This window comes from Saimiri boliviensis, chromosome 14 (genome assembly GCF_048565385.1).
Source record: "Saimiri boliviensis isolate mSaiBol1 chromosome 14, mSaiBol1.pri, whole genome shotgun sequence".
Classification (NCBI taxonomy): domain Eukaryota; kingdom Metazoa; phylum Chordata; class Mammalia; order Primates; family Cebidae; genus Saimiri; species Saimiri boliviensis.
Genome location: NC_133462.1, coordinates 58,651,409 through 58,723,497, shown reverse-complemented (window position 1 = coordinate 58,723,497; position 72,089 = coordinate 58,651,409). Strand labels below are relative to the sequence as shown.

General features: G+C 39.3%; 1 protein-coding gene and 1 long non-coding RNA gene across 2 annotated transcripts; one reads left to right on the top strand and one right to left on the bottom strand.

The window, feature by feature from the left end:
* Nucleotides 1–9,115: 9,115 nt before the first annotated feature.
* AVPR1B (arginine vasopressin receptor 1B) lies at nucleotides 9,116–17,454 on the top strand. Its single transcript, XM_003930448.3, has 2 exons — nucleotides 9,116–10,575; nucleotides 16,741–17,454. Exons 1-2 carry the CDS (start codon nucleotides 9,648–9,650, stop codon nucleotides 17,073–17,075), a joined length of 1,263 nt encoding a protein of 420 aa, XP_003930497.1. The 5' UTR covers nucleotides 9,116–9,647; the 3' UTR covers nucleotides 17,076–17,454.
* A 2,542-nt stretch (nucleotides 17,455–19,996) lies between these two features.
* Nucleotides 19,997–54,118, bottom strand: LOC141581194 (uncharacterized). The gene is made up of 3 exons (XR_012513723.1): nucleotides 53,631–54,118; nucleotides 37,233–37,378; nucleotides 19,997–20,136 (listed from the first exon to the last, which is right to left on the bottom strand). It is a non-coding gene; the product is annotated as an uncharacterized LOC141581194 (long non-coding RNA).
* Between the last annotated feature and the right edge of the window lie 17,971 nt (nucleotides 54,119–72,089).

Here is a 72,089-nt window from a genome sequence, read left to right as displayed (position 1 = left end):
TTTCAACCCAGAATTTCACATCCAGCCAAACTAAGCTTCATTAGTGAAGGAAAAATAAAGTTTTTTGTGAACAAGCAAGCACTCAGAGATTTCATCACCACCAGGCCTGCTTTACAACAGCTTCTGAAAGAACCACTACACATAGAAAGGAACAAACAGTATCAGCTTTTCTAAAAAATACCAAAAAGAGCATCAATATAATGAAGAATTTACATCAACTAATGGGCAAAATAGCCAGCTAATATTAAATGGCAGTATTAAACTCACATATATCATTATTAATTCTAAATTTAAATTGACTAAATCCCCCAATCCAAAGACAGACAGGCAATTTGAGTAAAAAACTAAAACCCGTCAGTATGCTGCATCCAGACCCATCTCATATTCAAGGATACACAAAGACTCAAAACAAGGGATGGAAAAAGATTTACCAACCAAACAGAGAGCTAAAATATATAAATAAAAAGCAGAAGTTACAATTTTTGCCTCTGATAAAATAGTCGTTAAAGCAACAAAGATCAAAAGAAGCAAAGAAGGACATTATATAATGATAAAAGGATCAATGCAACAACAAGAGCTAAAGATCCTAAATATATACGCACCCAATACAGGAATACCCAGACATACAAGACTAATAAAGAGACTTAGACTCCCACACAATAATAGTGGGAGAATTCAACATTAATATTAGACAGATCAATGAGACAGAAAATTAATGATATCCAGGACTTGAACTCAGATCTGGAACAAGTAAACGTAATTAACATTTATAGAACTCTCCACTTTAAATACACAAAATATACACTCTTATCAGTACCACATCATATCAACTTAGAAGTTTAAACGAAATGTTGGTTGGCTCCTTGTTTGTTATTCTCTTCCCTCATTTTCTTTTATGTCTCCATTATTAAGGACAATTATAGGCATACCCATATTTAGACTGCATTCTAGCCTGGGCAATAAAGCAATACCCCCATCCTCTCTCCCTCTTCCTCTTTCTCTTTCTTCCCCTTCTTTATTCTTTTTCTTATTATAAAAAAAATCAAGGTTAATAGCAAATAAGTCTATTAATTGAATTTAAAATGGTGACCTATGTCAAGAAATACCATAAGTCAAGTAAAAAGATCAGTGATGAAATGGGAAAAGATATTTGCAACTTAAATGTCAGACAAAGGTTAATTTCCATGGCATATAAAGTTTCTCAAAAAGGATAATGAAAAAGGTCAATAGTCACAGAAAAATCAGCTAGAGATATCAATAATTATTAGAAAAAGAAATGCAAACGTCCCTTAACATTATGAAAAGATGTTCAGCCTCACTTAAAAGGCATTCAAATCGAGACTAAATTGAGATGTTATTTCTAACTTACCAGATTGGCAAAAATCCAAAATTTAAGAATACACTGTTGGCAAGACTGGGAAAACAGACACTCTCATTCATTCCTAGTCAGAATGCAAATTGGTTCAATCCCTACAGAGGATAATTTGGCAATATATAAGAAAATTGTTTATGCAAATACCCTTAACCCAGTAATCTCACTTCTAGGAGCCTATCACAGAGAATATGCTAGAGAAATAGGAAAAGATACACCCATACATATGTACGCATGTATCCTTATATAGAGATCTAGATCTATTTATCTACTTATCTATCTATAGAAAGAGGCAATTTCTTAGAGCACTTTTTCTAACAGCAAGACTGGACACAATCAGAAAGCCTATCAGAGGTGACCGGTTGAATAAAGTTTGGTGCTTCCATACACTGGAGTATCAAAAAACTGCAATAAGGAAAGAGGAACATCTCTGAATTTTTCCATGAAACGATCTACAGGATACATTCAATGAAAAAAAGAATTTAAAAAATGTATAGTATGCCACTTACGCCAAAAATGCCTTGCCATGGCAGAAGGCAATAGCACTATCAAATAATACTAAGACTTTATTTAAAAAAAAAAAAAAAGGACTCAGGATAAAATGGTACAGCCAATTTTGAAAAAGTTTGGCAGTTCCTCAAAAACGTGAACAGAGTTACCACATAACCCAGCAATTCCATTCCTAGATATATACACCCCAAATTAATAATGTATGCCCACACTAAAACTTGTACATGAATGTTCATTTGCTGCATTATTTGTAATCTGCCCAAAGTGGAAACAACCCAAATGTCCATTGACTGATAGAAAATAAACAAGATGTGGTATATCCATACAAGGGAATATTATTTATCTATAGAAAGGAAGTACTGCTACTTGTTAAAATATGGATGAACCTTGAAAACATTGTGCTAAGTGAAAGAAGCAAGTCACAAAAGACCACATATTGTATGATGCCATTTGCATGAAATGCCCGCAACAGAAAAACCTGTAGAGACAGGAAGTAGAATGGTGGTTGTCAGGAAATGGGAGTGGGAAGAGGAATGGGTAGTGACTGCTAATGGGTATCTGGGTGTTTTTTTTGGGGTAAGGCAATTATTCTGCAATTAGATGGTGGTAATAGTTGCACAAGTTTTTGAATATACTAAAAACCACTGAACTGTACATTTTAAAAGGGTGAGTTTTATGGTGCATTGAATTGTTCCTCAATTAAAAAGATGTATACATTAGGGCTGGGTGGGGTGGCTCCTGCCTGTAATCCCAGCACTTTTTGGGGGCTGAGATGGGCAGATAACTTGAGATCAGGAGTTTGAGACCAGTCTGGCCAACATGGTGAAACTCTGTCCCTACTAAATATACAAAAATTAGCTGGGCATGGTGGTGGGCGCCTGTAATTCGAGCTACTTGGGAGGCTGAGGCAGGAGAATCACTTGAACCCAGGAGGTGGAGGTTGCAGTGAGCCAAGATCATGCCAGTGCACTCCAGCCTGGGCAACAGAGCATGACTGTCTCAAAAAAAAAAAAAAAAAAAAAGAAAAAAGAAAAAAAATATATCTACATTAAAATGTTAAAATATTCATTGATAAACAACAACACAAAAAGACTAAGGTACCAACATAAATCATCTCCATTTGCTAAAGATGGGACAATTGGAGCATCAAAGTAATAACTATAAGTGACTCAAACATGTAAAATATGTTTAAATCCATGATTTGAAGAATTCCAAAAAAAAATTATCTTGAAAGCTATTAATAATGGAAAAATAAGCATTTATTCGGTCTTTTCTGCACAAACTATGCCTAAGGATAACCAAATAGTTGATGAGAGAAGATTCTCTTTACAGAATTTTTTAAACTAATAGACAAGGAAGGAATAATAGAATATGATCATTTTGCAATGCTGATGAATTATTGGATCTGTGCAATAATTAACAATGGCTGATAACTTCACAAAAAGAGAGACAATCACACATTACATATCACTGATGGTTGCACCCACTAATACCTATGAAGTACTCTTGCATACAAAAAAAAAAAAAAATCTAGCCAGAACGTGAGAAGTAGAAAAATTCCTTTTTAAAGTTTCTTTTCTTGTTAACGAATAAATCATAAGTGTGCTAATAACTCTTTGTTAAGCCCTAGCTTGTGTAGCTGTTAGACGTGCCATGCTTACAGGCATGTAATACATTCTATGTTCTTGTACTTTAACCAAAATATCTGTGCTGAATGTGCTCACAGGCATGTCCCAGCTCTCCACTGCTTTTACCTGTTTAAAAAAGTTTTCAATTATTAGCCAATAGGGTTTTAGTTTAAATTGTGAGGTCCGGCTCCAGCCAATGGAGATCAGACACAGCAGTGAGGACAACCCCAAATGCATAAGGGATAAATTTGTCTGTTTTCCTTTGTTCTCTCGTGGCACAATGGCTAGTGAGGGTACCCTTCCTGCAGTCTGGGAAGGAAAACCTGCATTGCTGAAAGATCCTTTGTCTCAGTGCTAATTTTTAAATTTTTCTTTGCCTCGTTGAGCATCTATTTCCATCGGCAAACAGGCATCAGCAAACAAAGAAACTTGTTAAACAACTTCACAGGGATGCAATTTTGAAAACATACATTGTGGGAAATTCTACACAACAATCTGGTTTCTTTAACAACAACACTGCAAGGAACAAAGCATACAAAGGGAACGAAGTGTAATCTACAAATCATAAACCTAGGAGACACATTAAACCATGCCAATGCATGAACCTTATTTGAATCTGAATTCAAACAAACCACTAAAAATTTAAAGACAATAAAACATTGTTTTTAGACAATTAAGAAATAATGAACACTGACAAAATATGTGATAATGTTAAAGAATTATTAATAGTTTTAGAGATTGTGATGGTTAATTTTATGTATCAACTTGACTGAGCCATGGGGGGCCCAGATATTTGGTCAAACATTATTCTGGGTATGTTTGTTAAACATTATTCTGCGTGTGCTTTTGGATGAGGTTAACAGTTAAATCAATAAACTGAATAAGGCAGATTGCTCTTCTTGATGTGGGTGGGCCTCATTCCATCAGTAAATGCCTGAACAGAACAAACAGGCAGATCCTCCCTCAAATAAAAGGGAACTCTTTGTGCCTTATTGCTTACACCGGGAGGTTGTTGTTTTCCTGCCTTGAAACCCCAGTTGGAAAATCTGCTCTTCTTGGATCTCAAGCCTGCTGGCTTTCATACGGGAACTGACACCCTCAGCTCTCCTGGTTCTCAGGCTTTCAGACTCAGACTGGAACTATACTTTGTCTGTCCTTGGTCTCCAGCTTGTCAACTGTAGATTTTGGGATGTCTCAGCTTCTATAAATCATGTAGCTAATTTCTTATAATAAGTCTTCTCTCTCTCTCCCTCTCTCCTTTTCTCTCTCTCTCTCTCTCTCTCTCTCTCTCTCTCTCGATACACATACACACACACACACACACACACACACACACACACACACACACACACACATCCACACATCTCCTGTTGGTTGTTTCTCTGGAGAACACTGACTAATACAAGGATGGTAAGTTGTTGTAGTTATACTTAAGAGTCCTTATCCTTTGGAAATACATATATGAAATACAGATAAAATGATATGATGTCTGACATTTGCTTCAAAATAATCTTAGGATGGAAGGAAATGGATAAAGATTTAGATGAAACAGATTGGCTATCTGTTGGTAATTGTTAAAGCTGGATGATGGAAGCATGGGGTTTCCTCATGCTATTCTCTCTGCTTTTATGTACGGTTACAGTTTTTTTAAAGTAAAAAAATTAAAAGGGAAGAAAATGAAAAATAGGAAATTGAAAAATATTAGTAGTATGGGGGAATTACTTTTTCTTATGACAACTACTGTAGAATCATTTGAATCTATGTGTGTGTAAAAATAAGTAATTTTTAAAACTAAAAAGTGAAGAGGACCTAGCATCAATATAATAAATAATGGTGAAACTTTAGATGCATTCTCATTAAAGGTAGGAACAGCAATGATGCATGCTCTTTGACATTGTACTGGAGTCTTAGCTCTCACAATAAGGCGAGAAAAAGAAGAGCTAAATAGATTTGGAGAAAAAATATTGTTATTTGCAGATAATATTGTATGTATAGATAATCCAAAATTACTTACAAACTGCAGAAAACTGCTGGATATAAAAGCAAGGCACAAAAATCAACATTGTTCCTATAATACTGGCAATAACTGATAGTAACTAGACAATGTGATAGTACAAAATTATATATATAATGGCAACAGAAACTGTAAGGTACATAGAAGTAAATCTCTCAAAAGATGAGAAAACGTTTATAAAGAAAATTATAAAACATTACTGAAGGATGTAAGAATAGACTTGAATGAAATAATAAATATATCAATTATCTCCCAGATTAATCTCTAAAGTTCAATGCCTTGAACCAAGAGGTCAACAACAGAACTTTTTGGGAACTTGATAAACTGATACCAAATTTCAACTTTTCAAAATTGTGAGAAACATTTTAAAAATAAGAACAAAGGAGGTGTGTTTTTACCAAGTATTAAGGCTCATTAGAAAGCTATCGTACCTAAAATAGTGAAATACTGGGACAGGGATAGAAAAATAAATTAATAGAATAGACTAGAGATTCCAGAAATAGCCTCATATAAAATTTGAAATAATATATTATACAGATGATAGTTGAGAAATGATGAAAAAATCAATAAACGGAGTAATTGGTTTGCCATGTGGGGGGACAAAATGAAGTTACATTCTTACTCCACACATAACACAAAAATAGTTTCCAGATGGGTTAAAGCTCTAAATATGAAAAATAAAAATTAAATTTTTTAGAAGAAAATACAAAGGGAAATATTTCTATTCTCAAGGTACAGAACACAAGACACAAAAAGCTAAAATAATAAAAGGAAGTATTGATTGCATTATAATTTAAATTTTCTATGTAACAAATGACCCCATCCAAAGTAAAAAGATGGTGACAGATTAGAGAAGATATTTTCAACATATATTACATAAAATATAGAAAATTCATATCAGAATATATAGGGATCCTACAATTTGATAAGAAAAACAACCTAATAAAAAGCCGAGCAGAAGATATAAATAATTGACAGAAGAGAAAATCCAAACAATGAATAAATACAGGGAGAGATACTCAAAATACTTAGTAATCAGAGAAATAAAACAAAACAAGATGCTATTTTACACCTATCAGACTGATAGAAATTAAAAAGTCTGAATGTGAAGATGTTGGGAAACTAAAATGCAGCTGGTTGGACAACTAATTTAGTACAAGTAATTTGAGATAAAATTCAGGATATGGTTCTAATTAGTTGAAAACTCATACATTATATAACACAACAGTGCTTGTACTCAGCATATACTTCTAAATATACACCTGGGAGAAATTCTGACACATGAACACAAAGAGGCATTTGAGAACATTCACTGTAGCATTTTAAAATAAAAATAAACAGGAGGAAAACCTGGAAATAAAGTATTAAAGTTGGATAAATTTCTGGTGAACAAAACGTGCTGTATCCACATGCTTAAATACTATGCAGTAGTTAAAAATAAATGAACTAGAACTAGCCTATGCATCAGCATAGACAGATCTCAAAAATAATGTAGAATTTATTTGTTTATTTGTTTATGGAGACGAAATTTCATTCTTATTGCCCAGGCTGGAGTGTAATGGCTCGATCTCAGCTCACTGCAACCTCTGCCTCCTGGGTTCAAGAGAATCTTCTGCCTCAGCCTCCCGAGCAGCTATTTCTGTATTTTTAGTAGAGACGGGTTTTCACCATGTTGGCCAGGCTGGTCTTGAACTCCTGACCTCAGGTGATCCACCCACCTTGGCCTCCTAAAGTGTTGGGCTTATAGGCATGACCAACCACACCTGACCATAATGTAGAATTTAAAAAGCAATTTCCAGAATAGTACAATGTATTATTTATTGGGAGTAAGAGAATGGGGACAAGCATAGACAGCACTTTTGAGAAGTTCCACTGTGAAATGGAAGAGATTGTAATAGCTGGAAGTGGGAGTATAGTGGCTGATGAGAGTTATAATTTTCTTTTTAAATGAACATTACTAGAGCTTGTTGCAAATGGGTGGGAAAGATCTGGTAGAGAGACTGAAAATCACTCATAAAGAGCAAAATCCTTGGGAAGGTGGAAGCTTCAGCTCCAAAGCACAAAAGGAACACGCCACCTTATTTTAGGCAGCTAAATGGTAAGGGGCCATGGGATGGAATGACGGAGCTGAATTTGTAGGCTGTTGAGGAGAAGGAACCTTCAAGAAGTAATGCTAATTGGATGTCTGCTAATATTATAAAGGGGAGTCTGGTTAAAAGGCAGCACAAAAGGACCTCCCTCCTGTCACACCCTGCCCTTTCTGAGAGTCTGGGACCATGCTATTGTCACGCCTAACATCGTCTTTTTTTCTTCTTCTTCTTAGACGGAGTTTCACTCTTGTCTCCCCGGCTGGAGGGCAATGGCATGATCTCGGCTCACTGGGACCTCCACCTCCTGGGTCCAAGTGATTCTCCTGCCTCAGCCTCCCCAATAGCTAGGGTTATAGGCACGTGTCACCATGCCCGGCTGATGTTTGTATTTTTAGTAAAGATGGGGTTTCACCATGTTGGCCAGGCTGGTCTCCAACTCCTGACCTCAGATGATCCACCCACTTTGGCCTCCCAAAGTGCTGGGATTACAGGCGTCAGCAATGCGGCCGGCCATGTCACTCCTAATTTCTAATCTGCTCTAGGGAGAGTCCCAATAGTCCATCTGCGTACTGAAGATAAAGTGAATTTCACAGCCAATACCACACAATAGCTTCTCTACTGAGCTATAAGCTGCTTCTGGACTGGACGGTGTTTTGTTTTTATTTTAATCCTCAGCACCAGTGCCTCTCACACAGAATTTAGCTGAGCGGGTTAGGTCTAAGTGCTGCTGCTGTGCTATCAGAATGGCACCTGGGGCTGGTTCTATACCGACCTCTGCTGCTTACTCGTTCAGTAATCTAAAGCAAGTTCTTGAACTTCTCTGGGCCTGTTTTCTACCTGGCAGAGTGGTTAACTGCGTTTAGGATATTGGAAGCACCTAAGGCAGGAAAAGCACATAGACCAGCAGTTAAGACGTCCCTTGAGGATACAAATACCGGGAATTTCTCCCGCTGTCCCCACCCGTCAAGCGCACCAGGGCTCCCAGGTCTAGCTTCGTCCGCCCCCTACCTCCACAAATCTCACTTTCTCTTCCTCTCCCTATGCCTAGCAGTGCCTCAACGAGGTCTGCGGTCAGACGTCACTCCCAGGTGACTGTCCATCAGGGATGCCGCCTCGCCCACCTAGCCACCCCTGAAGCTTGTGGAGCCTGCATCGGCTGGCCGGCTGGCAGGGGGCGCGCCAACAGAGCTGCCAGCCTGAGTGTCTCCCCCGTGGGTGGGAGGAGTGACCGCCACTCACCACCTCCCCGGGGTGCACCTGTCGAGAGACGGCCCGAGAGTTCCAGGGTGAGTGCGCAGAGGAGCTTATCTGCCTGCTTGCGGGTCGGTCGGTCCTGCCGGCTGCTGGGCGCTAGCCTGCGTCACCTGCTTCTCTCGCTCCCTGTCCCTCGTCCGCCGCCCCCTCGGGCCCCCTCCCTTCAGCAGCCGGCCTCTGGGTCCTCCCACCGGGCCTTCGGGCTCGGCCTGGGAGCGCATAAAACGCGCCCGGGCCGCGCCGCTGCGCTCCCGCCGCTACTCACCCGGCAGAGCGCAAGGGTTTGGCTGGGGCTTCCAGCCCTGAGCGCGACACCGACGGCCCCGGACCGCGCCCGCCTCCAAGCAGGCTGAGGGCTTCCGCTCTCGGCTTCCAGAAAAGTTTGGAGAAAGTGAATGTGAGGTGGATTTGAGATTGGTAGCAGCTCCCCAGCCTTCTTTCCCCAGAAGCCTCACTCTGCACAGCCTCCCTGATTGTTCCGGTCTTCATTCTGCATCTCCTTGACCCCCTCCTCTCTCTCCTGGGTCCCCTCTCCGCACTGGGATTGGCGATCCCAGCCACATTTTTTCCTTCTCTATCTCATCCTCCCTCCTCCTCTCTATCCCTGTCCTCTGAACGATTTCCACCTGTGTGCAAGCCTTCTCCCTGTCGTTCTCACATTTCTCTTTCTCTCCACCTTCAACCTTTTCCTTGCCACTCCATTTTATCCACCAAACCTCTCCACTTGCATCCACACCCTCCCTCCATCCTTCCCCCCTCACCCCCAGCAGACCTTGCCCATGGATTCTGGGCCTCTGCTTAATGCCAACCCCACCCCTGGGGGCACCCTTTCTGTCACCAATGCCACAACACCCTGGCTGGGCCGGGATGAGGAGGTGGCCAAGGTGGAAATCGGAGTCCTGGCCACTGTCCTGGTGCTGGCCACCGGGGGCAACCTGGCTGTGCTGCTAACCCTGGGCCAGCTGGGCCGCAAGCGCTCCCGCATGCACCTGTTCGTGCTGCACCTAGCCCTGACAGACCTGGCGGTGGCGCTCTTCCAGGTCCTGCCCCAGCTGCTGTGGGACATCACCTTCCGCTTCCAGGGCCCTGACCTCCTGTGCCGGGCTGTCAAGTACCTGCAGGTGCTCAGCATGTTCGCCTCCACCTACATGCTGCTGGCCATGACGCTGGACCGCTACCTGGCTGTCTGTCACCCCCTGCGCAGCCTCCAGCAGCCCAGCCAGTCCACCTATCCGCTCATCGCTGCTCCCTGGCTGCTGGCCGCCATCCTCAGCCTCCCTCAGGTCTTCATTTTTTCCCTGAAGGAGGTGACCCAGGGCTCGGGGGTGCTGGACTGCTGGGCAGACTTCCGCTTCCCTTGGGGGCCACGGGTCTACCTCACCTGGACCACTCTGGCTATCTTCGTCCTGCCAGTGGCCATACTCACGGCCTGCTACAGCCTCATTTGCCACGAGATCTGTAAAAACCTCAAAGTCAAGACACAGGCCCGGCGGGTAGGAGGAGGGAGCTGGAGACGCTCACCTTCAGCCCCAGTTGCTGCCACTCGGGGGCTGCCATCCCGGGTCAGCAGCATCAGCACCATCTCACGGGCCAAGATCCGAACAGTGAAGATGACCTTTGTCATCGTGCTGGCCTACATCGCTTGCTGGGCTCCCTTCTTCAGTGTCCAGATGTGGTCCGTGTGGGACGAGAATGCCTTTCATGAAGGCAAGTATGGGGTCTGTGTGGGGGCAGTGAGGTGGGAGAAAGCAGAAAGAGACGGTGGGGGATTAGGGCAAGGTTACAACGCCTCCCAGGGCCAGGCAGGTGACAAACTAGTGGGGCAATTAAGAAAGATGGTGCCTGCTCCACAGGAAAAGAGGCAGTTATGACTTCCATTCAGCCTACCGATGCCATGTCAGTATCTTTTATGTGAAATTTCCAGCTTTAAAAATTTTGGTAACTAAAGGCTGGGCGCGGTGGCTCAAGCCTGTAATCCCAGCACTTTGGGAGGCCTAGGCGGGTGGATCACGAGGTCAAGAGATCGAGACCATCCTGGTCAACATGGTGAAACCCTGTCTCTGCCAAAAATACAAAACATTAGCTGGGCATGGTGGCACGTGCCTGTAATCCCAGCTACTCAGGAGGCTGAGGCAGGAGAATTGCCTGAACCCAGGAGGTGGAGGTTGCGGTGAGCCGCGATCGCGCCATTGCACTCCAGCCTGGTAAAGAGAGCGAAACTTTGTCTCAAAAAAAAAAAAAAAAAAAAAAAAAAAAAAAAAAAAAAAAAAAAAAAAAAAAAAAAAATTGGTAACTAACAATTTAAAAATGCTCTGTGGTACCAGTGAAATATGACCATTAGCACACATTTGGCCACCAACTACCAGTTAGCTAGATGGGATTTAAAATAATAGAATGATAGCAATTTGTGGCCCATGAACTTGCTCTCTCAGCCTCTTCCCCCGCCCCCGTACCTGGACGTGACTTTGAGCTCCTTCTCAACAGACACTTCCAGTTAATTAGGGTTGGCACATGAAAACCCTGAAATTTCCAGCTCATCCTCTTCATGTTACTCATGAGGAAATGGAGGCTCAGAGAGTAACTGTTACTAGCTAATGTGGTGAAGTCCCACGTTCTTAGTGCCACAGACAAAGAACTGGTTGTGACAAACACAAATAACAAAGTAGCAAAAGTTTATTAAGCTCAGTAACACTCTCAGAGAGGGGAGAGTGAGCTGACCTCTGTGAAATGAGATCAGCGTCAGTTTGGTGTGCTTTGGATCTTTTTATATGTTCCTTTTCTCTTCACCCAGCTGCCTAATCTTTTAGCCAGTGTCTGCTTTTTGTTGGATAGGTGGGTTGCTTAGTTACGTTGGCCCTTGTGCACCCGCACGTGGCCTGCATCTCATAGTTTTAAGTACATGCATGCTATGAGTACCTATGCATGAGCTTTAATGAGCTGATTCTCATAAGGGGTCATTTTAGAGATACTTTTTCTCTAGTACACATGCCTGTCTCTGAGGAGCTGCCCCTTACTGGTTTGGTCTGGATCCAGCCAACCATGGGGCTCTTGACTCACTTCATATAACTTTTGTTTTGGCTCAACTTCTGCACCCTCCTCTTTATCCTGCCTCTGCTTCTACTCATTCTGCCTTTTATCCAGCCTCCGATTCCCTCTACTGTTCTCCTGCCTCCGAACCATGACTTGCCCCAGGCCTCACAGATAGGGAGTGACAAAGTGAAGAATAAAGCCCAGGTCTTCCGTCTCCTTGTCTTTTTCCTCAACCCCATTAATAACCCTGATCCCAAAAGTGGTTCTAAAAGGAGGGAGACTTTTCTTCTGCGTGAAAAACAAAATGGGCACCTCTAAGAGGATTGTGCTCTGGTTAGCACACGGGAGGCCTGGTGCTCATCATTTTTCTGGGGTGTGGTAGACAGCAGCCTCCTGAGCTTTAGACAGTGGCTGATGGTCTGGGTGTCTAGAGATGAACTTGTTCTCAGGAAGGCTGGGGCGGTGTCTGGGCAGCTTAAATGTGAGACAGCAGCATTCAGAACAGCTGCTGCCGCTCCCCTAAGCAGGAGTGAGGCACAAGGACAACTGCATGCTGACTTGTCTGGTTGGCTCTGAAGAGGGGCGATTGTGCCCTACAGTGCATCTTACAGTGTGCATAGCTCAGGACGTATAGTGGGTACAGCCTGCAAGTGTCCTAGGCAGGACCGGTGCACAGGTTCTTCTGGAAGCTTCCTGAGAGTTCACTAACCAGCAGTCTCAGGCTACCAGTTCCCACCTGCCCCAAGGAAGTTATCCCCTTTCTTTGCCGTGTTGTTTCTAATCTCAGTTTGCTCATCCCAGGACATGCTCAAGCCAAACGCTTTGCTTTTGGGGAGAGATGAAATAGGGAGAGCCATTCATGAATTGAACACAACCATGCAAGAGAAGTGCAAAAGTAATACCAAACTTCCAGTGTATCCCTTCCTCATTGCCCTTCTGACATCAGTCTGGGCAGGAGACGATTTGCAGATTATCCTTTAAGCAATGGGCATATTAATTCTAACCAACTGTAGAGACCTCCCTGCTCTCACCAAGCACAGAATAGAAGGAAGGAGGGTTTCCTAGGGACAGGCGCATTCAGCCCTCCTGCTATCAAGGAGTGGCATTCTTCTGTATTTTACATTTGAGTCACTTGAGACTCAGAGAGGTAAGATAACTGGTCCAAAATGCCACTGCTAGTAAGAGATAGAGCTCAAGCTTGAATTGAGGTCTTTATGGGCCAAGCTTTATCCAGGTCGTGGCTTTACTCCCAACACTGTGGCTTAGCCAGTGGCACCAGGGGTGAGCTGGTCATCTGCTCCTTTATTGAGAAGATGGTGCTCCTGTCACTCAGCCAGTGCAGACTTTTCCGCTTGCCTGTGGTATCCACCATTGCCATCAACCTGTTCCCCTACACCTCAGCCCTTGCTTGCGTAGAGTGATTTGCCCCTCACCAAGGGCATCTCTGGGCAAGGAATGCATGGGACAGTGGGTTGTCCCAAAGGGTTATCTAACAGACAGTGAGCTCCCAGATAAATGAAAGTCCTTGGGGCAGAAATTCATTACTCTAAACTTGCTTTCCAGTACACCCAGTTCCCTTCCACCGCATGCCGGCCTCCTGGCCCCTGGTCCCAAGGCTTTGGTGGGAGCCTCCCTGTTTCCTCGTCCCCACCCACCCCTGTCCCTGACCATCAGCTGAGTTTCTGGCAGGAGTCATTGGAGGCCTGGACTGGGTGTGGCAGATCTACCCTCAAGGGCTGGGAAGCACAGCCTCCATTGACTCTGGCACCTCCCTGTGGCACGTCCTCTGTGGCACATCTCCAGCCCCTACCAAAGCCTGGCTCAGATGAGCCAAACCAAACAGACACTTCCTAAATGGAGGAACCTGTGGAACTCCTTTGTCTCTGGCTTCATCTGGACACTAAATGTGCATCAACGGAGCAGACAGGATGAATGCTGTCTCCTCAGCCAAAGCCACTTCCCAAATCTTGTAGTTACACAGCTTGTAGTTACACATTAACTAGGGAGCAGGCTGGAACCCAGGCAAAACGGAAGGAGGCTGAGTTTGTTTTTGAGGCTTGTCCCTTGTGTTAGTCCATTTTCATTGCTATAAAGGAATACCTGAGACTGTGAAAATTTTTTTCTTTTTTTCTATTTTTTTGAGACGGAGCATCACTCTTGTTGCCCAGGCTGGAGTGCAATGGTGTGATCTTGGCTCACCGCAACCTCCGCCTCCCAGGTTCAAGCAAGTCTCCTGCCTCAGCCTCCTGAGTAGCTGGGATTATAGGCATGCACCCACCACACCCTACTAATTTTGTTTTTTTAGTGGAGACAAAGTTTCACCATGTTGGTCATGCTAGTCTCGAACTCCTGACCTCAGGTGATCTGCCCGCCTAGGTCTCCCAAAGTGCTGGGACTACAGGCACGAGCCACTGCACCTGGCCAAGAGACTGAGAAATTTATAAAGAAAAGAGGTTTATTTTGGCTTACGGTTCTGGAGGCTGTACAAGTAACATGTTGCCAGACTGGGTGTGGCAGCTCATGCCTGTAAGCTGGGTGGCTGAGGCAGGAGGATCAACTGATTCCAGGAGTTCAAAACCAGCCTGGGAAATACAGTGAGACCTCAGCTCTACTAAACATTAAAAAAATTAGCCAGGTGTGGTGGTGCACGGTTCACCCCTGTGGTCCCATCTACTTAGGAGGCTGAGGTAGGAGGATTGCTTGAGCACCAGAGGTCAGGAATGCAGCGAGCCATAATCACACACTGCACTCCAGCCTGAGGGTCACAATGAGACCCTGTCTCAAAAAGAAAATAAAAAAGAAGCATAGGGCTAGCATCCGCTTCTAGTGAGGGCCTCAGGAAGCTTCCAATCATGGCAGAAGGTGAAGGAGGAAGCCAGTGTATCACATGGCAAGAGAAGGCAGGAGAGAGAAGGGAGAGGTCCCAGACTGTTTCAAACAACCAGATCTCATGTGAACTGACTGAGCGAGAACTCACTTATCACCGAAGAAATGCCATGAGGCCATCTATGAGGGGTCCACCCCTGTGATCCATTCACCTCCCATCAGGCCCACCTCCAACAATGAGGATTACATTTCAACGTGAGATTTGGAGGGCACAAACATCCAAACTATATCTCTTTCTTTCTCATCTTTTTTTTCCCACCTTGAGACAAAGTCTTGCTCTTGTCACCCAGGCTGAGGTGTAATGGTGTGATCTCGGCTCACTGCAACCTCTGCCTCCTGGGTTCAAGCAATTCTCCTGCCTCCTGGGTTCAAGTGATTCTCCTGCTTCAGCCTCCGGAGTAGCTGGGATTATAATAAGCGCACATCACCATGCCCGGCTAATTTTTTTGTATTTTTATTACAGACAGGGTTTCAACATATTGGCCAGGCTGGTCTCAAACTCCTGATGTCGGGTGATCCACCCACCTTGGCCCCACAGAGTGCTGGGATTACAGGCATGAGCCCCTGCACCCAGCCGACATCCAAACTGGATCATCCCTCCTGCACTTCCAGGCGCTTTCCGCTGCCTTCACTGCTGTTCCCTGAACCGTTCCATGCAGGCCCAGATACCTTCAGCTTCCCATCCCGATGACTCATGCCGTCCATCAAATGTTCTCACCCTGTGTCTTCCCTTCTCTTGAGCCATGATTTGCCACACCCATGAGCACACCCCTGGGACACTTGCACGAGGAACCAGTGTATCCGAAGCATTCCCCGTGCTTTGCAGAGTAGACACTTGAGCTTTACCTTCTATTTTGCTGGTTGGAGCTCCGGTGGGATGTAGGATCTCTACCTTAGAGCTGAAAGACCTGGATTCGGGTTGCAGCTCTTATTAACTGTGCTATAAAAACTAGAAAGCTTACTTCTAAGGTTCCTTCCAGCTCTGAAATTGCTTTCAGTGATTCTACAACCTCCACTGAAGAGCAAGATGACTCAGCATAGCACCTATGCCATAGCTATAACCAAGGCAGACCTAGCAGGAGGCCATGGCTCATCCCTGCAGCTTTCCTGTTGGCATGAGGGTCTCATTTAGTCTTCAGAAAGAATATTTTGTCTGGAAGGAACTTATCAGCCTTGGCATCCTCACATTTTGACTGCCCAACAGAGAAATTAGTTTTTCCCTGCTGGAAAGTGCATTCCCTGGGCGCAATCTAAGAACACTGAGCACATTCTGGTCTGGAAAGGGATGCTTGGAGGCCCAGTGCATAGAAGCTGCCTGATCTGCCACAGGTGGCAATGGTGGCATAGGTGTCTGCAGGGCAGTCAGGCTCCACTGATTGCACCATCAGGTCCCCAGTTCAAGGCCAGGTAGAGTCGGTGCCCACACTCAGTGACTGAATATAGAATGAATGGGCCTGCCCCAAGGGATAGAGAGGGACAGAGTCCAGAGGGCCGTGTGAATCCATGATCTGTGATGTTTAGTGGGGATGGAGATGGAAGGGCCCAAACTTGGTTATTTTTCCTGCCTGTTTCACAGAAGTTGTCTCATTCTGTGTCTACATCCATTAGGGGACTCAAGGTCTAGCTTTTGGAACAAAGTCAGTTTCTCCTATCTGGGCTGATCCTATCCCTGACAATGTTTCTTCTTCTCAATTAAACTTGAAGCAAACCTCAGCTCCTACCTTCACCCTGCGTTTACACAACAAAAGCAAACAAAATCAGCATGTTAAGACTCTGGAGCCAGGAGTCCCAAGTTCAAGTCTCGACTGTGTCTCTCTAATTATAGGACCCTGAGTGACTCCCTTTTCTTCTGTAGGACTCAGTTTCCTCATCCGTTCCTCCTCTGTGGCACTTGGACGCTCTCGCAGGTCCTTTTGAGCTATCATTCTCAGGCTTCTTGTGCTTCTCTCTTGGTAGATTCCACCAATGTGGCTTCCACCATCTCCATGCTTTTGGGCAACCTCAGCAGCTGCTGTAACCCCTGGATCTACATGGGCTTCAACAGCCACCTGCTACCGTGGCCCCTGCGTCACCTTGCCTGCTGTGGGGGTCCCCAGCCCCGGATGCTCCGGCGGCTCTCCAACGGGAGCCTCTCGAGCCGCCACACCACGCTGCTGACCCGCTCCAGCTGCCCCGCCACTCTCAGCCTCAGCCTCAGCCTAACCCTCAGTGGGAAATCCAGACCCGAACAGTCATCAAGGGACTTGGAGCCAGCAGATGGGGAAGCCACCGCTGAGACTGACATCTTTTAGAAAAGACTCCCTGGGATCTGGCACTGCCCGGGACTACTGGAGGTTATCTGCCCACCTCGGGCACTGGGCATGAAAGCTAGGAGGGTCAGGATTGGAGTTAAGGGAGCCCTGTCTGAAGCGGGGTGAAAAGGCCAGAATGGGCCCCCTACCCTGGTGCCACAGCTGTCCTTAGTTTGAGGACTGCTTCATAAGCTCCCAATCTCAGATGCTGGTGGCCAGGGAGAATCAAACTCTCTGTCTCCTGGTCCTGCCATATTCACAGGTGTCCATGCGCACAGTGTCCCAGATCTGGGCAGGCCTAGGATGGTGATGGCTAGGGGTCCACGGGTGGCAGGAACCCAGAGGCTGGCCTTGTGCCCTGGCTGCCTGTCCCCATTCTTTTTTTTTTTTTTTTTATAAGGAAAAGAATAAAAAAGAGGAAGAAAGAGGAAGAGGAAGAGGGAGAGAGGATGGGGGTATTGCTTTATTGCCCGGGCTAGAATGCAGTCTAAATATGGGTATGCCTATAATGGAGACATAAAAGAAAATGAGGGAAGAGAATAACAAACAAGGAGCCAACCAACATTTCGTTTAAACTTCTAAGTTGATATGATGTGGTACTGATAAGAGTGTATATTTCGTGTATTTAAAGTGGAGAGTTCTATAAATGTTAATTACGTTTACTTGTTCCAGATCTGAGTTCAAGTCCTGGATATCGTTGTTAATTTTCTGTCTCAATGATCTGTCTAATATTAATGTTGAAGTCTCCCATTCTTATTGTGTGGGAGTCTAAGTCTCTTTATTAGTCTTGTATGTCTGGGTATTCCTGTATTGGGTGCGTATATATTTAGGATCTTTAGCTCTTCCTGTTGTTGCATTGATCCTTTTATCATTATATAATGTCCTTCTTTGCTTCTTTTGATCTTTGTTGCTTTAACGACTATTTTATCAGAGGCAAAAATTGTAACTTCTGCTTTTTATTTATTTATTTTAGCTCTCTGTTTGATTGGTAAATCTTTCTCCATCCCTTGTTTTGAGTCTTTGTGTATCCTTAAATGTGAGATGGGTCTGGATGCAGCATACTGATGGGTTTTAGTTTTTTATTCAAATTGGCTGTCTGTCTTTGGATTGGGGGATTTAGTTGATTTAAATTTAGAATTAATAATGACATGTGAGTTTAATACTGCCATTTAATATTAGCTGGCTATTTTGCCCATTAGTTGATGTAAATTCTTCATTTCATTGATGCTCTTTTTAGTATTTTTTAGAAAGGCTGATACTGTTTTTTCCTTTCTATGTGTAGTGGTTCTTTCAGAAGCTCTTGTAAAGCAGGTCTGGTGGTGATGAAATCTGAGTGCTTGTTTATTCAGCAAAAACTTTATTTTTCCTTCACTTATGAAGCTTAGTTTGGCTGGATGTGAAATTCTGGGTTGAAAGTTCTTTTCTTTAAGGATGTTGAATATTGGTCCCCACTCTCTTCTGGCTTGTAGGGTTTCTGCTGAGAGATCTGCTGTAAGTCTGATATGCTTTCCTTTGTGGGTAACCTGACCTTTCTCTCTGGCTGCCCTTAGTATTTTCTCCTTCATTTCAACCCTGGTGAATCTGACGATCATGTGCCTTGGAGTTGCTCTTCTTGAGGAATATCTCTGTGGTGTTCTCTGTATTACCTGGAGTTGAATATTATCCTGCCTTACTAGGTTGGGAAAATTTTCCTGAATAATGTCCTGAAGCGTATTTTCCAGCTTGGATTCATTCTGTTCGTCACATTCAGGTACTCCTATCAAGCGTAGGTTAGGTCTTTTCACATAGTCCCATAATTCTTGGAGACTTTGCTCGTTCCTTTTTATCCTTTTTTCTCTAATCTTGTCTTCTTGTTTTATTTCATCGAGTTGGTCTTCGACCTCTGATATCCTTTCTTCTGCTTGATCAATTCGGCTGTTAAAACTTGTGCATACTTCACGTAGTTCTCGTATTGTGTTTTTCAGCTCCATCAATTCACTTATATTCCTCTCTAAATTGTGTATTCTTGTTAACATTTCGTCAAACCTTTTTTTAAAGTTCTTTGTTTCTTTAGATTGAGTTAGAACAGTTCTTTTAATTCACAGAAGTTTCTCATTATCCACATTTTGAAGCCTGCTTCTGTAATTGGAACACACTCGTTCTCCATCAAGCCTTGTTTCCTTGCTGATGAGGAACTGGGATCCCCCGCTGAGGGAGAGGCGTTCTGATCTTGGGTATTCACAGCCTTTTTTGTTTTGCTAAAGCACTTAAAGCGGGGACCGTTTTAGCTGTGTATTCTGAAAAACTTGTCTAGCATTCAAAGCACGGACAGTTTTAGCTGTGTATTTTCAAAAAGTTGTCTCTACCTGCCATAGCTCATGAAGTCAAAACGAGTGAGCTGTGTCCCCTTGAGTTGAGCATTCTTTTAGTAAGAAAGTATTAAGTTCAATTTGAATTCTGGAAAACTGCTTCTCATCTTGTCCATCAGCTGTCAGTTTTGTGTGTTAATTTCTAGGAGAGGTAATAGAGTCAATCCAAAACCAAAGGTGTATTCAAATCCAGATTGACAAGTCAAACCAAGAAAGCAGGCACTGAGCTGGAAGAGGGATCTTTTCTTAGTGGGACTTAAGGCCCACATAAATCCCTGTGAAGGAATCGGGAAACAGAGACAGAAAGGGACTCGCCTAAGGCTTGTCACATGAAAGTGCCTGGCAGACTGACTGGCAGAGGGCTGAAAATCAAATCCAAATCTTCGGACGTGTAATTTCACAGGGTGCACCGCCTCCCCCAGGCCCAATGTGACACTTCAATGGCTTAACGAGAGCTTGACGGGATGGATGTCAACATGAAAAGACATTAGATTTCATCGGACCTGTCTTTGGCCCATTGTCTCTAAGGAGAATGTGCCTGGTTCAAATTCTCACTTTGCTTCTCACCTGAGAGATGTGGCCTCAGTGGTCAAAGGGAAATGAGCTGGTTTCAGTCACCAACCTCTCATTCATCACCAAGAAAAATTCCTTCAACCATACATGGATTGTGTTTTCAGGAGTGCTGGGCTTCATCCACAGTTCTGAGTAACATGCTAAAAGAGGAAAAAAGATTTGCTGCTCAGGAATGGAGACAGAAATACAGACACACACACACACACACACACACACACACACACACACACACACACACGTGACACAAAAAACACCCAAACACAGGCCGCACACACCACATCTCGTTTTCAGCAAAATACTTAGTGGTATGAGGTGGGCATTGAACCCGTCCATGCTCCAAAGGAAGACACACCTTTCGCTATTTCACCCGTCTATTCTCGTAGGGAATGTGAATAATTCTTTCAGACATGGCTCATGATGACAGGGACGACTCTCATTTCACCTTCAGAGGCACACAAGAGGACTGCAAAGGACTCAGGTGTCGTCTCTGCTGACTGAAGAGGACTCCCATTTCCCCTCGAACCCAAAGGCACAGCAAAAGTTGCTTTCTCTTTGAAGAGCACACAACTTTTTCAAAATACACAGCTTTAACAATCCCCGCTTTAAGTGCTGTATCTTGGAAATAATACAAATACACCCCCAAGCTGTGTTATTTTCAAAAAGACAAATAAAACCATTAGCTGTGTCTTGGAAAATAACACAAATACACCCCCAAGCTGTGTTATTTTCAAAAAGACAAATATAACCCTTAGCTGTATCTTGGAAAATAATACAAATACACCACCAAGCTGTGTTTTTTACAAAAATACAAATACAACGCTTAGCTGTATCTTGGAAAATAATACAAATACACCCTCAAGCTGTGTTATTTTCAAAAATACAAATACAACCCTTAGCTCTATCTTGGAAAATAATACAAATACACACACCAGCTGTGTTATTTTCAAAAATATAAATACAACCCTTAGCTGTATCTTGGAAAATAATGCAAATAAACAACCAAGCTGTGTTATTTTCAAAAATACAAATACAACCCTTAGCTGTATCTTGGAAAATAATACAAATACACGCCCAAGCTCTGTTATTTTCAAAAATACAAATACAACCCTGAGCTGTATCTTGGAAAATAATGCAAATACACCCACAAGCTGTGTTATTTTCAAAAATACAATTACAACCCTTAGCTGTATCTTGGAAAGTAATACAAATACATCCAAAAGCTGTGTTATTGTCAAAAATACAAATAAAACCCTTAGCTATATCTTTGAAAATAATATAAATACACCACCAAGCTGTGTTATATACAAATGCATCCCTTAGCTGTATCTTTGAAAATAATACAAATACACACCCAAGCTGTGTTATTGTCAAAAATACAAACAAAACCCTTAGCTGTATCTTTGAAAATAATACAAATACACCACCAAGCTGTGTTATTTTCAAAAATACAAATACACCCATTAGCTCTATCTTGAAAAGTAATACAAATACACTGCCAAGCTGTGTTATTTTCAAAAATACAAATACAACCCTTAGCTGTATCTTGGAAAATAATAAAAATACACCCCCAAGCTGTGTTATTTTCAAAAATACAAATACAACCCTTAGCTGTATCTTGGAAAATAATACAAATACACCCCCAAGTTGTGTTATTTTCAAAAATACAAATAAAACCCTTAGCTGTATCTTAGAAAATAATACAAATACACGCCCAAGCTGTGTTATTTTCAAAAATACAAATACAACCCTCAGCTGTATAGTGGAATATAATACAAATACACCCCCAAGCTGTGTTATTTTCAAAAATACAAACACAACCCTTAGCTTTATCTTGGAAACTAATACAAATACACCCCCAAGCTGTGTTATTGTCAGAAATACAAATACAACCCTTAGCTGTATCTTGGAAAATAATACAAATACACCCCATGCTGGGTTATTGTCAAAAATACAAATACAACCGTTAGCTGTATCTTGGAAAATAATTCAAGTACACCCCCAACCTGTGTTATTGTTAAAAAACCAATAAAACCCTTAGCTGTATCTCGGAAAATAATACAAATACACACCCAAGCTGTGTTATTGTCAAAAATACAAATACAACCTTTAGCTGTATCTTGGAAAATAATACAATTACACCCCCAAGCGTTGTTATTGTCAAAAATACAAATGCAACCCTTAGCTGTATCTTGGAAATTAATACAAATACACCCACAAGCTGTGTTATTGTCAAAAATACAAATACAACCCTTAGCCGTATCTTTGAAAATAATAAAAATACACCCCCAAGCTGTGTTATTCTCAAAAATACAAATACAACACATAGCTGTATCTCTCAAAATAATACACATACACCCCCAAGCTCTGTTATTTTCAAAAATACAAATACATCCATTACCTGTATCATTGAAAATAATACAAATACACCCGCAAGCGGTTTTATTTTCAAAAATACAAAACGACAACCCTTAGCTGTATCTTGGAAAATAATACAAATACACCCCCAAGCTGTGTTATTTTCAAAAATACATATACAACACTCAGCTGTTTCGTGGAAGATAATACAAATACACCCCCAAGCTGTGTTATTTTCAAAAATACAAATAAAACCCATAGCTGTATCTTGGAAAATAATACAAATACACATCCAAGATGTGTTATTGTCAAAAATACAAATACAACACTTAGCTGTCTCTTGGAATATAATAGAAATACACCCCAAAGCTGTGTTATTTTCAAAAATACAAAAATACAGCCCTTAGCTGTCTCCTGGAAAATAATACAAATACATCCCCAAGATGTGTTATTTTCAAAAATACTAAAATACAGCCGTTAGCTGTATTTTGGAAAATAATACAAATACACCCTCAAGCTGTGTTATTTTCAAAAATACAAAACGACAGCCCTTAGCTGTACCTTGGAAAATAATACAAATAAACCCCCAAGCTGTGTTATTTTCAAAAATACAAATACAACCCTGAGCTGTGTCTTGGAAAACAATACAATTACACCCCAAAGCTGTGTTATTTTCAAAAATAGAAATACAACCCTTAGCTGTATCTTGGAAAATAATACAATTACACCCCCAGGCTGTGTTATTTTCAAAAATGCAAATACAACACTTAGCTTTAAATTGGAAAATAATACAAATACACCCCCAAGCTATGTTATTTTCAAAAGTACAAATACAACCCAAGCTGTATCTTGGAAAATAATACAAATACATCCCCAGGCTCTGTTATATTCAAAAATACAAATACAACCATTAGCTGTATCTTGGAAAATAATACAAATACACACTCGAGCTGTGTTATTTTCAAAAATACAAATACAACCCTTAGCTGTATAGTGGATGATAATGCAAATACAAAACCAAGCTGTGTTCTTTTCAAAAATACAAATATATCCCTTAGCTGTATCTTGGAATATAATAAAAATACACCCCCAAGCTGCGTGATTTTCAAAAACACAAATACAACCCTTAGCTGTATCTTGGAAAATAATACAAATACACCCCAGAGCTGTGTTATTTTCAAAAATACAAATACAACCCGGAACTCTATATTGGAAAATAATACAAATACAGCCCCAAGCTGTGTTATTTTCAAAAACACAAATACAACCCTTAGCTGTATCTTGGAAAATAATACAAATTCACCCACAAGCTGTGTTGTTTTCAAAAATGCAATACAACCCTTAGCTGTATCTTGGAAAATAATTCAAATACACCCCCAAGCTGTGTTATTTTCAAAAATACAAATACAACCCTTAGATGTATCTTGGAAAATAATTCAAATACACCCCCAAGCTGTGCTGTTTTCAAAAATGCAATACAACCCTAAGCTGTATCTTGGAAAATAATACAAATACACCCCGAAGATGTGTTATTTTCAAAAATACATATACAACCCTTAGCTGTATCTTGGAAATTAATACAAATACACTCCTAAACAGTGTTATTTTCAAAAATACAAATACAACCCTTAGCTGTATCTCGGAAAATAATACAAATATACCCGCAAGCGGTATTGTTTTCAAAAATACAAACACAACCCTTAGCTGTCTCCTGGAAAATAATACAAATACACCCCCAAGCTGTGTTATTTTGAAAAATACAAAAATAAAGCCCTTAGCTGTATCTTGGAAAATAATACAAATACACCCTCAAGCTGTTTTTTTTTCAAAAATACAAAAATACAGCCCTTAGATGTACCTTGGAAAATTTTAGAAATACACCCCCGAGCTGTGTTATTTTCAAAAATACAAATACAACCCTTAGCTTTACCTTGGAAAATAATACAAACACACCCACAAGCTGTGTTATTTTCAGAAATACAAATACATCCCTTAGCTGTATCTTGGAAAATAATACAAATGCACCCCCGAGCTGTGTTATTTTCAAAAACACAAACACAACCCTTAGCTGTATCTTGGGAAATATTACAAATACACCCACAAGCTGTGTTATTTTCAAAAATACAAATACAACCCTTAGCTGTATCTTGGAAGATAATACAAATACACCCCCAAGCTGTGTTATTTTCAAAAATACAAATACAACCTTTAGCTATATCTTGAAAAATAATACAAATACACCCACAAGATGTGTTATTTTCAAAAATACAAATACAACCCTTAGCTGTATCTTGGATAATAATACAAATACACCCCCAAGCTGTGTTATTTTCAAAAATACACATACAACCCTTGGATGTATCTTGGAAAATAATACAAATACACTCCCAAGATGTGTTATTTTCAAAAATAGAAAAATACCGCCCTTAGCTTTATCTTGGAAAATAATACAAATACACCACCAAGCTGTGTTATTTTCAAAAATACAAATACAACCCTTAGCTGTATCTTGGAAAATAATACAAATACACACCCAAGCTGTGTTATTTTCAAAAATACAAATACAACCAATAGCTGTATCTTGGAAAATAATACAAATACACCCCCAAGCTGTATTACTGTCAAAAATACAAATACAACCCTTAGCTGTATCTTGGAAAGTAATACAAATACACCCACAAGCTGTGTTATTTTCAAACATACAAATACAACCCTTGGCTGTATCTCGGAAAATAATACAAATACACCCACAAGCTGTGTTATTGTCAAAAATACAGATACAAACCTTAGCTGTATCTCGGAAAATAATACAAAGACACCCACTATCTGTGTTATTGTCAAAAAGACAGATACAACCCTTAGCAGTATCTCGGAAAATAATACAAATACACACCCAAGCTGCGTTATTGTCAAAAATACAGATACAACGCTAAGCTGTAACTCGGAAAATAATAAAAATACACACCCAAGTTGTGATATTGTAAAAAATACAGATGCAACCCTTACCTGTATCTCGGAAAATAGTGCAAATACAAACCCAACCTGTGTTATTTTCAAAAATACAAATACAACCCTTAGCTGTATCTTGGAAAATAATACAAATACACCCCAAATCTGTGTTATTTTGAAAAACACAAAAATACAACACTTAGCTGTATCTTGGAAAATAAAAAAAAACACACCCCCAAACTGCGTTATTTTCAAAAATAAAAATACAACCCTTAGGTGTATATTAGAAAATAATACAAATACACCACCAAGCTCTATTATTGTCAAAAATACAAATACAACAATTAGATGTATCTCGGAAAATAATACAAATACACCCACAATCTGTGTTATTTTCAAAAACACAAACACAACAATTAGCTGTATCTCGGAAAATAATACAAATACACCCCCAAGCTGCGTTATTGTCAAAAATACAAATATAACCCTTAGCTGTATCTTTGAATATAATACAAATACAACCCCAAGCTTTGTTAATGTCAAAAATACAAATATAACCCTTAGCTGCATATTTGAAAATAATACAAATACACCCCAAGCTGTGTTATGGTCAAAAATTCAAATACAACCCTTAGGTGTATCACTGAAAATAATACAAATACACCACCAAGCTGTGTTATTGTCAAAAATACAAATGCAACCCTTAGCTGTATCCTTGGAAATAATACAAATACACCACAAGTTGTGATATTGTCAAAAATACAAATACAACCCTTAGCTGTATCTTTGAAAATAATACAAAAACACACTCAAGCTGTGTTATTGTCAAAAATTCAAATACAACCCTTAGCTCTATCTTTGAAAATAATACAAATGCATCCCCAAGCTGTGTTATTGTTAAAAATACATATACCATCATTAGCTGTATCTTGCAAAATAATACAAATACACCCCCACGTTGGGTTATTGTCAAAAATACAAATACAACCCTTAGCCGGATCTTTGAAAATAATACAAATACAAAATCAAGCTGTGCTATTGTCAAAAATACAAATACAACACCTAGCTGTATCTTTGAAAATAATACAAATACACCCCAAACTGTGATATTGTCAAAAATACAAATACAACCCTTAGCTGTATCTTTGAAAATACAAAAACAACCCCAAGCTGTGTTATTGTAAAAAATTCAAATACAACCCTTAGCTGCATATTTGAAAATAACGCAAATACACCCCAAAGCTGTGATATTTTCAAAAATACAAAAACAACCCTTAGCTGTATCTTGGAAAATAATACAAATACACCCAAAAGCTGTGTTATTGTAAAAATACAAACACAACCCCTAGCTGTATCCTTGAAAATAATAAAAATACACACCCAAGCTGTGTTATTCTCAAAAATACAAATACAACACATAGCTGTATCATGGAAAATAATACACATACACCCCAAGCTGTGATACTGTCAAAAATACAAATACAACCCTTAGCTGTATCTTTGAAAATAATACAAATACACCCCCAAGCTGTGTTATTGTCAAAAATACAAATATAACTCTTAGCTGTATCTTTGAAAATAATACAAATACACCCCAAAGCTGTGTTATTTTCAAAAATACAAATACCTTTAGCTGTATCATGTAAAATAATACAAATACACCCCCAAGCTGTGTTATTTTCAAAAATACAAATACAACCCTTATCTGTATCTTTGAAAATAATACAAATACACACCCAAGCTGTGTTATTGTCAAAAATATAAATACAACCCTTAGCTGTATCCTTGAAAATAATACAAATACACCCCCAAGCTGATTTATTGTGAAAAATACAAATAAAACCCTTAGCTGTATCTTGGAAAATAATACAAATACACCCCCAAGATTCGTTAATGTGAAAAATACAAATACAACCCTTAGCTGTATATTTGAAAATAATACATATACACCCCCCAAGCAGTGTTATTTTCAAAAAAAAAAAAACACAACCCTTAGCTGTATATTGGAAAATAATACAAATATAACCCCAAGCTGTGTTATTTTCAAAAATACAAACACAACCCTTAGCTGTATCTTGGAAAATAATACAAATACACCCCCAAGCTGTGTTATTGTCAAAAATACAAATACAACCCTTAGCTGTATCTTGTAAAATAATACAAATGCACCACCAAGCTGTGTTAGTTTCAAAAATACAAATAAAACCCTTAAGTGTAACTTGGAAAATAATACAAATACATCCCCAAGCTGTGTTATTGTCAAAAATACAAATACAACCCTTAGTAGTATCTTGGAAAATAATACAAATATCCCCCTAAGCTGTGTTATTTTCAAAAATACAAATACAACCCTTAGCTGTATCTTGGAAAATAATACAAATACACCCCCAAGCCATGTTATTTTCAAAAATACAAATACAACACTTAGCTGTATCTTTGAAAATAATACAAATACAACCCCACGCTGTGTTATTGTCAAAAATACAAATACAACACTTAGCTGTATCTTTGAAAATAATACAAATGCACCCCATTCTGTGATACTGTCAAAAATACAAAAACAACACTTAGCTGTATCTTTGAAAATAATACAAATACACCAACAAGCTGTGTTATTGTCAAAAATACAAATACAACCCTAAGCCTAAACTTAGAAAATAATATAAATACACCACCAAGCTGTGTTATTGTCAAAAATACAAATACAACCCTTAGCTGTATCTTTGAAAATAATACAAAAACACCCCCAAGCTGTGTTGTTGTCAAAAATTCAAATACAACCCTTAGCTCTATCTTTGAAACTAATACAAATACAACCACAAGCTGTGTTATTGTTAAAAATACAAATACAACCCTTAGCTGTATCATGGAAAATAATACAAATACACCCCCAAGCTGAGTTATTTTCAAAAACACAAATACAACCCTTAGCTGTATCTTGCAAAATTAAACAAATACACCCCCAATGTGTGTTATTTTCAAAAATACAAAAACAACCCTTAGCTTTATCTTGCAAAATAATACAAATACACCCCTAAGCTGTGTTAATGTCAAAAATACAAATACAACCCTTAGCTGTATATTTGAAAATAATACAAATACACTCCCAAGCTGTGTTATTGTCAAAAAAACAAATACAACCCTAAGCTGTATCTTTCAAAATAATACAAATACACACCCACGCTGTGTTATTGTCAAAAATACAAATAGAACACTTAGCTATATCTTTGAAAAGAATACAAATACACCCCAATCTGCGATACTGTCAAAAAAAAAATACAACTGTTAGCTGTATCTTTGAAAATAATACAAATACACCCCCAAGCTGCGTTATTGTAAAAAACACAAACAGAACCCTTAGCTGTATCTTTGAAAACAATACAAATACACCCCCAAGCTGTGTTATTTTCAAAAATACAAATACAACCCTTAGCTGTATGTTGGAAAATAATACAAATACACCCCCAAGCTGTGTTATTTTCAAAAATACATATACACCCCTTATCTGCATATTGGAAAATAATACAAATACACTCCCAAGCTGTGTTATTTTTAAATACAAATACAACCCTTATCTGTATCTTTGAAAATAATTCAAATACACCTTCAAGCTGTGTTATTGTCAAAAATACAAATACAACCCTGAGCTGTATCTTGGAAAATAATACAAATACACCCACAAGCTGTGTTATTTTCCAAAATACCAATACGCCCCTTAGCTGTATCTTGGAAAATAACACAAATACACCCCTAAGCTGTGTTATTTTCAAAAATACCAATACATCCCTTATCTGTATCTGGGAAAATAATACAAATAAACCCCCAAGCTGTGTTATTTTCCAAAATACAAATGCAACCCTTACCTGTATCCTGGAAAATAATACAAATACACCCCCAAGCTGTGTTATATTCAAAAATAGAAAAAAAACCCTCAGCTGTATCTTGGAAAATAATACAAATACACCCCCAGTTGTGTTATTGTCAAAAATACAAATACAACCGTTAGCTGTATCTTGGAAAATAATACAAATACACCCCCAAGCTCTGTTATTTTCAAGAATACAAATACAACCCTTAGCTGTATCTTGGAAAATAATACAAATACACACCCAAGCTGTGTTATTTTCAAAAATACAAATCCACCCTTAGCTGTATCTTGGAAAACGATACAAAAACACCCCCAAGCTGTGTTATTTTCAAAAATACAAATACTTCCCTTAGCTGTATCTTGGAAAATAATACAAAACACACCCAAGCTGTGTTATTTTCAAAAATACAAATATAAACCTTAACTGTATCTTGGAAAATAATACAAATACACACCCAAGCTGTTTTATTTTCAAAAATACAAATAAAACCCTTAGCTGTATCTTGGAAAATAACACATATACACCCACAAGCTGTGTTATTTTCAGAAATACAAATACAACACTTAGCTGTATGTTGGAAAATGATACAAATACACCCCCAAGGTGTGTTATTTTCAAAAATACAAATACAACCCTTAGCAGTATCTTGGAAAATAATACAAATACACCCCGAAGCTGTGTGATGTTCAACAATACAAATACAACCTTTAGCTGTATCTTGGAAAATAAGACAAATACACGTGCAAGCTGTGTTATTTTCAAAAATACAAATACAACCCTTATCTGTATCTTGGAATATAATATAAAAAACCCCCAATAGCTGTGTTGTTTTCAAAAATACAAATACAACCCTTAGCTGTATCTTGGAAAATTATACAAATACACCCCAAATCTGTGTTATTTTCAAAAATACGAATACAACCTTTAGCTATATCTTGGAAAATAACACAAATACACACCCATGCTGTGTTATTTTCAAAAATACCAATACATCCCTTAGCTCTATCTTGGAAAATAATACAAATACAGCCCCAAGCCATGTTATTTTCAAAAATACAAATACAACACTTAGCTGTATCTTGGAAAATAATACAAACACACCCCCAAGTTGTGTTATTTTCAAAAAGACAAATAAAACCCTTAGATGTATCTTTGGAAATTATTCAAATACACCTCCAAGCTGTGCCATTTTCCAAAATACAAATACAACACTTAGTTGTATCTTTGAAAATAATACAAATAAACCCACAATCTGTGTTATTGTCAAAAATACAAATACAACCCTTAGCTGTATCTTGGAAAATAATACCAATACACCCGCAACCTGTGTTATTTTCAAAAATACAAATACAACCCTTAGCTGTATCTTGGAAAATATTACAAATACACCCGCAAGTCCTGTTATTTTCAAAAAGACAAATACAACTCTTAGCTGTATCGTGGAAATAACACATATACACCCACAAGCTGTGTTATTTTCAAAAATACAAATAAAACCTATAGCTCTATCTTGGAAAACAATACAAATACACACCCAAGCTGTGTTATTTTCAAAAATACAAATACAACCCTTATCTGTATCTTTGAAAATAATACAAATACACCCCCAAGCTGTGTTATTCTCAAAAATACAAATACAATCCTTAGCTGTATCTTTCAAAATGATACAAATACATCCCCAAGCTGTGTTATTTTCAAAAATAAAAACACAAACCTTAGCTTTATCTAGAAAAATGATACAAATACACCCCCAAGCTGTGTTGTTTTCAAAAACACATATACGACCCTTAGTTGTATCTTGGAAAATAATACAAATACACCCTCAAACTGTGTCATTTTCAAAAATACAAATACAACCCTTAGCTTTATCTTGGAAAATAATACAAATACACCCCTATGCTGTGTTATTGTCAGAAATACAAATAAAACCCTTAGCTGTATCTTGGAAAATAATACAAATACACCCCCAAGCTGTGTTATTTTCAAAAATACAAATACAATCCTTAGCTGTATCTTGGAATGTAATACAAACACACCCACAAGCTGTGTTGTTTTCAAAAATACAAATACAACCCTTAGCTGTATCTTAGAAAATAATACAAATACAACCCAAAGCTGTGTTATTTTCAAAAATACCAATACGTCCCTTAGCTGTATCTTGGAAAATAATACAAATACACCCCCAAGCTGTGTTATTGTCCAAAATACAAATACAACCCTTACCTGTATCTTGGTAAATAATACAAATACACCACCAAGCTTTGTTATTGTCAAAAATACAAATAAAACCCTGAGTTGTATCTTGAAAAATACAAATATACCCACAAGCTGTGTTATTTTCAAAAATACAAATACCACCCTTAGCTGTATCTTTGAAAATAATACAAAAAAACCCCAGTTGTGTTATTCTCAAAAATACAAATATAACCCTTAGCTGTATCTTGGAAAATAATACAAATACACCCCCAAGCTCTGTTATTTTCAAGAATACAAATAAAACCCTTAGCTGTATCTTGAAAAATAATACAAATACACCGCCAAGCTGTGTTATTTTCAAAATACAAATACAACCCTTAGCTGTGTCTTGGAATACGATACAAAAACACCCCCAAGCTGTGTTATTTTCAAGAATACAAATATTTCCCTTATCTGTATCTTGGAAAATAATACAAATACACCCCCAAGCTGTGTTATTTTCAAAAATACTTATACAAACCTTAACTGTATCTTGGAAAATAATACAAATACACCCACAAGCTTTGTTATTTTCAAAAATACACATTAAACCCTTAGCTGTATCTTGGAAAATAATACATATACACCCACAAGCTGTGTTATATTCAGAAATACAAATACAACCGTTAGCTGTATCTTGGAAAATAATACAAATACACCCCCAAGCTGTGTTATTTTCAAAAATACAAATACAACCCTTAGCTGTATCTTGGAAAATAATACAAATACACCACCAAGGTGTGTTATTTTCAAAAATACAAATACAACCCTTAGCTATATGTTGGAAAATAATACAAATACACCCCCAAGCTCTGTTATTTTCATGAAGACAAATACAACACTTAGCTGAATCATGGAAAATAATACAAATACACCCCCAAGGTGTGTTATTTTCAAAAAGATGAATACAACCCTTAGCTGTATCTTGGAAATTAATACAAATACACCCGCAAGCTGTGTTATATTCAAAAAAACAAATACAACCCTTAGCTGTATCTTGGAAAATAATACAAATACACCCCCAAGCTGTGTTATTTTCAAAAATACAAATACAACCCTTAGCTGTATCTTGGAAAATAATACAAATACATCCCCAAGCTGTGTTATTTTCAAGAATACAAATATAACCCTTAGCTTTATCTTGGAAAATAATACAAATACACCCCCAAGCTGTGTTATTTTCAAAAAGACAAATACAACTCTCAGCTGTATCTTGGAAAATAATACGTATAAACCCAGAAGCTGTGTTATTTTCAAAAATACAAATAAAACACATAGCTCTATCTTGGAAAATAATACAAATACACACCCAAGCTGTGTTATTTTCACAAATACAAATACAGCCGTTAGCTGTATCTTGGAAAATAATACAAATACTCCCCCAAGCTGTGTTCTTTTCAAAAAGACAAATACAACTCTTAGCTGTATCTTGGAAAATAATACATACACACGCACAAGCTGTGTTATTTTCAAAAATACAAATAAAACCCTTAGCTGTATCTTGTAAAATAATAGAAATACACCCCAAATTGTGTTATTTTCAAAAATACAAATACAACCCTTAGCTGTATCTTGGAAAATAATACAAATACACCCCAAAACTGTGTGATTTTCCAAAATACCAATACAACCCTTAGCAGTATCTTGGAAAATAATACAAATACACCCCAAAGCTGTGTGATTTTCCAAAATACCAATACAACCCTTAGCAGTATCTTGGAAAATAACACAAATACACCCCCAAGCTGTGTTATTTTCAAAAATACCAATACATCCCTTAGCTGTATCTTTGAAAATAATACAAATACAGCCTCAAGCTGTGTTATTTTCAAAAATACGAATAGAACCCTTAGTTGTATCTTGGAAAATAATACAAATACACCCCGAAGTTGTGTTATTTTCAAAAGGACAAATACAACCCATAGCTGTACCTTTGAAAATAATACAAGTACACCCCCAAGCTGTGTCATTGTCCAAAATAAAAATACAACTCGTAGCTGTAAGTTTGAAAATAATACAAATACACCAACAAGCTGTGTTATAGTCAAAAATACAAATACAACCCATAGCTGTATCTTTGAAAATAATACAAATACACCCCCCCAGCTGTGTTATTGTCAAAAATACAAATACGACCCTGAGCTGTATCTTGGAAAATAATACAAATACACCCCCAAGCTTTGTTATTTTCAAAAATACAAATACAACCCTTAGCTGTATCTTTGAAAATAACACAAATACACACACAAGCTGTGTTATTGTCAAAAATATAAATACAACCCTTAGCTATATCTTGGAAAATAATACAAATACACCCCCAATCTGTGTTATTTTCAAAAATACAAATACAACCCTTAGCTGTATCTTGGAAAATAATAAAAATACACAGCCAAGCTGTCTTATTTTCAAAAATACAAATACAACCCTTAGCTGTATCTTGGAAAATAATACATATACACTACCAAGCTGTGTTATTTTCAAAAATACAAATACAACCCTTAGCAGTATCTTGGAAAATAATACAAATACATACCCAAGCTGTGTTATTTTCAAAAAGAGAAATACAAATCTTAGCTGTATCTTGGAAATTATAAATATACACACACAATGTGTGTTATTTTCAAAAATACAAATAAAACCTATAGCTCTATCTTGGAAAATAATACAAATACACACCCAAGCTCTGTTATTTTCAAAAATACAAATACAACCCTTAGCTGTATCTTTGAAAATAATACAAATACACCCCCAAGCTCTGATATTGTGAAAAATACAAATACAACCCTTAGCTGTATCTTGGAAAATAATACAAATACACCCGCAAGCTGTGTTATTTTCAAAAATACAAATACAACCTTTAGCTCTATCTTTGAAAATAACACAAATACACACAAAAGCTGTGTTATTGTCAAAAATACAAATACAACCCTTAGTTATATCTTGGAAAATAATACAAATACACCCCCAAGCTCTGTTATTTTCATAAAGACAAATACAACCCTTAGCTGAATCATGGAAAATAATACAAATACACCCCCAAGCTGTTTTATTTTCAAAAACACAAATACAACTCTTAGCTGTATCTTGGAAAATAATACAAATACACCCCCAATCTGTGTTATTTTCAAAAAAACAAATACAACACTTAGCTGTATCTTGGAAAATAATAAAAATACACCCCCAATCTGTGTTATTTTCAAAAATACAAATACATCCTTTTGCTGTATCTTGGAAAATAATACAAATAAAACCCCAAGCTGTGTTATATTCAAAAATACAAATACATCCCTTAGCTGTATCTTGGAAAATAATACAAATACACCCCCAAGCTGTGTTATTTTCAAAAATACAAATAAAACCCTTAGCTCTATCTTGTAAAATAATATAAATACACACCCGAGCTGTGTTATTTTCATAAATACAAATACAACCCTTAGCTGTATCTTAGAAAATAATATAAATACACCCACAATCTGTGTTATTTTAAAAAATACAAATACAACCCTTAGCTGTATCTTTGAAAATGATACAAATACACCCCCAAGCTGTGTTTTTCTTCAGAAATAAAAATACAACCCTTAGCTGTATCTAGAAAAATAATACAAATACACCCCCATTTGTGTTACTTTCAAAAATACAAATAGGACCCTTAGCTGTATCTTGGAAAATAATACAAATACACCCCCAAGCTGTGTCATTTTCCAAAATAAAAATACAACAATTAGCTCTAAGTTTGAAAATAATACAAATACACCTACAAGCTCTGTTATTGTGAAAAATACAAATACAACCCTTAGCTGTATCTTTGAAAATAATACAAATACACCCCCAAGCTGTGTTATTGTCAAAAATACAAATACAACCCTTAGCTGTATCTTGGAAAATAATACAAATACAACCCCAAACTGTGTTATTTTCAAAAAGACAAATACAACACTTAGCTGTATCTTGGAGAATAATAAAAATACACCCCCAAGCTGTCTTATTTTCAAAAAGACAAATACAACCCTTAGCTGTATTTGGAAAATAATACAAATACACCACAAAGCTGTGTTATTTTCCAAAATACCAATACAACCCTTAGCTGTATCTTGGAAAATAATACATATACACCCACAAGCTGTGTTATTTCCAAAATTACAAATAAAACCCATATCTCTGTCTTGGAAAATAATACAAATACACACCCAAGGTGTGTTATTTTCAAAAAGAAAAATAAAACCCTTAGCTTTATCTTGGAAAATAATACAAATAAACCCCCAAGCTGTGTTATTTTCAAAAATACAAATACAACCCTTAGCTGTGTCTTGGACAATAATACAAATACACCCCGAACCTGTGCTTGTTTCAAAAAGACAAATACAACCCTTAGCTGTATCTTGGAAAATAATACAAATACACCCCCAAGCTGTGTTATTGTGAAAAATACAAATGCAACCCTTAGCTGTATCTTTGAAAATAATACAAGTACACCCCAAGCTGTGTTATTGTCAAAAATACAAATACAACCCTTAGCTGTATCTTTGAAAATAATACAAATACACCCCAAGGTGTGATATTGTCAAAAATACAAATACAAACCTTAACTGTATCTTTGAAAATAATACAAATACACACCCAGGCTGTGTTATTGTCAAAAATACAAATAAAAACCTTAGCTGTATCTTTTAAAATAATACAAATACACCCCAAGCTGTGATATTGTCAAAAATACAAATAGAAACTTTAGCTGTATCTTTGAAAATAATACAAATACACCCCCAAGCTCTGTTATTGTCTAAAATACAAATACAACCCTTAGCTGTATCTTTGAAAATAATACAAATACACCCCCAAGCTGTGTTATTGTCAAAAATACAAATACAACCCTTGGTTGTATCTTTGAAAATAATACAAATACACCGGCAATCTGTGTTATTTTTAAAAATACAAATCCAACCCTTAGCTGTATCTTGGAAAATAATACAAATACACCCCCAAGCTTTGTTATTTTCAAAAATAGAAATACAACTCTTAGTTTTATTTTTCAATATAATACAAATACACCCCCAAGTTGTGTTATTTTCAAGAATACAAATACAACTCTTAGTTGTATTTTTGAATATAATACAAATACACCCCCAAGCTGTGATATTTTCAAAATTACAAATACTAAAGCACTTAATTCGGGGCCGTTTTAGCTTTTTATTCTGAAAAACTTGTCTAGCATTCAAAGCACGAACAGTTTTAGCTGTGTATTTTCAAAAAGTTGCCTCTACCTGCCATAGCTCTTGAAGTCAAAACGAGTCATCTGTGTCCCCTTGAGTTGAGCATTCTTTTCGTAAGAAAGGATTAAGTTCTATTTGAATTCTAGAAAATTGCTTCTCATCTTGTCAATCAACTGTCAGTTTTGTGTGTTAACTTCCAGGAGAGGTAATAGAGTCAATCCAAAATCAAAGGTGTATTCAACTCCAGATTGACAAGTCAAATCAAGAAAGCAGGCACTGAGCCGGAAGAGGGATCTTTTCCCAGTGGGCCTTAAGGCCCACATAAATCCCTGTGAAGGAATCGGGAAACAGAGACAGAAAGGGACTCGCCTAAGGCTTGTCACTTGAAAATGCCTGGCAGACTGACTGGCAGAGGGCTGGAAATCAAATCCAAATCTTCGGACGTGTAATTCCACAGGGTGCACCGCCTCCCCCAGACCCAATGTGACACTTCAATGGCTTAACGAGAGCTTGACGAGATGGATGTCAACATGAAGAGATATTAGATTCCATCGGACCTGTCTTTGGCCCATTGTCTCTAAGGAGAATGTGCCTGGTTCAAATTCTCACTTTGCTTCTCACCTGAGAGATGTGGCCTCAGTGGTCAATGGGAAATGAGCTGGTTTCAGTCACCACCCTCTCACTCATCATCAAGAAAATTTCCTTCAACCATACATGGATTGTGTTTTCAGGAGTGCTGGGCTTCATCCACGGTTCTGAGTAACATGCTAAAAGAGGAAAAAAGATTTGCTGCTCAGGAATGGAGACAGATACACAGACACACAGACCCTCAGACACACACACACACACACACACACACACACACACACACACACACAGTGACACAAAAAACATCCAAACACAGGCCGCACACACCACTTCTCGTGTTCAGCAAAATACTTAGTGGTATGAGGTGGGCTTTGAACCAGTCCATGCTCCAAAAAAACACACACCTTTCGCTATTTCACCCGTCTATTCTCGTAGGAAATGTGAATAATTCTTTCAGACATGGCTCATGATGACAGTGACCACTCTCATTTCACCCTCAGAGGCATACAAAAGGACTGCAAAGGACTCAGGTGTCGTCCCTGCTGACTGAAGAGGACTCCCATTTCCCCTCGAACCCAAAGTCACAGAAAAAGTAGCTTTCTCTTTGAAGAGCACGCCACTTTTAAAAATACACAGCAGTATTCTGAAAAACTTGTCTAGCATTCAAAGTACGGACAGTTTTAGCTGTGTATTTTCAAAAAGTTGTCTCTACCTGCCATAGCTCATGAAGTCAAAACGAGTGATCTCTGTCCCCTTGAATTGAGCATTCTTTTATTAAGAAAGGATTAAGTTCAATTTGAATTCTGGAAAACTGCTTCTCATCTTGTCAATCAGCTGTCAGTTTTGTGTGTTAATTTCTAGGAGAGGTAATAGAGTCAATCCAAAACCAAAGGTGTATTCAGTCCAGATTGACAAATTAAATCAAGAAAGCAGGCACTAAGCCGGAAGAGGGATCTTTTCTTAGTGGGCCTTAAGGCCCACATAAATCCCTGTGAAAGAATTTGGAATCAGAGACAGAAATGGACTCGTCTAAGGCTTGTCGCTTGAAAGTGCCTGGCAGACTGACTGGCAGAGGGCTGGAAATCAAATCCAAATCTTCGGACGTGTAATTCCACAGTGTGCACCGCCTCCCCCAGACCCAATGTGACACTTCAATGGCTTAACGAGAGCTTGATGTGATTGATGTCAACATGAAAAGACATTAGATTCCATCGGACCTGTCTTTGGCCCATTGTCTCTAAGGAGAATGTGCCTGGTTCAAATTCTCACTTTGCTTCTCACCTGAGAGATGTGGCCTCAGTGGTCAATGGGAAATGAGCTGGTTTCTGTCACCACCCTCTCACTCATCATCCCATTTCCCCTCAAAGCCAAAGTCACAGCAAAAGTAGCTTTCTCTTTGAAGAGCACACAACTTTTTCAAAAAACAGAGCTAAAGCGGGGACCGTTTTAGCTGTGTATTCTGAAAATCTTGTCTAGCATTCAAAGCACGGACAGTTTTAGCTCTGTATTTTCAAAAAGTTGTCTCTACCTCCCATAGCTCATGCAGTCAAAACGAGTGATCTGTGTCCCCTTGAGTTGAGCATTCTTTGAGTAAGAAAAATCACGTTCTATTTTAATTCTAGAAAACTGCTTATCATCTTTTCAATGCACTGTCAATTTTGTGTGTCAATTTCCAGTTCAGGTAATAAAATTAGTTCAATACCATAGGTTTATGAAAGTTCCGATTGATAAATTTACTCAACAATCCAGGCACTGAGCTGGAAATGTGGTTAGACAAAATTCTGACTAGAATAACCAGCTTAGAGAAGAACATAAACGACTTAATGGAGCTGAAAAACACAGCAGGAGAACTTCACAAAGCACATGCCAGTTTTAGTAGTTTAATCAATTAAGTGGAAGGAGGAATATCAGAAATTGAAGATCAACTCTATGAAATAAAATGAGAAGGCCACATTAGAGGAAAAAAAAGAGTGAACAAAAATGAATAAAGACTACAAGACCTATGGGATTATGTGAAGAAACCAAATCTATGCACGATCGACGTACCTGAATGTGACAGGGAGAATGAATCCGAGCTGGAAAACACACTTCAGAATATTACCCAAGAGAACTTCCCTAACCTCGCAAGGCAAGCTGACATTCAAATTCTGGAAATACAGAGAACACCACAAAGATATTTCTCAAAAAGTGCAACCCCAAGGCACATAATCATCAGACTGACCGGGGTTGAAATGAAGGAAAAAATGTTAAGGGCAGCTAGAAAGAGAAAGGTTGGGTCATCAACAAACGGAAGCCCATTAGACTTACAGTGGATCTCTCAGCAGAAACCCTACAGGCCGGAAGAGAGTGGGGGTCAATATTCAACACCCTTAAAGGAAAGAACTTTCAACACAGAATTTCATATCCAGTCAAACTAAGCTTCATAAGTGAAGGAGAAATAAAATCCTTTACAGACAAGCGACTGCTGAGAGATTTTATCACCACCAGACCTGCCTTACAAGAGTTCCTGAAAGACGCACTAAACGCGGAAAGGAACAACCACTACCAGCCACTACAAAAACGTATCAAAAGGTAAAGACCAAGGACATAACGAATAAACTGCATCGACTAACGGGCAAAACCACCAACCAGTGACAAAATGGCAGGATCAAATTGGCACGTATCAATATTAATGTTACATATAAATGGTCTAAATGCACCCATTGAAAGACACAGACAAACTGGATAAAAAGTCAAGATCCTTTGTTGTGCTGTATTCAGGAGACCCATCTCATGTGCAAATACACACATAGACTCAAAATAAAGGGATGGAAGAAGATTTACCAAGCAAATGGAGAGCAAAAAGAAGCAGGGGTTGCAATCCTGGTCTGATAAAATGGACTTTCAACCAACAAAGATCAAAAGAGACAAGGTCTTTTACATAACGGTAAAAGGATCAATGCAAGAAGAGCTAAGTATCCTAAATATGTATGCACCCAATACAGAAGCACCCAGATACATAAAGCATATCACTCCTTCTAAAACTCTTTGAAACAATACAAAAAGAAGGAATACTCCCTTTTCTTAAATTGCATTTTAGGTTTTGGGGTACATGTGAAGAACATGCAAGATTGTTGCATAGCTACAACATGGCAGTGTGATTTGCTGCCTTCCTCCCCTTCACCTGTATCTGGCATTTCTCCCCATGCTATCTCTCCCCAACTACCCACCCCCTGCTGTCCCTCCCCTGTTTCTCCCCGACAGACCCCAGTGCGTAGTGCTCCCCTCCCTGTGTCCATGTGTTCTCACTGTTCAACACCCGCCTATGCGTGAGAACATGTGGTGTTTTTAAAGACCCACAGAGAGACTTAGACTCCCAAACAATAATAGTGGGAGACTAACATTCCACTGTCACTATTTGACAGATCAACAAGACAGAAAATCAACAAGGATATCCGGGACTTGAACGCAGATCTGGACCAAGTGGACCTAACAGACATCTACAGAAATCTCCACCCCAAATCCACAGAATATATATTCCTCTCAGCACTGCATGATACCTAGTCTAAAACTGACCACATAATTGGAAGTAAGTCGCTCCTCAGCAAATGCAAAAGAACGAAAATCCTAACAATCTCTCAGAACACTGTGAAATCAAATTAGAACTCAGGATTAAGAAAGTCACTCAAAACCACACGAGTACATGGAACCGGGACAATTTGCTCCAGAACAGCAACAGGATAAACAATGAAATGAAGGCAGAAATAAAGATGTTCTTCAAAACCAATGAGAACGAAGACACGACATACCAAAATTTCTGAGACACATTTAAAGCAGTGACTACGAGAAAAATTATAGCAATAAATGCCCACATTGGAAGTGAGGAAAGATGTAAAATCGTCACCCTATCATCAAAATGGAAAGAGCTAGAGAAGCAAGATCAAAAAAAATTCAAAACCTAGCAGAAGACAAGAAGTAACTAAGATGAGAGCAGAAGTGGAGATAGAGGCAAAGAAAAACTCTTCAAGAAATCGGTAAATCAAGCAGCTGGTTTTTTGAAAAGGTCAACAAAATAGACAAGATAGCCATACTAATGACATAGAAAAGAGAGAAGACTCAAATGGATGCAATACAAAATGATAAAAAGGGTATCACCACCAATTCCAAAGAAATACAAACTACCATCAGAGATTACTACAAACAACTCTATGCATATAAACCAGTAAATCTGGAAGAAATGGATAAACTCCTGGACACTTACACCCTCCCAAGACTAAATCAAGAAGGAGTTAATCCCTTAATAGACCAACAATAAGGACTGACTTTGAGGCAATAATTAATAGCCTACCAACCAAGATAGTCCAGGCCCAGATGGATTTACAGCAGAATTCTACCAGATGTACAAAGAGGAGTTCATATCACTCCTTCTAACACGCTTCGAAACAATACAAAAAGAAGGAATACTCCCTAACATATTTTACGAGACCATCATCATCCTCAGACAAAACCTGGCAGACATACAACTAAAAGAAAAAAATTCAGGCCAATATCCATGATGAACATTGATGCAAAAATGTTCAATAAAATACTGGCAAATTTAATCCAACAGCACATCAAGACGCTTATCCATCACAATCAAGTAGGCTTCACCGCGGGGATGCAAGCCTGGTTCAACATACATAAATCTATAAATGTAATCCATCACATAAACAAAGAAAAAAAAACACATCATCTCAAAGGATGCAGAGAAGGCCTTCAACAAACTTCTACAGCCCTTGATGCAAAAAAAAAAAAAAAAAAAAAAAAAAAAAAAAAAAAAAACTCTCAATAAACTAGGTATCAACGGAACACATTTCAAAATAAAAAAAGCTATTTATGACAAACCCACAGCCAACATCTAACTTAATGAGCAAACACTGGAAGCATTCCCTTTGAAAACTGGCACTAGACAAAGGTGCTCTATCTCACCCTTTCTATTCAACATAGTATTGGAAGTTCTAGCTAGAGCAATCAGGCAAGAAAACGTCATAAAGGGTATTCGATTAGGAAAAAAAGAAGTTAAATTGTCTCTATTTGCAGATGACATGATTGTATATTTAGAAGATCCCATTGTCTCGGCCCAAAATCTCCTTAAGCTGCTAAGCAACTTCAGCAAAGTCTCACAATACAAAATCGATGTGCAAAAATCACAAGCATTCCTATACACCAGTAAAAGACAGAGAGCCAAATAATGAGTAAATTCCCATTTACGATTGCCACAAAGAAAATAAAATGCCTAGGAATACAACTAGCAAAGGCTGTGAAGGACCTCTTCAAGGAGGATTACAAACCACTACTCAAGGAAATAAGGGAGGACACGAACAGATGGAAAAACATTCCATGCTTATGGTCAGGAAAAATCGGTATGGTTAAAATGGCCCTACTTTCCAAAGTAATTTATAGATTCAGTGCTATCCCCATCAATCTACCACTGACCTTCTTCACAGAACTAGGAAAAAAAAAAAAAACACTTTAAACTTCATATATAACCAAAAAAAAGAGCCCATAAAACGACAATCATAAGCAAAATAAACAAAGCTGGAAGCATCACGCTACCTGACTTCAAACCATTCTCAAAGCTACAGTAATCAAAACAGCATGGTACTGGTACCTAAAATGAGATATAGAGCAATGGAACAGAACCAAGACCTCAGAAGTAATGCCACACATCTACAACCATCTAATCTTTGACAAACTTGACAAAAACAAGCAATGGGGAAAGGATTCCATGTTTAATGAATGGTGTTGGGAAAACTGGCTAGCCATGTGCAGAAAACTGAAACTGGACCCCTTCCTTACACCTAATACAAAAATTAACTCCAGTTAGATTAAAGATTTAAACATAAGACCTAACACCATAAAAACCCTAGAAGAAAGCCTAAGCAAAGCCACTCAGGACATAGGCACAGGCAAGGACTTCATGACTAAGACATCAGAAGTACTGGCAACAAAAGCCAAAATAGACAAATGGGATCTAATTAAACTGAAGCGTTTCTGCATAGCAAAAGAAACAATCACTAGGGTGAACTGGCAACCAACAGAATGGGAAAGGAATTTTGCAACCTACCCATCTGACAAAGGACTGCTATCCAGAATCTACAAAGAACTAAAACAGGTTTACAAGAAAAAACGAACCTATTCAAAAGTGGACAAAGGATATAAACAGACACCTTTCAAAAGAAGACATAGATGAGACTAATAAATACCTGAAAAAATGCTCATCATCTCTGGTCATTAGAGAAATGCAAATCAAAACTACACTGAGATACCATTTCAGGCCAGTTAGAATGGTGATCATTAAAAAACCTGGAGACAACAGATCCTGGAGAGGATGTGGAGAAATAGGAACACTTTTACACTGTTGGTGGGAGTGTAAATTCGTTCAACCATTGTAGAAAACAGTATGGCGATTCCTTAAGGATCTAGAAATCGAAATTCATTTTGACCCAGCAATCCCATTATCGAGTATATGCCCAAAGGATTATAAATCATTCTATTATAAATACCCATGCACACATATGTTCATGGATGAATCTGGAAACCATCATTCTCAGCAAACTGACACAAGAACAGAAAACCAAACACCCCATGTTCTCGCTCACAGGTGGGTGATGAACAATAAGCACACATGGGCACAGGAGGGGAACATCACACACTGGGTTCTGTTGGGGGGTGCAGAGTTAGGGGAGGGACAGCAGGGAGTGGGGAGGCTGGGTAGGCATAACATTGGGAGAAATGCCAGATGTGGGTGATGGGGGGATGGGGGCAGCAAACCACCATGGCACGTGTGCACCTTTACAACAATCCTGCAAGATCTGTACGTGTATCCCAGAACTTAAAGTACAATAAAATTAATAAATAAATAAAATAGGGATCAATGCAGAGCAAAAAAGACTTGTTTTCAAAGGTAAAACCCATTTTTTATAGAAAAGATAGAAACCAAACACTGATTTGGCACATAATTCAGACATGTTATTGATCGATAAATATCTGAAAAATAAGGTACAAAAAAGTGAGTTACAGGGAACATTAAAATCTGAAAATTATTGTGCATTTAGCAATAGGACAGTACCACAGGGGCAAAGGAATCTCAAAGGCCCCCTATAATCTAACATAAGCTAGTTGAGTTCATCTTGTTCTCAAATTGGACCTTCGACTCCAGCTTATGTGGCCCACTTCCCTACACTCTGAATACAGCTTGCTCATTCATACGTCTTTGCCTTTGGTGACACCTTTTGATGTTCATGGAAAAATCCTCTAATTCCTAAATCATATGCCTCCGTTAAAATCCCTCCCTAGATACACCTTTTCCTCACAGTGTTCCCTAGATAACAATACTATTCTTGCAGAATTGAGAGAGGTCTCACTTAGATAAGATCAAGAAACAGTCCCGGACCTGCCACGTTCTCACACAAATATGTATTACCATGAAATGACTCTCTCACTGTACCACACTTGTTTATTGTGCCCTGCCAAATTAGATCATAAACTATTCTGGAGGAAGAATGGTGTCCATTGTTCTCTTTGTTCCAAATCACCTGGTTGAATAAGAGGTTAATAAATGGTCATATACTTGCTATTTTAGACCTAAAAAAATTCTTCCTTAAAAAAAAACAAAGTACTTAAAACAATTACTACAAAAGCAAGAGAAGAGGTTAATCTTCCTAATGTCTTTAATTTCAGTGGCCTAGGTAATGACTATTCTCTTCAAGTTTAAGTGCAATTCTTCGGAAGAGGTCGGAGGAAAGACGAGTGAGGAGAATGCAATTTTTTAATGTTCTAAGTACTACTCAAGAAGCAAAGAAGCAGATGTCCTTCGTTTCCATACAGACCAGAAATATGTGATGTAATAGGCTTCACACAGACCGAGAGAAAATTTGTTTATACGTGGGGAAGAATTTTTCACTGCACAGCTAACCACTGAAGCAAGCTTCTTAAAGGAAATTTCAAAAACCACGTAGACAACGATGTCTTTCCATTCGTTGGAACATTTTACTACTATAGGAACAATCGCTTTCTTGACTCTCCTCCCACTGCCCTAGATCCATCATGAACAAGTGTCTTTGGAAAAATCTTACATTTAGAAAGTTGGATAGTCTTACTGGAGTGAAAGAAATAGTTCTTACCATTTTTATCCACAAATAACATAAAAATGTAACAATGATTGCAAGTAGGTACTGAAGAAATAGCGATTACACTGCAGGTTTATAGAAGACACAAAGTCAAAGCAAAAGCAAGCAAAACGTCATCAAATGGAGAAGAAATTGTTCAGCCTTTCTCTTTTCTTGAACTGTACTCTGAAGCTGGCATAAACCCTCATGTTTATTAGAAATGTCCTCAACAGGGAATCTTGAAGTAGGGATGTGTATCCTAGTCACTAATGGGATTATTTAATCTCCCTGAACCTCTGTTTTTCCGCCATTCATAAGATGAGAATGAGAATACTTATCTACCTATATAGGTGCGACCAGATGCTGTCATGAATATGAACATATTTGCTAAAGTAAAGTGAGCTATTACTGAAATGTATGATTATTATGGGAAATTTGGTGGGGAAAGTAGAATATGATTAGAATAGTATTTTACTCTATTATTATTATTTTACCACAGCACAATTGCCGATTTTCCGTTTAATACTTGTTGAGCACCAGGTTTCCAGGGTAGAGAAATAAACAAAACAAATACTCCTGCAGTGATTGAAGGAAAGCAAACTCTTGTCAAATACATGTTTGTGCCTCAGTACAATACAGCTAACATTTCCTGAGTGCCGGCTAGACAACAAGTGCATGAATATTTTCATATAAACACTCAGAGCTCAATCATTTTGCTTAAACTATTTTCTGACATGGAAAGAGCCCAGGTTTTCTTTTAAAAAGATAGAAAATTTAGAATGCTCAGTAAAAGTTATGACATCAAATTAATAGAAATTGACTCAGTTTTTACAACTTAAATTTTACGGTGCTTGAACTAAATCAATATCGATTGAATTCTTTTGAGAAAACTTCAACCCTTACTAGTGTTGCTTCCTTCAGGTTGATTCAACAGAACTTTAATCCACCCAAATCATATGTGCTGCGCCTGGATGTGCCTCTGGAGAGCATCGAACTCTCCCTGTACATGAACAGCTTTTCACTCAACTTTTAAATCCCACTTCAATATCATAGAATTTTAGAATTACAAAAGGACCTTAGAGGTTAAAATCTTCCACCCATTCTAGGAGTCTTACAAAATATTCATGGACAATTTTGACCTGTCTAAAAGCTAGACTCCCTTCTATTATGTAAACATCTAAAAAAAAAAAAAAAAGGCATCATAGTCTTTCATTAGGTAGCCCAAACGATTGTATCATTGGTAAAATATTAAGACAAAGTCCGTATTTCTGGAACACATTTAATGCCTCAATTTTGGAAAAAAAAAAAAAGTCATTATTGTCCTCCATCAAAATTAGGTAGAACTGGAAAATTGTTTACATTATTAGCTGGACATAATGTATTTTTAGACCCTCAGAATAAAATACGTACATACTTGCTTTTTAACGCCTGAAATTATCATTAATGTTAGTAGTCTCCTCATCTCTTACATTATGTTAATACAGTATTTACTAATTAATTTACTCAAATATTTTACATTCTTAGTATGTGTCATGTAGATTACCAGTCCATGAAAAAGATCAAAATTCAATTCTTTATCGTAATTTTTATGTGTTACACAGGGGTGACTCTCTTGCCTCTTCTGTAGCATCTCAGAGGCAATTCTCCATGCCCAACAATCTTCCCTCTCCTTCCATATGTTACCCCAGACATATTTGGGGTTCATAAGTGGAGGACCACAACCCCTGGGCTACCTAAAATAAGCCCCTTACATGCACAGAAACGTTGGCCTGCAGGTTCGGTAGAATGTCCTTCTACCAGAGGACCCTGGATTCCAAAGGTGTTAAGCCATCTCCCGATGCACCTGGTAGAATTCTTTGCTGGCACTACAATTGTCTTTGGCTCTGACCTTCCTGAGCAGGGGTTCCTAACTCCCCAGGCCGTGGACTGAGACTGGTCTGCGGCCTGCTAGGAACTGGGCTGTACAGCAGGAGGTCAGTGGCAGGCAAGTGAGCATTACCACCTGAGACCTGCCTCCTGTTACATCAGCCAGCATTAGATTCTGACAGGAGCGTAAACTCTGTCGTCAACTGCACATGTGAGGGATCTAGCTTGTGCACTCCATATGAGAATCTAACTATTGCCTGATGATCTGAAGTGGAACAGTTTCATCCAAAAACCATCCCAACTGGTTTTGGGGTAAAGCTGCCCAAGACGGAAACCAGTCTCTGTTGTCAAAAAGATTAGGGACAGCTCTTCCCAAGGATGGGACTTCCCAGTTGTGTTAGTCCATTTTGTATTGCTGTAAAGGAATATCTGAGACTGGGTAACTTATTCAGAAAAGAGGTTTCTTTGGCTCACAGTTCTGCGGGCAATACAAGCATGGCACCACCACCTGCTCAACTAGTGGTCAGACCTCTGGGAGCTTTTACTCGTGGTGGAAGGCAAAGGGGAAGCCGCTGTTTCACATTGCAAGAGAAGAGGGAGGTCCCAGACTCTTAACCAGCTAAACTAATAGAGCAATAAATCACTCATTTCCCTGGGGAGGGCATCAAGTCATTCATGAGAGATCTGCTCCCATAACACAAACACCTCCCGCTAGACCCCACCTCCAACACTGGGTGAATCACGTGTCATCATGAGAGTCAGAAAAGACAAAACATCCAAACAATATCCCCAGTTCTCACACCTGTGCAGTGCCACCAATCAGGGTCATACATAAAGCTGCTGGTGCTGTCATTCGGCCTCTGAAGTTTTTGTTGCACGTGGGTGTGTGCATATGCATATCAGTGGTAACTCCTCAAAGCAAGCCTGGGACTTATCGTCATTTAAGTTTGCATCATGGCCATACTCTTTACATTCCAGTTCCTGGAAGAAAATCCCATGAAACTAAAAACAACAAAGCTGGCCTCCATAGCCACCTCCCTTGTGGGAAATGAGTCATCTAAAATTCACAGGGAGGCATGTTTGGCATGGGATATAGAAATGATCCTTTTTAATGTAGTGCTTTTGGTAGAAAGAATACCCACACTTGGGACAAGCATATTATACGCCATGAAAAACATACAACTTTGTGGTTCATATAACCTCCTCTGAGATGGAATTCAACATGTATTTTTGATTTTAACCTTCAGACTCAGTACACAAAGCCTGTCCAACTCAACTAGACTCCATCATGCTGGGTGTTGGACAGAAATTACCGATGAGCTTAGTAAAAACAAACCAAGCTAAAGCAGACAACCAAAACTCCTCTGGAAAACATTTTTTTTCAAGTTCTTAAAGGCATTTTTATATGCACTATTTCTTATGCTCTGAAGAAATTTATTTTATATAATCATTTAAGAGATTAAATAACTAGTATAATGAATAGAAAATTACTTTCCAATTATTTGGTTACATTTCTGTACAAGGTCAAATGTAATTCACGGGAAAACGGAATCTGTCCAAATAAACCAAAGAATGACACAAATAAAAACTGTCCGAGAATTCTGAATTATTTCTGGAGAAACTGTTATGCCATTGTGTCACTATAACCACTGTTAGCATGAGTGGCAGAGAACGTATTTCCAAGGCAGTTTTAGTGGCAAAATAAGATCTGAACACAATTGCCTTAAATAACTTAAAATAATCACAAATTCCATAATTAGGAATCTACTTATGGATCAAGGCAGACGAGAGGCAGGAGTAGGTGGCAGCTCCAGTCAGAGCAGCATGTGGAGGCTTCCACTGTGAATTTTTGCTCCAGATTGACTCCAAGAACAAACCAGCAATACTGAGATGACTGACAGACCCTCTGAAGGAAACAGACTCTTTCCTCAGGACCCCAGAGACACCCCAAATACTATGAGAGACCCAGCTGTGGAAGTGGAAAACGTCCCCAATGGAGAAGCTGAAGCTGAAAGAAGGAAACCCTCCGGCAAGTTTCCGAGCCCGATTCGTCATTCACCTGGAAACAGACTCAGGGATGCTGCAGGGGGCATCGTGGGAGTGAGACTGGCCCTTCAGGTTTCCTGGGAGCTGGGTGAGGCCTGTGACTGCCAGCTTTCCCCCACTTCCCTGACAACCTGCAAGATCCAGCAGAGGCAGCCGTAATCCTAGGTACACAATGCCAGTGACCTGGGAGTCTCATCCCCACCCACCACAGCAACCACAGCAAGACCTGCCCAAGGAGAGTCTGAACTCACACACACCTGGCCCTGCCCTACATGACGGTCCTTCCCTACCTACCCTGGTAGGGAAAGACAAAGGGCATATAATCTTGGGAGAGAAACCCACCAATGGTTTCTCTCCACACTACCACAGCTGATGCTTTCTGGGATGTGCCACCTCCTGGCAGGAGGCCAATCAGCACAAACATAGACCTCTAAATCAACAAAGTTAAGAACCCTCATGGGTTTGCTGCACCCTACACCACCTCCTCCGGAACAGGCACTGGTATCCACAACTGAGAGATCCATAGATGGTTCACATCACAGGACTCTGTGCAAACGATCCCCAGTACCAGCCCAGAACCAGGTAGACTCACCGGGTGGCTGGATCCAGAAGAGACAACAATCACTGCAGTCAGCTCACAGGAAGCCACATCCACAGGAGAACGGGGAGAACACTACACCACGGGAACACCCCATGGGACAAAAAATATCAGAACAGCCTTCAGCCCTAGACTTTGCCTCTAACACAGCCTAGCCCAATGAGAAAGAACCAGAAAACCAACCCTGGTAATATGGCAAAACAAGGCGTGTCAACACCCCACAAAAATCACACGAGTTCACCAGCAATGGATTCAACCCAAGAAGACATCCCTGATTCCCCTGAAAAAGAATTCAGGAGGTTAGTTAAGCTACTCAGGGAGGGTCCAGAGAAAGGCAAAGGCCTGTGGGGGTGGGAAAAAAAAATCCAAAAAATGATACTAGAAGTGAATGGAGAAATATTAAAGGAAACAGACAGCTTCAAGAAAAAAAAAATCCAAAATTCAGGAAAATTTGTTCATACTTTTAGAAATGTAAAATGCTCTGGAAAGTCTCAGCCATAGAATTGAACAAGTGGAAGAGAGAAATTCAGAGCTCAAAGATAAGGACTTTGAATTAACCCAACCCAACAAAGACAAAGAAAAAAGAATAAGAAATTATGAACAAAGCCTCCACAAATTATGGGATTATGTTAAATGACTAAACCTAAGAATAATTGGTATTCCTGAGGAAGAAGAAAATTCTAAAAGTTTGGAAAGCATATTTAGGGAAATAACTGAGGAAAACTTCCCTGGCCCAGATAGAGACCTAGGCATGCAAATACAAGAAGCATGAAGAAGACATGGGAAATTCATCACAGAAAGGTCTTTGCCTAGGCATATTGCCATCAAATTATCCAAAGTTAAGAGGAAAGAAAGACTCTTAAGAGCTGTGAGACAGAAGCACCAGGTAACCTGTAAAACCAAAGTCACCCGATTAAAAGCAGATTTACCTGCATAAACCCTACAAGCTAGAAGGGATTGGTGTCCTATCTTCAGCCTCCTCAAACAAAACAGTTAGCAGCCAAGAATTTTGCATCCAGTGAAACTAAGCATTATTTAAGAAGGAAAGATACAGTCATTTTCAGACAAACACACACTGACAGAATTGACCATTACCAAACCACCACTACAAGAACCGCTATAAAAGGAGCTCTAAATCTTGAAACAAAATCCTGGAATCACACGCAAACAGAATCTCTTTAATGCATAAATCACACAAAACCAATAAAACAAAATTACAAGGTAAAAAGCGAAAACAAAACAACACAGACTATGCAGGCAACAAAGAGCATGATGACTGCAATGATACCTCACATTTCAATACTAACATCGAATGTAAATGGCCCAAATGCTCTACTTAAAAGATACGGAACTGCAAAATGGGTAAGAACTCACCAACCAACCATCTGCTGCCTTCAGGAGTCTTGCCTGACACATGAGGACTCACAGAAACTTAAAGTAAAAGGCTGGAAAAAGGCATTTCATACAAAAGGACACCAAACTGAGCAGGGATAATTGTTCTTAGATCAGACAAAACAAATTTTAAAGCAACAGCAGTTAAAACAGACAAAGAGAGATAGTACATAATGGTAAAAGGCCTTGTCCAACAGGAAAATACCACGATCCTAAACATATATGCAGCTAACACTGGAGTTCCCAAATTTATAAAACAATTACGAACGGACCTAAGAAATGAGGTAGACAGCAACACCATAAGAGCGGGGGACTTCAATACTCCACTGACAGCACTAGACAGGTCATCAAGACAGAAAGGCAAGAAAGATACAATGGATTTAAACTATACCTTGGAATAAATAGACTTAACAGATATATACAGAACGCTTCATCCAACAACCACAGAATACACATTCTGTTCAACAATACATGGAACTTTCTCCAGTATAGACCATATGATAGGCCATAAAACGACCCTCAGGAAGTTTCAGACAACTGAAATTATATCAAGCACTCTATCATACCAACAGTGGAATAAAACTGGAAATAAACTCAAAGAGGAACCTTCAACACCACACAAATACATGGAAATTAAATAACCTGCTCCTGAAAGAGCACTGGGTCCCAAAGCAAATTGAGATAGAAATGTAAAAATTTGTCAAACTCAATGACATATTTAAATTACACAACCTATCAAAACCTCTGAGCTACAACTAAGGAGGTGCTAAGAGAAAACTGCATAGCCCTTAACACCTACGTCAAAAAGTCTGAAAGAGCACAAAGAGACAATCTAAGGTCGTGCCTCAAGGAATGAGAGGAAAAACATAAACCAAACCCAAACCCAAACCCAGAAGAACGGAAATAGCCAACACCAGACTAAATGTAATAGAAACAAACGAAAAAAATACAAAAGATAAATGAAACAAAAAGCTGGTTCTTTGAAAAGATAAATAAAGCTGGTAGACCATTAGCAGAATTACCCAAGAGAAGAGAGAAACATCCCAATAACCTCACTGAGAAGCACAACGGAAGATATCACAACTCACACCACTGAAATACTAAAGATCACTCAAGGCTATTACGAACACCTTGACAGAAATAAACTAGAAAAGCTAGAAGAGATGGATGAATTCCTGGAAAAATACAGCCCTCTTAGCTTCAATCAGAAAGAATTAGATGCCCCAAACAAACTAATAACAAGTAGCAAGACTGAAATGGTAATTTAAAAATTACCAACAATAAAAAGTTCAGAAGCAGATGGAATCACCACAGAATCCTACCAGATATTCAAAGAAGAATTGGCAGCAATCCTTTTGACACTATTCCACAAGACAGAGAAAGAAGGAACCCTCCTTAATCCATTCTATGAAGCCAGCATCACCCTATTACCAAAGCCAGGAAAGGACACAACTAAAAAGAAAACTACAGAGCAATGTCCTTGATAAAGATACATGCTAAAATTCTTAATAAAATACTTGCTAAGCAAATCAAACAACATATCAAACAGATAATCTACCATGATCAAGTGACTCATACCAGGGATGCAGGGATGGGGTAACATAAGCATGTCAATAAATGTGCTGTACCACATTAACAGAATTAAAGACAAACATTACATGATCATCTCAATAGATGCAGAAAAAGCATTTAACAAAATCCAGCATCATTTTCTGATTAAAACCTTCAGCAAAATCGGTACACAAGGGACATACCTTAATGTAATAAAGGCCATCTATGCCATACCCACAGCCAACATAATACTGAATGGGGAAAAGTTGAAAGCATTCCTCCTGAGAATGGAAACAAGACACGGATGGCCACTCTCACCATTCCTCTTCCACATAGTACTGGAAATCCTAGCCAGGGCAATCAGACAAGCGAAAGAAATAAAGGGCATCCAAACAGGTAAAGAGGAAGTCAAACTGTCTCTGTTTGCTAACAATATGATCATCTACCTTGAAAACCCAAAGGACTCCCCAAGAAAGCTCACAGAACTGATAAAATAATTTAGCAGATTTCCCAATACGAGATTAATGTACACAAATCAGCTCTTCTATACACCAACAGTGACAAAATGGAGAACCAAATCAAGAACTCAAACCCTTTCACCATTGCCGCCAAAAAAGAAAAAGAAAAAAGAAAAAAAAAATACTTAGGAATATATCTAACAAAAGGGTGGACAGACCTCTAGTAGGAAAACTACATAACACGGATGAAAGAAAACATAGATGACACAAAGAAATGAAAACACATCACATGGCCCTGGATGGGTAGAATCAATATTGTAAAAATGAGCATACTGCAATGTACAAATACATGCAATGTATAAACACGATGCAATTCCCATCAAAATTTTACCATCATTCTTCACAGAGTTAGAAAAATAGTTCTAAGGCCGGGCGTGGTGGCTCATGCCTGTAATCCGAGCATTTTGGAGGCCAAGGCGGGTGGATCACCTGAGGTCGGGAGTTCAAGAAAAGCAGTTCTAAAATTCATATGGAAACAAACAAGAGCCAACATAGCCAAAGCACGACTAAGTAAAAGGAACAAATCTGGAGGCATCACACTTCCTGATTTCAAACTATAAGGCCATGGTCACCAAAACAGCATGGTACTGGTATAAAAACAGGCACATAGATCAATGGGAACAGAATAGAAAATCCAGAAATAAAACCAAATACTTACAGCCAACTGATCTTCAGTAAAGCAAGCAAAAACATCAAGTGGAGAAAGGACACCCTTTTCAACAAATGGTGCTGAGATAACTGGCCAGCCACATGTAGGAGAATAAAGCTGAATCCTCATCTCTCACCTTATACAAAAATCAACTCAGGACAGATTAAAGACTTAAACCTAAAATCTGAAACTATAAAAATTCCAGAAGATAACACTGGAAGAACCCTTTTAGGCATTGGCTTAGGCAAAGATTTTATGACTAAAAACCCAAAAGCAATTGCAATATAAACAAAGATAAATAGCTGAGAGATAACTAAAGAGCTTTTGCATGGCAAAAATAACAGTCAGCAGAATAAACAGTTAACTCACAGAGTGAGAGAAAATGTTCACAATATATACTTCTGACAAAGGACTCATATCCAGAATCTACAACAAACTCAAACAAATCAGTAAGAAAAAATCAATCAACCCCATCCAAAAGTGGGCTAAGACATGAATAGACAATTCTCCAAAGAAGACATACAAATGGCTAGCAAATAATTTAATAAATGCTCAACATCACTAATGATGTGGGAAATGTAAATCAAAACAACAATGTGTTGGCATGGTTGTGGCAATTAGGGAACACTTCTACACTGCTAGAAGAAATATAAACTAGTACGGCCACTACGGAAAACAGGGCGGAGTTCCTTAAAGAACTAAAAGTAGAATTACCATTTGATCAAGCAATACCACTACTGGATATCTACTCAGAAAAAAAGTCACTATTTGAGAAAAGATACTTGCACATGCATGTTTATAGCAACACAATTCACAACTGCAAAATCATGGGACCAACCCAAATACCCATCAATATATGAGTGGATAAAGAAACTGGCATACATATACATGATGGAATACTACTCAGCCAAAAAAGGAATAAATTAGCAGCATTTGCCATAACCTAGATGAGATTGGTGACTTATTCTAAGTGAAGCGACTCGAGAATGGAAAACCAAATATTGTATGTTCTCACTGATATGCGGGAACTAAGCTATGAGTACACAAAGGCTTAAGAATGACACAGTGGACTTCGATGACTTGGTGGAGGGGGGGAGGCACAAGGGACAAAAGCAACAAATACAATGCCGTGTATACTGCTCAGGCGATGGGTGCACTAGGATCTCACACATTACTAAAGAATTTACTCATGTAACCAAATACCAGCTGCACCCCAATAACTTGTGGAAAATAAAATAAAATAACAAAGAATCTTTCTATGAAGTATTTGTTATGCACTAGGCATGGTTCTAAGAGGTTTACATATATTGATTTATTTAATATTCTCACCAACCACCCTCAGGGGACACTATTGTCAACCTCATTTTACAGATGAGGGAATGAGACGTAGAAAAGTTAAATTGCTTACTCAATGTTACACATAATATGTGGCAAAGACAAGATTTAAAGTAATTAATAATGTGACCGTATTTTAGGGGAAAGTTCAATTGACTTGAGGAAATAAATGTGAAATGCATCAGCATTTTCTTTGTGTTTCAGCAGATCATGCATTGTGCCTCACTGCCACTGATGAACCACGTAGGAAGCTAGGCGAGAACAAAGCCGGGATTAACCAGCAGTCTGCTGGTCAGGAGAAGGGTGAGAAGGTGCCAGTGGGGTCCTACCCATTCTCTATGAGCTTATCTAGGACTCTCCAATCTCTCTACTTTCTGATTCTGCCTAATACAAAATACATTACAAAACCTGTCTTCCTGAGACTAAAATAATTCACCCATGCTTGGTGTCCAGGGCCCACGTTAGTCATGTCTGAAACTTGGTTTAACAAATGCACAATGAATCATCATCGCTTTCATCTCTTTAAACTATGACACAGTCATTAAAACATACCTAACTTGACTTCAAGATGCGCAGGGTAGAGAATCAGAGGGTTGGATGGGCATGGGGAGCTGGGTGCAGGCTCAGTCTCATCTGGCCTTCACTTGCCTTCCTCTAAGCCAGATTGCCTGAGGGGAGGAGCAGTGTAACATCTGCTTCCAGTGATGAAAATCCACCCTACCAACAGAATGGCCATACATTGAGAAGAGGGAAGTACTGAGTTCTGAAACTCAGTACTTCATGAGTGAAGACTCATCCCAAACTCCTTCGATGTAAGTTTACTATCTATCTGTGGATGTTATCAGACTACATAATCTTGTAAATTTATTTAGACCATCTTTCAGTTATTTTGAGTGAGTTATGCTTTTTCAATTAGTTGATGGTTGTTTTTTTAAAACTGGGAAGAAATGCAGATAACTGTTTTCTCACCATAAACTGAGCACATATGATGCTTCAAGCCATATAAATGTTTCATGGGTTTTGTGAACTGTACTGGTAGGAAGAGAATTCTGACATGTCACCTCATAATTCTTTGTGTAAAATCAACATGACAACAGCTTGAAATTGAAATCTAAGTTCAAACCTGATTAATAGTTTCATAAAATCTACAGTGGTAGTAAGTGATTGCAGGAAGGAAAAAATTATCTGGGTAGTTTTCAGCCATACTGATGTGTACAATGAATCTAGGGGTGATTAAATGTTGAGTGCATAAACAAATGAGCTAATATGTAAGTGGAATGTTGATAAATTATTGATCGATGGCCTAAATAGTACATACGACTTAGTTATATCACTGACTATCTAGATGATTCTGCTTTCCTGAACTGGTTTTTCTAGCTCCATTCTTTCCAAATCGTCAGGAATGCTTGATTTACTACCTGGCTAACCAGGAGCTCACAGGTATCTTCTCATCCTTGAGCCAAGGGCCTTCACTCATCACTGTTTCTTTCCTTGATTATTACTTGCAAGTGATAAATGTACTTGCTTTTCATCATCTCTTCTTCCAATACATGCCCCATGATGAGAAGGACTCAGCCTGGCTTGTTATTCCCATAAGGACAAAGGCCAACTAAAAATAAGAAGCTCGACTCTATGTGAAGGACTGAATTGTGCCCCACACTAAATTTGCGTGTGGAAGTCCTACCCTCCAGTGTGACTTTATTGGAAGAGAGGGCCTTTAAAGAGTTAATTAAGGTTAGATGAGATGACAAGGATTGGGCTTCAGTATGATAAGACTGGTGTTCTTCTAAGAGGAGAAAGAGACACAAGAGATCTCTCTCCCTGTGCATGGGGAAAAGGCCACATGGGAGGGAGTGAAAAGGTAACTGTCTCCAAGATAGGAAGAGCAGTCTCACCAAAAGCCAACCCCACTGGCACCTTCGTCTTAGACTTTCGGCCTCAAGGACAGTGAGGAAATAAATATCTGTTGTTTAACTTACCCAATCTGTAGTATTTTGTTAGAAGCCTATAATTACTAACTGACTCATATATTCTCCATGTTAAAAATAAGAAAAGAAGCACCTTTTGCTTAGGGCGTTTATTTTAGAAAGCTTGTACATCTTTGTCATATTGAAATGTATGTAAATATTCTTAAAAGATAACTTAGTCTCATTAGTTTGAAGACCCAAAGATGCTGTTCTGAAAGCCTGGGAATCATCACTTTGAAAATTATCAAGGAAGATAACACCTCCATTTCTCAGGTTCAGTAGGAGGCTGGGAGGGTAAGTTCCGCAGGTATCTTACTCCAAGTTGCAAGACAACCTCCTTTTATAAAGACATAAGAAGTTTATTTTTTCTCTGGAAAAGCCAATTGTCTAACAGAGACGGTTACCCCAATTGCTAAGAACGTTTAAAATGAAAGGTGTGTGACAAATGGGACTGTAAAGTCCCCTTGAGGACAAGTTATTGCTTACCTTGAGAATTTGTATGTTAAAGGTTGTATCTGCTTTTTATATAAAAAGGTGAGAGTTTTTTTTTTTGTTTTTGTTTGTTTTTTTTTTTTCTGTCTTTGCAACTGCTGAGCTGATTTCCTGAGAAGTGCATCTCACTTTGGTTTCATGCTAAAAGAAATAAAGGTTATTCAATTAGAAAAAGAGGAAGTCAAATTGTCTCTATTTGCAGATGACATGATTGTATATTTAAAAGACCCCATTGTCTCAGCCCAAATCTCCTTAAGTTGATAAGCAACTTCAGCAAAGTCTCAGGATACAAAAACAATGTGCAAAAATTATGAGCATTCCTGTACATCAGCAACAGACACACAGAGAGCCAAATCATGAGTGACCTCCCATTCACAGTTGCTACAAAGAGAATAAAATACCTAGAAATACAACTAACAAAACATGTGAAGGACCTCTTCAAAAAGAAGGACAAACCACTGCTTAAGAAAACAAGAGAGGACAGAAACAGATATAAAAAACATTTCATACTCATGGTCAGGAAGAATCGATATTGTGAAAATGACCATACTGCCCAAAATAATTTACATATTCAGTGCTATCCCCATAAGCTACCAATGACTTTCTTCACAGAATTGGAAAATAAACACCTTAAGCTTTATACGGAACCAAAAGAGAACCTACATAGCCAAGACAATCCTAAGCACACAATTATGGAGACATCATACTACCTGACTTCAAACTGTACTACAAGGCCACAGTAATAAAAACACCGTGGTACTGGTACCAATGTAGACCAACGGGACAGAACAGAGGCCTCGAAAGTAACACCACACAGCTACAACTGCCTGATCTTTGACAAACCTGACAAAAACAAGCCATGGGGAAAGGATACCCTAGGTAACAAATGGTGTTGGAAAACTGGCTAGCCACATGCAGAAAGCTGAAACTGGATCCCTTCCTTGCACCTTATATAAAAATCAACTCCGGATGGATTCAAGATTTAAACATAAGACCTAACACCGTAAAAAACCTAGGCAGTGCCATTCTGGACATAAGCATAGGCAAGGACTTCATGACTAAAACAGCAAAAGCAATGGCAACAGAAGCCAAAACAGACAAATGAGATCTAAACTTAAGAACTTCTGCACAGCAAAAGAAATTAGCATTAGAGTGAACTGGCAACCAAAAGAATGGGCAAAAAATTTTGTGACAGAGATGAAGAGACACTTTTCAAAAGAAGACAGTCATGCAGCCAACAAACATGAAAAAAAAAAAAAGCTCATCATCACTGATAACTAGAGAAATGCATATCAAAACCACTTTGAGGTACCATCTCATGCCAATTAGAATGGCAATCATTAAAAAATCTGGAGACAACAGATGCTGGAGACAATGTGGAGAAACAGGAATGCTTTCACACTGCTGTTGAGAGTGTAAATTGTTCAACCATTGTGGAAGACAGTGTGGTGATTCCTTCAGGATCTAGAAATAGAAATATTGTTGGACCCAGGAATCCCATTATTAGATATGTACCCAAAGGATTATAACACTTTCAATTATAAAGACACGTGTGCACGTATGTTTATTGTGGCACTGTTTACCATAGCAAGGACTTTGAACTAACCCAAATGCCCATCATAGATAGACTGGACAAGGAAAATATGTCACACATACACCATGGAATACTGTGCAGACATAAAAAATAACTTCATGTCCTTTGCTGGAACATGGATGAAGCTGAAAACCATCATTCTCAGCAAACTGACACAAGAACAGAAAACCCAACATTGCATGTTCTCACTCATAAGTGGGTGCTGAATAATGAGAACACACAGACACAGGTAGGGGAACATCACACACTGGGGCCCAGGGGCTGAGGGGCTAGGGGAGGAATAGCAGGGTGTGGGCGAATTGGGGAGGGATAGCATTAGGAGAAATACCTAATGTAGATGACGGGGCAATGGATGAAGTAACAACCACCATGGCATGTGTATACCTATTGAACAAGCCTACATGATCTCCACATGTATTGCAGAACTTAAAACATAATATTTTTTTCTAAAATATAAGTGGATGGTGAACAATGAGACCACATGGACACAGGGAGGGGAACATCACACACTGGGGCTTGTGGGTGGTGGGGGAGGGGTGGGGAGGAACAGGCAGGGGTGGGGGGATTGGGAAGGGATAACACGAGAAATACCTAGTGTAGTTGATGGGAGGATCAGATGCAGCAAAGCACCAAGACGTGTGGATACCTATGTAACAAAATGCACGTTCTGCACATGTACCCCGGAAATTAAAGTGTAATAATAGTATTTCTTTCTCTTCTACCTTCGTGGAGAAGTTTTCTTGGTTGGGGGGAGATTTCGTTTTCAATTATGTGTCTCTAACACCTCCCAGTCTCAGTGAGCATGTTAAACATATATACATATATACATATATATGCATATGTATATGCATATATATATATATATGTATATAAACATCTTCTAAATTAATACTTTATCTCTTCATCTGTATTAGTCCAATTTGCATTGCTGTAATAAAGGGATACCTGAGGCTGGGTAATTTATAGGGAAATGAGGGTGATTAGACTCATGGTTGTGCAGACTGTCCAAGAAGCATGGCACCAGCATCTGCTTCTTGTGAGACCTCAGGGAGCTTACAACCATGGCAGAAGGCAAAGGGGAGCTGGCACCTAACATAGTGAGAGAGGAAGCAAGAGAGAGACGGGGGCAGTATCACACTTTAACAACCAGACCTCAGTGAGTGAAGAGAGCAGGAATTCAGCCATTACCGTGAGGAGGGCACCAAGCCATTCAGGAAGGATCTGCCCGATGAGCCAACACCTCCCTCCCAGCAGGCCCTACCTCCAACACTGGGGATCACATTTCAACATGAGACTTGAAGGGCCCAAACATTCAAACGATATCACCATCTCTGTTACTACTGTATCTACACAGGTAATGAGGGGTTCTGTTAGACTTCATTACATCTTAATTCTGCTGCCCATATCAGATAAACAATGGTAGGCTGGTAATGAGGAATCAGAAGTAGAGGCCAAAAGTGGTTTTACTCAGATGGCCATAGCATCATTTTAAATGTTTGGAAAAATTAGATTTCTTGGGTTAGTGCACTGATTAGTGGAAAATGCCCTGTGCTTGCAGTTGGAAGAATGTGGATCTGAACTCCGTTCCACCACTGACTCTCTCTGTGAGTCTTACCAGTCTCCTAATTTCACCCTGAAGCCCAATCTCCTCATCTGAAAACATCTCTTGTTTCTTCTAGGGTCACTGAGAGACCAGATGAAATATTACAGGTGTGCTTTGCGTGATGAACACTTGTACCCTAGTGTTTTCTTAGTATTCACTAACCTTGCCATCTAAAGGGACTGACATTTACCAGCTAGTTTCCAAAGGCGCTTACTCCTAAAGGAAAGGAGAACTGATCTTTCCATTTCCAGTTCATCTGTCCATTCTTCTACTCCTTTAAACTTCTTCATAAAGACTTTCTTGCCTTTCAGCATTATATTCTATCTTTAATAACATAGGACATGGTGCTCACAGTTTTGCACATTTAATTTGTTCTGCATTGGGGGTTATGGTTCCTAAGGGAGATGCCCTATCAAGTTACCCTGTCTTTTCAGCTCAAGAATTCAAGGTGTTTATAAACTGAGGAAATACAATGACTTCAAGTGGAAAATAAAATGAGGAATAACTGCATACTACAAGATAGCAGTGCAATTTAGAGCTAGAACAGGCCTAGTGTGTTCTAAATCTAGCATAAACACATTTTATGTTATAAATATGGATTTTAAGTAAAAAACCAAGCTTTCTGTTGTGATTTATTTATTTAGGTTTCTCTCTAATTTGGTTGAGGTCTCTCTTTAAAGGAGGCCAGAAGCCAGCCCATCTCCAGGAGAGCCCTGGCCAGGAGGAAAGGAAGGCTCTGGGGTGTCAGTCAGGTAAGGCACAAGGAGGAGGCAACACCAAAACACAGGAACAGAAGAAATCTCTAACTTACACATCCTGGAGAAGGTCGGGGAGCGTCTGGAGCCCGAGGGGCAGTCTGAAGGCCGTGAGGAACCAGAGAGCAGAGGGAGGGCCTGAAGCTTTCTTCTCGGGCTTTCCCGTGAGGGTGTGGCTTTGCTGATTTAAGAGAACACGTGGAGCTGGGCTTATTTACAGGGCTCTGGTGTCGACCATTAGGTTTTATCATGACCAGCAGCTGTGTGATGGGTGGGTTCTGACTCAGCGGGATGGGCCGCATCACGACCACTCAGGGAGGGGGAGGGTTACCCAGATCGGAGGGGATACAGTGAGACTGCGCTTCAGACAACTTAGGTCAGGTCTGAAAATGGATGCTGAGGCAGCAACTATTAAACACATTTATGGCAGCTTTCCCCGAAACCTGGCTTTTAAATCATTTATATTACACATGAACAAAAACTAAACTGAAAATATTTGGAAATAACCCCTTTGGTTTGCACTAATAAGCGGGAATCAAGTTTCTAGGTTGTCCTGTTTTAAGTCAAATGACAATGTTATTTAAGTTCTCCTATTCGTAGGTTATCCTATTATAAGTAAAATGACAATGTCATTTCATCTTAAAGCTAAGATATGAAAATAGAGAGGGAAATATGTAGCCCTTTACCTGAGGTGTCAAAGTGTTTCTGTTCATAAAGGCCGTTTTAAGTTTTAGTTTCAGATTTATCTTGTTACTTTAGTGCAGTCTAGGTGAAAATATTCTTTTGAGGCTGTAAGACACATGTTCCCATTTGGAAAAAAGATATTTCATTGACCATATATGTTTCTACTATGACTGTCGAGTGTTTCTTTTATCTAGAGGTTTATATTGCTAAAGAAGTTGCCTATGGTTACAGTTTGCAGCCAACAAGTTACCCTGAATTAGCACAGGTGGCTCTTGCTATAGGAATGCTGTGGCGTGAGGCTTAACCATAGTTCTCATATTGTGGTTCCCGAACCAGCAGCATCAGTTGTGTCTGAGAACTTATTATAAATGCAGATTCTCAGACCCCACCCAGACCTACTGAATAAGAAACTCTGAGTGGAAACCAGCAATCTGTGGCCCAACACGCCCTACAGGTGATTCTGGACTGCACTAGAGAGCCATCAATTTAATGTTACAGAAACCCCTTTAGGGTTTCTGTAGCACATTGCTTCAGTAATATAAATGTTGACTTTATTTTACTTAATGGCATATGTGATATAAATGGTATATTAATGTCATATAAATGACTATAAATGGTAGCACATTACTTAAATAATATAAATGGTCAACATTTTAAAATTCTTTTAGCTGGTACTGAAAACCACTATCCTGTTTAACAAGGGTTCAGCCTAACAACAGTGGTGGTCATCACAATTCACAGTTTTGGCCAGTTGGTCCTGTTCATAGGCACAGTCAGTGATTCACCCAGAGGACTCACAATGAGTTGCAAACACGTCCCTTCTGCAGAGCTCAGACCGGGATGCCTTTTGAGGTGCTAACTGGCAAAAAAAGTTAAATGTCGTTGCGATTTACCCTGCCCTCATCTTCACCCTCATTCTGGGTCTTTGCTTTCCTTGAAACAGTCGCTTTCTCTGTGACCTTATTTATCCTCTCTCACTGTGTGCCCTTCCTCAAACTTGCAGAGAATCCACAAGATTCAGTAATCACCTTCTGAAGGTAGTTTCAGAACTGACTGCTCTCTTAGCTATATCTCTATCTTAGTAAACACAGTCACTTAGATGTCCTCCTGTTAACATCAGCACAAATAAATAAAACTGAATGTGTGCCTCACATCAGCTTCCTATCTGAGCGTCCACATTTTTGTCAGTGGGAGGTTGCACAGATCTACAAGTTACCCTGATTCCCCTTTCTCCATTGCTGGCTTGACCCTGGAATGAGCTATAGATTTGCATAATATATATCATATTTATCCATTTCTCCATTACTGTATTTAGAATGTAAACACCGGAAATGGGAAACTGTTTTCCAAAAGGCCTTCTTCTGTCCCTTTCTTATTCCCTCCCTCTCTTTCTTCCCTTTCTCTTAATTCCGTCCTTTTTTCCTTCTCTCCTCCTTTCTTTCCTCCCCTTCCTTCCACAAACAGATGGCAAAAGAAATGATTTAGCTCCTCTCCTTCTAGGTGTCCCACTGACTAAGAGCAGCCTTTGCATTCTTGAGCCTCAAAGTTCTCCACGTTCTGCTGACAATCTACTTCTTTCATCTCCCCTCCATCCACTTCCTGTATTGACTCTTATTGGGTCTCAAACTCAGACACACCGAAAAGCCTGATTGAAAGAGATATTTGAGACCAAATCCTAGGGTTTCTGACACAGTAGTTTCATGGTAAATCCCAAGATTTAACATTTCTGAAAAGTTTTCATGTGCTACAGATAGAATGTCGGTATCTCCCACAAATTCATATGTCCAAGTCCTAACCCCACAGTGTGTCTGTATTTAGAGATGGGGTCTCTAAGGAAGTCAGTCAAGTTAAATGAAGTCATAGGGTTGGGCCCTGGCCTGATGAGATTAGTGTCCTTATAAAATAAGGTGTTCTTATAAAATAAAACACCAGAGAAAGGAAAGGAAAGGAAAGGAGAAAGGAAAGGAAAGGAAAGAAGAAAGAAAATGAAAGGAAAGGAAAGGAAAGCAAAATCAGATGTGGGTGTAATGCACACTAGCATGAGCAGGGGTGCGGTGTTGGTGGCGGATAAGATAATCAGGGAAGCCTTCTCTGTGAATGTGATAGAAGTGAGGGATGAGCCCTGGGAACTAATTTGAAGTTTCTTCAAATGGTTGCAAGTAGATTTACCGTATGACTCAGTGATTCCATTGCTAGCTATATGCCCCAAAGACCTGAAAACAGGTGTTCAAACAAAAACTTGTATGCTCTTTAAATGTGTCAAGATCACAAATATGCAGGAAAGTCTTGGAAACAGTGTCAGGAAAACTGGATCAGAATGCAAAAACATATTTTACTCCCAAGCGGGGCAAGAGGTAAAAGTTAAATGAGTTTGTGAACTGAATTATCATGTAGGAACCATGCTGATTTCTTGATCTAGGGGTTATGCGGTGGTAACCTAGGAGAGTTTCCACACTTTGGATAAAATATACCGGAGTATTTTGTGGGATGTTGCAAATCTGGCACAGCAATAACTGGTGGGGACTCTAAGAAAAGAAACAGGTTATATTTTGCACTGCTACTGGAAGTTTCCTAGAAGTATGACATTATTAAAAAGTAAATTACTTTTTAAAACAACCATATCAATACTATGCCAGAAAAGCAGAGACGTCACCAAAATCCACTATAGAGGCTACTCTTCATCCAAAGCTGTGAACCCTTATAAAAGCCTCAATGTCAACCAACTCCACTTAGTAGACATTATTATACTTACTAGTATTAGAGGCTGCTGTGTGGACACATTAGTTTTACTGCACAGTGTGGATATTAGTGTTAGGGCATAGTGTACATATTATATTGGTGTTGGAGAACAGTGCAGATATTACATTAACATCAGGGAACCATACGGATAGTATTACATTAGCATTAGAAGCAACAGTGTGGATGTCAGATTAGCGTTAGAATATTATATTGGTGTGGATATTATGTTGGTGTTAGGGTACGGTATGGATATCATAGTAATGTTAGGGCACGGTGTGATTATTATATTAGAGGCCACTGTGAGAACATATCTTAGCAGCCACTGTGTCTGGATATTGACAATGATATCAGGATGTAGTCGTAATGATGGGATTTGGGGATTTCATTTTTCTAGATGAATTTCTTCCTTTGCTGAGTACTCTAAAGACTCTCTTCTCTGCACTCAGGGCCGTGGAAAGGAAGCTTTTTACTCACCAATGAACAAGACTTAGTTGACACCACCGTCGTGCTGCCCCGAGGAAGTCTTCGGGCACCTCAGAGGGAAGCTGGTCAGGGGTGGGTTCGTGCGCCCTCTGGTGGCACCAGAGCTCAGCACAGATACTCTTGCTCAGTTTCTCAGCAGACGTGCACCCCCGCCTGGCTGTCCTGAAATACCTATAAAATTCAATATTGAGTTTACTCAATGTAATAATTTTAGAAATTCAAACCAAAATGAAGCCCACTGTAGCCATTTCTTCCCAAAGACGGTGATGGAAGACTTTGGAAGCCATGTAGAATCAAATGAATATATACACAAATTAAGAAAAACAAAAACCTACTCAAAATAGTCCAGAGACTGTAATTTTAAATGCAAAACTATAAAAAATCTAAAAGAAAATCTATATGACGTTGAGTTTGGTGTTGACTTGTAACACAAAACATCAAATGCCAATTCATGAAAATATTGATAACGGACTTCATAAAACTGAGTATTCTACTGTGCAAAACTGTATGCAGAGAACAAAAAGAAAAGAGAGATGCGAGAAGATAATGACAAAACACATACGTGATTTTAAAACTGGGTAAATATCTGAACAGATACCTAACCGAAGCAAATATACTGATAGCAGGCAGGACATGGTGGCTCATGCCTGTCACCGCACATCTTTTGAAGGCTTAGACGGGTAAATATTCTGAGGTCAGAGTTCCAGACCAGCCTGGCCAACATGGCGAAACCCATCTCTACTAAAAATACAAAAAATTAGCCACGCGTGCTGGTGGGCACCTGTAATCCCAGCTGCTTGGGAGGCTGAAGCAGGAGAATCGCTTAAACATGGGAGGTGGAGGGTGCAATGAGCCAGTATCGTGTCATTGCACTCCAACCTGGGTTACAGAGCAAGAAAGACTCCATCTCAAAAATATATATATATATATGTGTATATATATATATATATATATATATATATATATATACTGTTAACAACACATCTCATACATGTTGATATGTTTATACGAGGGGAAACTAGCTCGGGTCTACACAGGAAATCTGCATTTTCCTCCCAATTTCGGTGTGATTCTAAAACTAATTTAAAATAAAACCTTTATTTAAAAATTGTAATTTTTAAAAATATCTCCTTACTTATTTGTACTAATAAGAAGCAGTAATTGACACTAACTACTCCTACTTTTCAAAACAAGGGCATTCATGATGCTGCAAAGTAATTTATGCAAACATATGTAATTTCAATGAAATGCCTATTTTACAAGATTTATGTTAAAATAACACATCCATGTAAACATATTTATCATATATTTTTTCTTGTGGTGTGGTTCACTTTCTAGGAAATCTGGTCACCTTAGAACCAAGGAAAGACTTCAGATTTTGGACACTATTTCAATTTACAGCAGGACGTTTTCAAAAGTATAACTTAAAAAAAATTAAAATAGCAATTGATAGTGACTGAATCACTTATTATAATGAATGCCTGTCTTTGTTTTGTTTCCCAGCATTCCTTTTAGCTACAATACAACAAAAGCAAATATTTGCCACTGGAAAAAAATATTCAAAGAAAGACTGTAAAGGGAATTTGTGAGCACAATTATTCAATGTTTCATGATGATGCTTTCTAATACTGAAAAGTTAAAAGGGTTACTCAAAGTTATCCCCCCAAAGATGCTTTGAAGTAATCGATGAAACTAGAGAAACAAAAGTGGCAGGACAATCAATGCGACTTTAGATGTCACTGTGTCTCGTGAGAAAAAGTAATTTACCTTTAGAGGATTGCTAAGAATTACTGGAAACCCAGACTCTGGAATGCATCTAAATTTAGTTGTCAATATCACTAGCAATGAAGGTGATAAAAAGGGATCTGTGTTTTATTTCTGTAATACAATACCAATGCAGTATTTAACGCTCCAAGGAAAATAAGTTATACCTGAAATACAGTTGACAATATCAGAATCAAAATAAGCTTCCTGACCAGGCACGGTGGCTCATGACTATAATCCCAACACTTTGAGGGGCCAAAGCAGGTGGATAATCTGAGGTAGGGAGATCGAGACCCGCCTGACAAACACGGAGAAACCCCATCTCTACTAAAAATACAAAAATTACCCAGGCTTGGTGGTGCATGCCTGTAATCCCAGCTACTGGGGAGGATGCGGCAAGACAATCGCTTAAACCAGGGAGGAGGTGGGTGTGCTGGGCCAAGATCACACCATTCCTCTGCCCTACTGTATGTGTAAAAATGCAAATTCACTGAACCACACTAAATTGTATTCAGTGGAAGGCTGATCAAAAAATTCAAAAGAATGCAACTTTTGTTTTATCTACTTCTTACCTAGAACCACCCCCCACCCCGCCTTCCTACCTCCAGTTGTTCCACCTCACTGAACCGAATGACTTTACATCTTGCACATATTGATTGGTGTCTCATGTCTCTCTAAAATATATAAAAGCAAGCTCTACCCTGACCACCTTGGGCCCATGTTGTCAGGACCTCCTGAGGCTGTGTCATGGGTATGTCCATAACCTTGGCAAAATAAGCTTTCTACTTGACTGAGACCTGACTCAGATATTTAGGGATCACAATCCACAATCACCATGGTGTGACATTTGACTACAGCATTCAGTACAGAGATGAGCTATACAGGTATGGTATGTAGCCTGAAAGCAAGAAGCTATACCATATCACTTACACCATCCAGGTTTTACAAGGACACTTGATGGTGTGTGCACAAAGATGAAATCACTAACGACACATTTCTTAGAAAGTATCCACATTGTTAGGAGACGCTTGAGTGTATTTTAAATGGTTAAAGCCTAGGAGGAAAAAAAAAAAAAGCAACTGAACTCCTGTTATGGTTTAATAACAAAGCTTAATAGAGTTAACATATTTCACCTAATCTAAGATGCTAATAATTAACACACATTATTTTATGCAACATCACAAATAGGCTGCCAATTAAACCAACTTTCTGAATGACAACAAAAATGTAAACTTTCTTCTATTAATGCCAGGAAAGTAAAATGAATATGAATCATGGTTTTGACATGTTAAAGCAAAAAAGGGGAAAGCTGTTAGCCTGAGGTCTTCCCTAAGCAAACAAAACCGAACTTCGAGGCATGCAAACTGACTTAAAAACGTTAACCAACCAACCAGTCAATGACAAAATACCCAGCTGCCAGCTGGCTGTATGACTATTGACGCTGAGGGAACCATCCCCACAACCGGCGGTCGCCCAGCTGGAGCCAATGAGAAACCTCACTCAGCAGCCACCGCTGAGAGCTGGAAGACCCAAGCCCTATTTTTCACTCTGGTGCTTCAGGCACGATTCAAGCATCATTCCTTCCTTCAAATTTGCCTAAAATTCTTCTAACCCCTAAATTCTAACTTTTAACCGTAACCCTTAACCCTAATCCTCACCCTAAACTCTAACGATACGTTAGTTTCTACGTTTGCACTGATATGTCAGTGTTGATTATTAAAACTTGCACTGCAGCCACCGGGCCTCGGGCGGGGAGAACCTAGGTGCGAAGGATTCAGAGGAGCTTTCGGTGTCCAGTTTTCCATACCGAGATCTTACCAGTCTCTGACCCTAAGCATTGAAGGGCTGCAAACAGGAAGGAATTTACTCACTGTAGACGTGGCCCAGAGTTGTAGCGAGGCTATGCCCGCTAGGCCTGTGCCATGGAGCATGCAGCTCCACACTCACGGTTCCCAACAGATATATACTGAGAAGACTGCAACCCCGCAGACCGGCAGGATGCCGCGTGATGCACGCCAGGGCCTGGACGCCACACCACGCAAGCCGGCGCTGGGACGATGCACCACATGCCCCTAACCCCAACCCACCCCTAATCCCTAACCCCTAACCCTAACCCTGAGCCTAACCACGTTAAGTACAGGTTGCAATGAGCACAGATTGTGCTAATGCTCTCCACCTTTGGCAACAGAGCTACACTCTGTCTCAAAAAGGAAAAATACAAAAAAAATAGCTAGGCATGGTAGTAGGAGACTAATCTCAACTACTTTAGGGGGCTGAGGCAGGGGACTTTTTTGAACCCAGGTAATGAAGGTTACAGTGAACTGAGATCGCCCCACTACACTCGAACCTGGACAACAGTGCAAGACTTCATCTGCAAAGGAAAATAGAGACACGGTTAAACACACACTGCACTAATAAGACATGCAAACAGACATCAGGCACGTAACAAGATGATCAGTATCATTACCATTACGACCATCTACACCGAAACCACAATGGCATATACCTTTGACACACACTAGAAAGGCTATCATCTAAAGAAATGTAAAATAACAAGTGTTAGCAAGGTCTGAGAGAAATGACCATCCTTAAATACCGTATGGGGAATATAAAATAGTGCAGCCTTTTTTGTTTAAATATGTATGTTACTGCGATTTAGGTTTTGGGGTACATTTGAAGAATATTCAAGATTGTCGCATAGGTACATACTTGGCAATGTGGTTTGCTGCCTTTCTCCCTATCACCTATATCTGGCATTTGTCCCCATGATATCCCTCCCCAACTCCCACTACATGCCCTCCACGGACCCCAGTGTGTGATGCTCACCTCCCTTTGTCCATGTGTTCTCACTGTTTAACACCCGCCTATGAGTGAGAACATGCAGTGTTTGATTTTCTGTTCCTCTGTCAGTTTGCCGAGATTGATGCTTTCCAGGTTCATCCGTGTCCGTACAAAGGACACGAACTCGTCATTTCCTATGTATATGTGCCACATTTTCCCTGTCCAGTCTATCATCGTTGGGCATTTGGGTTGGTTCCAAGTCTTTGCTATTGTAAACCATGCTGCAATGAACATTCGTGTGCACGTGTCCTTGTAATAGAACCATTTATAATCCTTTGGATATATACTCAGTAATGGGATTGCTAGGTCAAATGGAATTTCTATTTCTAGGTCCTTGAGGAATTGGCACACTGTCTTCCACAATGGTTGAACTAATTTGCACTCCCACCAACAGTGTAAAAGTGTTCCTATTTCTCCACATCCTCTCCAGCATCTGTCGTCTCTAGATTTTTTAACGATGGCCATTCTAACTGGCGTGAGATGGTATCTCAATGTAGTGTTGATTTGCATTTCTCTACTGCAGCCTATTTTTAACACAGTTTGCTGATTCCTCAAAAAGTTAAAAATACGCCGGGCATGATAGCTAATGCCTATAATCACAGCACACTGGGAGACAGAGACAGGTGGATTCCATGAGCCCGGGAGTTAAAAGCTAGCCAGGATGACACAGCAAAACCCAACCTCTACTAGAAATACAAAAATTAGCCAGGCATGGTGGCACACACCTGTAGTCCCAGCTACATGGGAGGCTGAGACAGGAGGATTGCATGAGCCCAGAATGTGGAGGCTGCAGTAAGCTGAGATTGCATCACTGCACTGCAGCCTAGGAGACAGCACAAGACCTCATCTCAAAATGGAAAGGCCAAACATGGTGACTCACACCTGTAATCCCAGCACTTTGAGGGGTGGAGGCAGAAGGATCTCTTGAAGTCAGCAGTTAAAAACCACCTTGGCCAGCATGGCAAAACCCGGTCTCTACTAAAAATATGAAAATTATCCGGGTGTGGTGGTATGCACCTGTAATCCCAGCTACTTTGGAGGCTGAGGCAGGAGAATTGCTTGAACCCAAGAGACTGAGGTTCCAGTGAGCTGATATCAGGCCACTGCACTCCAGCCTGGCCAACAGAGGCAAGATCGCACCAAAAAAAAAAAAAAAAAAAAAAAAAAAAAAAAAAAAAAAGAAAGAAAAGAAAACCATAATGCCTGGGACTGGAGGAGTGTAGTGGCTCACGCCTATAATCCAGCACTTTGGCAGACTGAGACGAGCATGTACCTCAGGTTGGGAGTTTGAGACCAGCCTTACCAACATAGAGAAACCTCGTCTCTACTGAAAATACAAAAATTAACTGGGCGTGGTGGTGCTCACCTGAGGAATCACTTGAACTTGGGAGGTGGAAGTTGCAGTAAGCCGATTGTGCTACTACACTCCAGGCCTGGGTGTCAGAGCGAGACTCCATCTCCAAAAGAAAAAAAAAAATACAAAAACTTAGCTGGGCATGTTAACAGGAGCCTGTAATCTCAGCTACTCGAAAGGTGAGACACAAGAGTCATGTGAACCCAAGAGTGGGAGGTTGCAGTGAGCCGAGATCGCACCACTGCACTTTAGCCTGGGTAAAAGTGCAAGACTCCATCTCAAATTATAAAAAGAAAGTGAAAAGACAGCACACAGTGCATTATATATCTAACAACAGTCTGTTAACCACAGTGTATAATTTGTCTGACTCAACAACAAAAGCAACCAAATTACAAAATCTAAAAACAGCTGAACACACACTTCAACAATATGACATGCAAATGGAAAACAAGCACATAACAGGATGATCAATATAACTCTCATTATGGCAATCTACATGGAAACCACAATGATAAACTCCTTTAACACAC

What these genes read in the sequence shown, in the direction of transcription:
- AVPR1B (XM_003930448.3), top strand. Translation starts at nt 9,648, where the DNA reads ATGGATTCTGGGCCTCTGCTTAATGCCAACCCCACCCCTGGGGGCACC. An exon ending in CGAGAATGCCTTTCATGAAG is followed by an intron (nt 10,576 to 16,740) that starts GCAAGTATGGGG and finishes CTCTCTTGGTAG; the next exon opens with ATTCCACCAATGTGGCTTCC.